At 40.3% G+C, this 71479-nt stretch overlaps 4 protein-coding genes across 6 annotated transcripts in view; 1 reads left to right on the plus strand and 3 right to left on the minus strand.

Moving 5' to 3' along the window:
* Positions 1–1589, minus strand: part of CUNH3orf38 (chromosome unknown C3orf38 homolog) — a 5678-nt gene extending 4089 nt beyond the window's left edge. Inside the window, exons 1-2 of the mRNA XM_071433816.1 lie at positions 1434–1589; positions 1–106 (exon numbers count right to left, since the gene is read on the minus strand). The exon at positions 1–106 is cut by the window's left edge and continues 115 nt beyond it. Of these exons, the coding sequence (XP_071289917.1) occupies positions 1–106; positions 1434–1566 (239 nt within the window). The 5' untranslated portion in view covers positions 1567–1589. The remainder of the gene's footprint in view (positions 107–1433) is intronic.
* Positions 1590–4718: 3129 nt separating this feature from the next.
* ZNF654 (zinc finger protein 654) lies at positions 4719–34610 on the minus strand. Its single transcript, XM_071433817.1, has 9 exons — positions 34460–34610; positions 25671–25816; positions 22685–22766; positions 21299–21434; positions 17412–17614; positions 16538–16677; positions 12613–12754; positions 8864–11189; positions 4719–8539 (listed from the first exon to the last, which is right to left on the minus strand). Exons 1-9 carry the CDS (start codon positions 34589–34591, stop codon positions 8532–8534), a joined length of 3315 nt encoding a protein of 1104 aa, XP_071289918.1. The 5' UTR covers positions 34592–34610; the 3' UTR covers positions 4719–8531.
* A 393-nt stretch (positions 34611–35003) lies between these two features.
* CGGBP1 (CGG triplet repeat binding protein 1) lies at positions 35004–42842 on the plus strand. Its single transcript, XM_071433822.1, has 2 exons — positions 35004–35158; positions 37595–42842. The coding sequence occupies exon 2, from the start codon at positions 37605–37607 to the stop codon at positions 38106–38108; it is 504 nt and encodes a 167-aa protein (XP_071289923.1). The 5' UTR covers positions 35004–35158; positions 37595–37604; the 3' UTR covers positions 38109–42842.
* A 3374-nt stretch (positions 42843–46216) lies between these two features.
* On the minus strand, positions 46217–50670 carry N6AMT1 (N-6 adenine-specific DNA methyltransferase 1). Of its 3 annotated transcripts, XM_071433820.1 has the most exons (7): positions 50366–50670; positions 49554–49643; positions 49053–49143; positions 48429–48512; positions 48184–48325; positions 47386–47513; positions 46217–47002 (listed from the first exon to the last, which is right to left on the minus strand). In XM_071433820.1, exons 1-6 carry the CDS (start codon positions 50635–50637, stop codon positions 47407–47409), a joined length of 786 nt encoding a protein of 261 aa, XP_071289921.1. In that variant the 5' UTR covers positions 50638–50670; the 3' UTR covers positions 46217–47002; positions 47386–47406. The 3 variants fall into 3 exon arrangements, with proteins under 3 accessions (XP_071289921.1, XP_071289920.1, XP_071289922.1); XM_071433819.1 differs by having other exon boundaries at positions 46217–47513; positions 50366–50666; XM_071433821.1 differs by lacking the exon at positions 48429–48512 and having other exon boundaries at positions 46217–47513.
* Positions 50671–71479: the final 20809 nt, after the last annotated feature.

Below are 71479 nucleotides of genomic sequence, written 5' to 3' on the forward strand. Positions count from 1 at the left end.
ATTCCCTGCGCCGCCAAATACTTGAAGATGATTTCTCTGTAGACTTTCCGGCGCCTCAGAAGTTCCTCCACGTTTTGGCTGTACACCAGAATAGCATGAATAGCCTCTGCAAAGAAAGAAATTGAAGTTAGAGTTATCTTCTTTCACAATAAAACCCCAAACCTAAGCCATTTCTTACACTCCTGAGCTCCAAACACAGTACAAGTCAAAGTGGCAGGACATGAAGAGACCAAAAGTCTGCAAACTGAAATCTGGCCTCATCTTATCAGACACAGAATACACCACCCAAAGACTTGCAAATATGCTTCTTGGACAGGAATTCCAGTGAAGTGTTTCAGCAATGCACAGTAGTTTGAGAAAGTGAGGTTCCACCTCCTTCCTGAAGCCTGCTGGAAATGGAACTAAATCTGTTTTATTTCCACACTAATGTGATTACAACTCTCACGTTCATAAGAATATGCATCCTAGCACAACAACAGTGCATTGAATGGCAACAATAAACAAAATTCAGCTACAAGGCTCTGTAGCAGAATGAGGAAATATGACAAACTTAAATTCTCTTTTAAAGCAGGTGTAGCAGACAGTTCCCACCTGAACTGAGGCTAGCACTTAACAAGGGATCTATAAAAACCCTAAATCTAACCAGAAAGAAATAGCTAAAGTAAAACACAAAAATCTTTTCATGTAACCTACAACCACAGCAAAAATAGGGGGGAAAAGGTAAGGAAAAAAACCCAAAACCTACAGGCAGAAGACCTTTTAAAGAAATGTATTGGGCAAATCTTACAGGTTTTAGTTACGTCATATGACATATACTCAAGGCCAAGTAGGAGCACATATATATATACATATTCATCAGGCATATGTGTATATACATACATATATACGACTGTACATATACATAAATATACCTGAGCCACTGGGCAACAAACCCAGTGCCCTCAGGTAACTGACATAAAAAATTAATTCTTATGAAACAAATCTCAACAAAGTGATGGAGGACAGTCACAACTGGAAGCATCCTGCAAAAAAAGTTCAGTGGAGATTCGTATTTTACCCTTTCAAAACCTGAAAGCAAATGTGACTGACGCCAACAGCGAGAGACTGTTTCAATACTTTTAAGGAGCTTTCAATACTTTTAAGCACTAAGGGCACAGCCGTGCTCGCAGCTCACTGCAGGGGTCTGACAGGACAGAGATGCTCGAGGAGCTGAAGGTTGGCCACGCGCCCGTCACCACCGCAATCTCCTCGGCCTGAACACCCCCAAGCTCCGAGCAGCCACCCCCCAGAGCTGCTGGGCCGGGCAGGAGAAGGCTCCCGGCAGCGACCCCGAGCCCCCGGGGCAGCCGCAGCCGCCGGCCCAGGGATGCGAACGCAGGGCCCGGCCCAGCTCGGAATGCCTCGGGCCGGCGGTGCCGGCGCTGCCCGCGCACCTTGGCGGCTCTCCGGGTGCACCAGGCGGTTGGTGACGGTGTCGGTGAGCGCCAGCAGCTCCTCGGTGTGCAGGAGCTCCAGCAGGTCCCGGCACCCCGCCCGCTCCCGCTCGCTCAGCCCCGGACCCGCCATGGCCGCGCCTGGTGCAGCGCCGAGCGCCCGCCGGAAAGAGCGGCCGGCACCGAGGTTCCGCTCGGAGAAAGGGCCGGGGGGGGGGGGGGGGGGGGGGGGCAAAGCGGCTGGGAGGCGGGTTTAAATGTATAGACTGTGTGTGTTAAACATACGGAGAGTTTATAACTGAGTGTGTCCTTCCCTTCTAGCCCGCCCTGATGTCGTGCTGAGCTCTAGGGAGATGCTGGAGAGCAGCAGCATGGAAAAGGACGTGTGGGTACTGGCCCATGGACAGGGGATGGGAGCCAGCCCTGGAGCCAGGGGCAACATCCCTGTCCTGGGGACATCAGGGACAGCTTGGACAACCAGAGGATTGTCCAGCTCTGCTCTGGGTTGGGACAGCCTTACCTCCAGTCCTGGAGAAGCTCTGGCCACCGCACTATCAGAAGGTTATAAAGCCATTTAGAGTGTCCATGGGGAAGGGCCTTGAGGAGAAGCTGTATGAGGAGGGCTTGGTCTCTTCAGCTGGATAAGAGGAAGGCTTGCTGCAGTCACAACATCGTCCTGAGGGGAAGAGAAGGGACAGACACTGATCTCTCTGTGGTGACGGTGACAACAGCTGAGGGAATGATCTGAAGTGTCAGGGAAGGTGTAGGCTGGATATTAGAAAAAGGTTCTTCTTCTCAGCACTAGCCTGGCAGAGCTCAAAAAGCATCCTGATGGTGCTCTTAGCACAGGGTGTGACTCTTGGGGTCCTGTGCAGGGCCAGGAGTTGGACTCTGTGATCCTTAGGGGTCCCAGCCAGATCAGGATATTCTCTGATGTCATTCTATGATTCCTACCACTGGTCACCTCACCTGGACCAAGCCAGAGTCCAATCCACTTGTACCTGAGGCAAGAACTGCACATTGCCAAATGGTGCATGGCCCCAGGACTGGGAAATCCAACAGCACAGCACCTGTTTAAGGAAACAAAGTCCTATAAGCTAAAGATGCTTTTTGTTACTAAATGCAAGCTCTCAACCTTGAGTTGCTCTTCCACCTAGCACCAGTGGTAGACACCTCATAAAAGAGACAAGAGAAAAGATGAACAAAAAAGGGAAGAGAAGGCAGCAGAAGCTTTCACTGAACTAAGCATCATAAGCTACATGCTGAGAAATAAAGGTGCAAAGAGTGCTTGACCTCTCTGTGGCAGAAAAAGCCAACATTCTGCTCCACTCTATGCTTTAATAGGGACGTGTGAGGAGACCACCTTTCTGTGCTAAAGCTGCCTGTGATTTCAAACCCAGGAACACACAGATCCTGTAAAGACACACAAAAGAACTGCGTTTTTACTTACTGCAAAAGATGCTTTTGCACTAAGAACTGAACTCATCATTATGGTCGGCTCTGTTCAGAGCTGTAGTAAGGAATGCCTGCCCTCAAGATTTGGTAAACCTACAACAGAATACTGATGAAAACAGAGGTCACATTCCTTATCCCTGTATTTTAGATTGTTTCCTCTTTAAGATCTAAAAATTCTCCATGCACATGTCCCAGGTTGATCAGAAGGAAAAGTAACACACATTCAGCTGAGTAAGAGCTGTTCTCTTGAGCTGCAGCAATGAATTCCATATAAGCGAGAAACAGCTGAACAAAATTTGCCCATGAATTTTAAATTCAACTTTAAGATAAAAATTCAAACTGGAAGCATCTGGAAAGCTTTAACATAATAATGCTTATTGTCTGCTGTGCCAAACTTCCCCTCATGAGCACAATGATTTACTATTCTTGATAAGTATCAATCCTGCAAACTACAAATTAGACAACGCATCTGAGAAATATAAATTACCTCTGCTTCATTTCGCTTATGTTTCAATAAACCTTTATTTAGATTTGCAACCTTCAAGGAGTAATGCCCATCCAAATCTTCTGGAATTCAGGGAAACAAAAAAAACACCATCAAGATACCATTAAAAAAATTAGAGTGAGATCAAGATCTTTGCTCTGTTTTCAGTAAGGAATCAGGAGGTGGGAGGGGAAGGCAGGGAGAGGTTGCCTCAGAATAGTCACATTGCCATTAATTCTTAGAGAGGAAAAGTATACTGGCATCAGAGAGATTGGAGAGACTTCTCAATATTCAGGACTGATGTCTCTCCACAGCCCCTTTCCTGTTCTAAACCAAGACCAGCCCTTTCGGCAGGATTATTTATAATATATTTACATATTATCTTACTTGGTAAATCTTTTCCCCTTTGGAGGTAATGGGGTGGAAAAGGGATAATCTCAGAAGTAGGTTTCATTTTTTTCCTCTCTTTCTCATAACTCAAAATTCCCTTTAGAGTTTTTATTCAAACTTTTAATTGACTTGAGCATTGAGCAGGAACTGGCATTCCCAAAGGGGATGAAACAGGAAAATTATTAGCCTATATAAACCAAAAGGTGAACAGTACTCTTGTAACAATCAATTGCTGTCGTAATTTAAGGAGTTACTACAAGGACTGTCATTGCATTTTCTCCCTCCTGTCCGTCTGAGGAGGGGCAAAGAAGTTTATATTTGGTGTTAATATATTTAACAATTCATTTATTAAATGGCTTATGTACACATTGCCATTTTGATAAATAGTTTTCCTGGCAAAATGTACCTGAGATCCCATACCCTTACGCTCACACTTACCTTCCTCAGGCAAGGACCTTGTCAAAATTATCCACAGTAGAAAACAAAGGTAAGTGTGAAGTTACACACATCCAAAAAAGTCACCATCCAAAATTTTCCAGGAGACAGTCAAAAAGCTGCAGTCAAAAAAAAACTAGGAATTTACAGGGCTGTAAATAATAAATCTAAATTATCCAGTATTTTCAGGCATCAGTGTTGAACCTTCTGAAGAAAACAAAAAAGCAGTTACACTCTGTCTTGCTGTCTGAACTTGACAACCAACCAGAAGCAGAGCTATCTTAAAACAGCTGCACCCTGACTTGTCTGTGGCCCCAGATTTGGATTTTGAGTCCTAGGAATTAACTGCTGCCCCCATTTTGAAGCTTGGTCTGTTCAAATGCAAATATCCACACACTTGGAACATCAAGACCTGGCATCTTCACACAGGTGCCACTCAACCGTCACGTACCAAACATAACACAGTAGCTCTGAACATGACAGCAGCATTTCCAGAGTGATTCTCCAAAAGACAAGATCAGTTTCTATCAACAACAAAGACAATGTTTTATTGAACAAATCTATGTACAGTACAAAAGGTCTTTAAAATGAAACACTACTGTAGATTTATTGCAGTTTGATGGCTCAGTTTTAATTTGTACTCTTATATAAAATGCAAAGTAAAATAATTTAACATTCAACAAGGAAGCACAAATTTCCTTTCTTGCTGAACCTGTAACAGCTTTTACAAATTAAGAGTCCCAAAATGCATACACTGCATTTAATCAGAAAGGTGTTATACAGTACCCAATAAATTAAGAAAATAGTAACACTACCACCCCCTCTGGGTCTTTTGTCCATAGCACTGGTGTTAAACAATAAAAGAAATGAGTACAGCTGAACCTTCCATGTGATATTAAAATCACAAAGTTTAATGTTATAAATTATCCAAACTATACAATTCATATAATTTTTATGAATATGGCTAAATAACCAAAGTACCAGTGACCTTGCCCCACAGATATGACCACTTGCAACCTAGTTTCAGTATTCCTTTTTTTTTGTGAAAGATGCCTACACCAAGCGGCAGCTTCTTGAAATTAGAAATTCCATGACCTTTACAGTGAAACGTGATGGGGTTAGAGGAAACACTCTTAAAAGCAAAGTCCAAACCCAACAGAAGGAATGTTATTAATTGCACCAACTTTGATCCAACAAGGCTCCTAAGCTCATGGACAACTTCAGGCAGCTTTAGGGTAGCTGGAGGCTTACATTACACATGTACTTCAGGATTCATTGAATCAAAGTGATACATCTTCAAGGATTTCCAATTACATCACACAATGCTTTATGTCTGGGGAAAAAAAAAAAAAAAACAACAAATGGCCAAAAAACCTCCAACTTTTAAGACCTGTAACCTGTTTACAGCCTTAGAAGTTGCAGGCTTGGTCTGGGGTAATACTCAAAATAAAAGAATCCTTAAAAAGCATGGAGAATTATTCCACACATGATCCAAGTATCTTTTTGCCTCTGATTAAAGTTGCTTAATACTGCAACTATCTGACAATACCAAGAGGTATCAGAGAGTAGCTTACAGAAAATGCAATGTCTTTTGAAGTGAAAATAATTATTTTAAAACATTACCACCCACTTGCTCCTTTAAGTCAATTTAACAGATTCCTGATAATTGTAGGATGATGCTCATCTTCACCTATGTAAGAATTCATAGTTCCTATTTTCCAGAGTGTACACACCGAATACATGAGAGAAACAAAGGGTGGTGTCCCAGAAAAGCATCTTGGAACAAAAATTACTTTAATGCAGGTACAAAAAATTATGGTCACAGTTTATGCATGTACACAGATGCATTTATCTACACACTTAAACCAAAGATAATACAAGTCTCAATCATGTTTTAAAGCATCTTCAAACATATGGAGCTCCACGGAAAAGGCAAAAAAAGCACCAAAGATTAAAAGGTACATTAAAAAGATTTCACAGAAACATCTTTTTTGTATCTTTGTTGACTCACTTTTTAGATTTTCAGAACTGTAATACTTGAAAAATGAACCTTTTTTTTTCTCCCAAATATATTTAAGCAATGTCAAGCAAAGAAGAGGGAGCCTGGAAACATTCAACACAGTACCCAGGTCCTTAAAAATTAGTTGGTATCTTAAAGTAAAAAACGTGAAAGTGCATTTGTCTGATAAGGACCCCATTAACTTTATGTTTAAAAAATTTAATGTATTTATACATGTAAATATATATATAGTGTGTATATATGTATATATAATGAATGATGCATTTAAATCAGGTTTTTTGCAACTGCAAAAAAAATTCTTTGGTGCCTCAAACATCATACAAATCTCTGGAAGTGGGCCACAACTGGGATTCATGTAATGCACAAATACCTGTGATCATAATTTTAGAACCTTTTATGTTAATCCAACCCAAAGTTAAGGCAAAACTCTTCTACAACTCAAAAGCATGATTTTGAATTTGCATTCTTTTTACCTGGCAGGAAGGGGAAAGAAAGCAGAATTAATGCAAATACCTGTTTAGTTCCACAGAGGATTATCAGCAGAGGCATTACTGAACTACTGAGTTTATCTTCCAGAACTACTTCACAGCCAATCTTACAGAGAAGCCCTTGGGTATGCAAGAGTGAGCCATTGCTACAAAGAACAGGGGGTTTTATGCACCCCCTGATTTTTACTCATTAACTTTCACCCACCTGTTGATTTAAGCCCTGCACACACTGTGATGAACTCTTCAGTGACAGCTGAGCAGAACAGTTGCTCTGTGCCGTCCTACATTTCTGGAATGACTCTGAAAATCAGTTTTCGCCCCTGTGCCTCCCCTGCCTGCAATCCCACTACAACTTCCATAGAACAGGATCCCAAATAAAAATAATATTATCTGGCAAGACAGTGCGAGATAAATTAGAGGATAAATTTGTACAGTAATTGGACAATGTGCATGTTTGCCACAATTCTGCCTTAGGGTAGGAAGACCAAAAATTACAATGGCATCTTTTTGGTTTCAAAATCTTCTGTATTTCAGTTTTCCATATAGAACTGAGGAACTCCTATTTCCTGTCTTCACATTGTGATTGTTTCTGTGAACAGTGAATTGTGAATAAAGTGCTTAACATTTAAGTAACTCCTTCACCAGCCTTTGGGAAAGGCTCTCCTTTCAAGGGATGCTACTAAATGGGATTGATTGCCATGTGTCTTAAGGATTGAGAGGACTCCTGTTTTCTCCCCTCTAGACAATGAATAATTAGTGACAGTACTGAGTTGTGGCCCACCACCATTAAGCAACATAACAGATGTGAAACAGGTTCTTCCTGACCTTACTGTTCACCCCAACCTGATGTGCTCTGCTTCTGTTTGCCTTCTCAAGTTCTCATCTGTCCTACCAACAGCTGAGGGACCTCTGTGCTTGCAGAATATTAGTTTAACTCTGCAAGCTTAACCCTTCCAACATTCCAGATTTGCTTCCATCAGCTGCTGTTATTATCCACACAATCTATCACTTGTGTTGGTCTTCCCACACCTACAGCAGATGTTTTACAGGAGTCACTTTTACTTCAGCCTTGCAAAGGGCTTCTCTTACACACATCTGATTTCCACTGTGTGCAAGTCTCACAAAATAGCACATCAACTCACTTTTTCCTGCTTGTTCTGTATTTCAAGTTTTTGGCTATTCCAGCATCCCATCTAGCTCAAGATTTCCTTCCACATTCCTCTTTGGATTCTGAGTAGAAGCTTATGAAACAAGCTCCATTCTTTTGAGCAGATAATGGACTCACATACTCAGACTGAAAAAAAATAAAAAATAAAAGAATGCATGGTTTCTTTATGCATTTATCCACAAGGTAAGAATGTAACGCCTCCTTGAATGATTCCATCTCAGCTGCGTGGACAGATAACCATGAACCACACAAACTAAAGCAGCTTTCAGAACTGGCTGATGGGATTTCCACAAGGCAATGAACACCTCTACTTCCTCTGCCTGCTCACCTCTATGCCTCATTGTCCTTCAACCTTCATGCTAGAAAAGCTGTGCCATTAAGCGTCAATCATACATTTGGGATGAACATGGCTTTTTTTGATAACTGGTACTTTGGGGGTTTTGTAGCAACTTTTCTGGACTCAAGACCTGCAGAGCTCCTATTACTCCTTTGTGAGTTTTGTCTAGAAAATGTGCTTTGTCTTTATCAAGGTCATGTTTTTCTATAGGAATTTGAGACTGCTTCATGATTAAGGCCAACTGGGAAACAAACTGATGCTGCTTCATGTAGTGTTTCCTTACACCACTCCTCATCTGATACTTTTCTCCACAACATTGAATCAGGCACCTGTAAAAGACAAAAGATCAGAACGTAAATAATTTCTTAATCTAGAACACTGCTTATGTTTTTCACCATAGTTAGTTTCAAACGTGCAAGGAACAACAGATTGAATTACCCCATTCTGTTTTATCAGAAGTCTTTTCCATTAGTTTGCCTACAAATTCTCACCACCTCTTTCTTATTCAGAACAGCATGTCCGATTTCAACTTCCAATTTAGCAGAGTACTGTGATTTAGTTAGTGTGTGTCTTATCTATTCCTGTTGCAAAGACCATTTTCTGATTGCTATTGACTGCCAAGGAAACCAGCATGGAAGGACTGCAGGACTTACTTTCATCATCTGAATCGAATCCAAAGAGCGTCTGACACTTCTTTTGTGCAAGGTGAGCCTCAAGTGCTTCTGAATTACAGTAGATGGTCAAGCAGTTGCCACATCTAAATCTTTCTGTTGATTTGCTACAAATTTTGTCTTGTTCAGAGTAGGCATCTACCTCATCTGCCAAAATTTTTCTCCGTTTTGGCATGCTAATGTAACGTTCATCAAGGTAACTGGGAGGCAATGGTCTGACATATGGTTTTGTTAAGATGACACCATATGAAGTAGTCTCTGTTGTCTGATTTGGTTTAGAAGGTACCTGTGAGACTGCAGGGGCATTATTTTGTGGTGCATCGTGACAATTCTGTAAAACTGGTAACACTGACCCATTTTCTGTCCTTGTTTCATCTGCTACTCTGTCCAAAGGTACCTGGGCTGCCTTGGATGATGTCTGATCTGGGTCACTGTGCCCATTGACCAGTTGGTCACTAACAACATTACAGTTTTCAGGATTTGGCTGTAACACAGGTGTCTTTTGGTCTATCAAACTTAAAACTGGAGCACTACCCTCAGATGAGCTTTCATTTCCATTGTGAATTACATTATTTGCTTTCTTCTCCACACTTTGAATATATGTCTTTGGTTCTGCAGAATCTTTCCTTGACTTCCAGGTTGGAATTGGTAAATCTACAGTTTCTTTTTCATTAACAGATTCATCATCATCTTGGTAACTACAAAGTTCTGAAGGATCATCTGAAGAATCTTTTTCACTTGCATCTTCCGAACATTCTGGGGTTTTATTTAAATAATGCTGAGCCTCGTGTTCATACAGCAAAGGGAGCTCCTCAAATAGCTCACAGCAGTTTGAGAAATTGCACTGAGCTTTAAATACACTGTGACTTTTTATATGTTCTGCAAGCTCAGTTGACAGCTTAAATCTCTGATTACAATTAAAGTGTAAACAAAAGTAAACATTTGGATACACATGTCTCTTCAGGTGGTCTATAAAATGTTGGGAATCGGCAAATTTCCTCTGGCAGAAGCGGCATTTTCCTTTATTCCATTTCATTATATGCTGCTGCACCTTCAGATCAGTTGGGTGAGTTTTTCTGGCATGTTTGTTGAGGAATCTTATTTTTTTAAACACTCTAGCACAACCATTAGCAGGGCACTTAAAGGTTCCTTCCTCATCCAAAGCATCAATATCTTTTTGAGGGCAAAACACTCCATTCACTTTATGCAGAATGGGTGACTCTTTACTGGAGCTCTCATCATCCTCAGGCAAGCTCTCTGTACTCAAAGCATCAGGAACATTATTAAAACAGCTGTCACTACTGTTTTCAGTAGCATCATCCTGGTCACTTAGATGGTTTTCCACTGCCTCAAAAACCTGTTCTGCATTCTCAGCCTCCTCTTGGACCTGATCAGAACTCGGAGCTACTGTAGCTACTGTAGCCTCTGGTTCAGCATCTTTGGAACCCTCAGAATTCCCATTTTCAAGAGACACAGGAACACTACAACATTGCACTTCATGAAGAGCAGGAGCCTCCTGACCAGCCTCAAGAGCTGCAGCAAGATGCTGCCTTTCTATCTTCCTGACGTGATTCCTTAAGTGCTTCAGCATGAGTCCTTTCTGCCTGAACTTCCTGGTGCAAAGCACACAGGAGAAGCTGCCCTTTTTTTGGTGAGCTTGTGCGTGTTTCACTATGTGATCCCCAAGGAACTCTTTGTTGCAGATCACACAGCGGTGCCTTGGTTCAGTCTGATCCAGAGTTCTGGATGCCTCAAGAGCTTGGTGGTTCTTTCTGGCATTTCCTTTGGAGCGGGCTCCAGAGCAGTTTCCAGGGTCAAGCTCCCCATTGCTGACATCTGTTAAACAGCCACGTTCCTCACCCAGAGCCCTGTAATCCGCTGTTTTCTCTGTGTTTGCAGAAGAGTTTTCCAGTGTACTTTCACTCAAGCCATCCAAGGCTTTATCCCCCAACAAGGCTAAACAATTCTGCTTGATCATCAAGAAATTCCAGAACTCGGGATCGAAAAACAATCCTTTCTTCAGGATGGGCAGCAACTCGAACCGCACGCGGTTCTGAACAGAACTAGTGCACTCATTGTATTCTTCATCTGCACATTTGTACAAGTGCTCAACAGTGTAGTAAGATTCCAAGGTGCGCTCCAGGAAAAAGATGGAGAGAGCACAAATTCTGAGGATCTCCAAGTCATTCGGCAGAAAATGAGCGATTGCTTTATAAATAAGACTTTTCATGTTGGGATCTTCACGGAGGTCCAGCTGTAGGGCACATCCACATATCTCAACACAAATTTGAAGGCCATCTTCACCAACCTGCAAGAACGAAATCATAGTGTACATAAACAATTCCCAAACATCCCACATATTTATATTCATCTATTGCAGAACAGGAGTTCAGAAAGCATCCTGCTACTGAACGTCACCCAAGGACATGAACATTTTTAAATATTGCTCAAACAAGACTATAAATACAGATACAAAAATGGTTCGCACTGAAAGCTGTACAGCTAGGAAGTTCCAGCTCTGCCCCATGCAGCTCTGTAGTTAAAGACAATTATTTGGGGATATAAACCAGAACTGCAAGAGATCATTTCTGATCTGCCAATATCTTCTGCCTGCCTTTTCATTACCTAGGCTGCTTCACACTGTAATTGGACAGTTCCTCTATATTTTGGCCATTCTAACCTTTCTCGCTTGAATTACATTAAAACCATGGTAATGTTGCTGACAGTTTTGAACAACCCATGGCCAAGAAGTCTAAAAGGCTTCATTTTCCAAAGCTGATGACCCATCCTTCTAATGAGCAGAATTCCTATTCCACAATTTAAACTGGGGGCCCTGTCATGAACATAGAGAATGATCAGAAATAGTCTGCCCAACAGGCAGCAGATTAAAGTCAAAAGAGGTACAGGAAATTTAGAAATAATTAATACCTCCTGTATTTGGGTTTTAACAAATACAGACATCGCTCCATAAGTAGGGGATTATTAAAAAAATAAGACTACTCAGATGCAAATAGAATTATCAATTTCCCCACAAGCATTTTAGAATACATTCCCTTGAACAGCAACAAATTATTTCATTTAGATCTGACAAAATAATTTACAATTCATTTAGGGCATAAAATATGAAAGAGCTCTGTTAAGTCAGGTCAATGACAAATAACGCGTTGGGAAACAAATCTCAGGCCTGCGTGCAAAGCATTGCACGTGACATCTTTTGCAGATGGGGCAGAACAAGACCGAGATCCGAAGCATGAAATACAGCACAATTTCCTGAAGCAAAAATCATGTATTGTCCTGTATTATTCTCCCTTTTCCTTTATGCTATATTAAGCCATTTTGTCCAGTTATAATTAGAATTGGTAAAAGGACTCAAAATTTAACAAGGAAGAAGGGTACATATTACACAGATCCTATTTCCTTAAGAGGTCAGCCTGAAAAAAAATCCCCAATCCAATGATTCACATGTATTCCATGGACTTATTCCTCAAACTTGCTGCAGAAATAAAAAAACTCAGACTTCAATAAAAAAAAAAATCTTAAAACCACACAAGCAATCTTCATATTGAAGCCCGTTCTGGAACCTGACAAAATTTTAAGAATAATATTGTCCTTCCCCAACCCCTTTTTTTTTAACTTTCCACCAGAAGTGGTCATTACACAATATGAACACCACTTCTCTTTAACTGGTTATCAAAAACAAACTGGATGAGGCAAAAACCAACAGAACTTACTTCATCCTTAATGACTTTCATGAAAGGGAAAATGACTCTGACATTTGTAGCAATTCTTAGAAGCTGGTAGCAGTGGTCCACAAATACTTGTTTGGATGGGTTAGATTTGAGCTGCAGTTTACTCCAAATGAAGATCAGGTCCCTATTAGGTAGAGAATAAAATATTCCAATTACATTGAGTTTTAGAACACTCTCACTAAGCACAATGCATTACTAAAGACAATTATTTGCATATTCTGTGATTAAAATCATATTTGAGGGTGTAATACTGACCTAATTAACACCAAGATGTGCACAATGGAAAATGCAACTTAATTACTTTGTTAAAGCATTCAGGGTATCTCCTATCACCAAGCAATTAAATATTCAACAAAACATTCATGTATTCACCTCAGTTTCAGACAAGTGCACAATAAAATCAGACAGAACAGCACCTAGCCCTCAACACCACAAGCAATAAACATCTGTGTGCTCTTGGGATTAAGTCACTTCCAGTACAAGGATGAAGAGTCCTTCAGGAAAAGAAGCTTTTGAATGTGATAAGTGGAAGCAGCATAGGAAGCTCCTGATGTGGCAGGAAATAGTGATGTTCTCCAGTTACTACAGCACAATTTTCTGCCTAGAGCAGTTATCCCAAAGTTGCGGGTTCTACAGCTACCCTACATCTTCATGATCTGCAGTTAAATAACATTCCAGCCTGAGAAAAGGAAATGTAAACAGATTAGTGCTAAACTCTGCGCAAGTGATGCATTAGCCTATAAAATAGAGCTAACTGAAGTTCACAGCATAAAAGTTTTGTGCACTTTAATTCAGAGACTTAGGAAGGCAACTGGGCTAACTTTTAGTCATGAGAAGATTTGCCAGCACTAAGATCTCACACAGGGGTAGCTCTACTTAGGACTCAGGAGAAATCCCACCACAGTGTTACAATGAAAGCAGGACTCACTGACTTCGATTTTCTGAAGGAAGATAATTTTCTACTCCAGCAATCTCCTCCCTCAAAACAAACCTGGCTACTAACAAATTATTTGGCTGATTTCCAGAGTCAGACAAACTTTTTGAGGTTAAGCTTCTCTTAGTGAGCTCAGAGCCTGAAAGAAGTGACAGAACTGCCTATGACAAAACAACTCCACTTTTAAGTTCAGGATAGCTCTAGAATTCTGCTTGACATTGAGACCTTGACCGGTTTCTTTCATTCAGAATCCAAGAGAACTAAAGTTGAAAGAAAGATCAAGCTTATGGGGGAAACTGAAAAGGGACACCTATAAGCAGCTCTACACACAAAAAAATTAAACTTTCTGGTTTCCTAAAGATACAAACTGCTCACCTCTGCCTTTACCAGGCTAGAAACCCAAATTCTACATATTTGCAAACTTCATATACAAGTTTGAAATTAGTGTCTTCATGCACTAAACCATTCTTAACAACCCAGTAGAAGTCTCAGCCTGAAGTACAGAAGTAAGAACTGAGTAGTTTTGCTGTTGTATGTTACAATTCAATAATCCATCTCATTCTCTGCTTTGCCTCATATGATTTCAGAGCAAGCCGTTTCAACACTAAAATTGTTACTGAGAGATCACAGAACTCAGCACCTCTTTACCAGAGGCAACCATGCATTCCAGCCTCTTAACTACCTACAAAATACCAAAACCACTGTGTGCCACATGAAATGATGGTTAAACCCTCCCTAACTTAGCTGGATCTAAACCCTTTGCTGCTCTTAGTAAGTAGTGAACATGCTCTGCCAAAAGACTGATCAAACCTATGGTAAAAATTCTTTGACTTACTGAATTTACCGCATGGGAATCACCTGAAAACAGCCAAAATAGCATTTAAAAATCATCTGGCAGAGAAGGAAGGCCATCTATGCCTGCTCAATCAAAATATTGTGTGTCTTCCTGAAGACACAACACTTGATACAAAGTATAATAAATTGATTTCTTACCATTATTTCACACAAAAAAAATTTAGTATGACCAAACACAGCTTGCTTGATGATTTAATTTCAGAAAAATAATTTGTTCATCTGAATCTAGAATTAATTCTCGACATCAGTGAAAATTTGAATTTTGTGACCAAGCTGCTAAACGTTCATCTTCCTCTAAGATGACAGCTAATGGTTTTAGCTAGAAGATTTCATATAGCTGTATAATAGCAGATATTTGCTACAGCCTCTCTCATCTGTTTTGTTGTCCTATCTTTGCTTGTAATGTTAGCAGCTAGATCTCTGTTAGATCTGCAAGGCCCTCAGTTCCAAATAAGGTGAGATGATTTCTACTCTGCTGGAAACACTAAAATCTTCCCTAGGGAAAAAAATAGACTCTGAAGGTTAATTTAACCTGGCTCCTACTTCTTCAAAAAATTGGACTACAGCATAGTCATGCCTTCACAAGCTTTGCTGCAGTTTCCATGAGATATTAAATATAACACAGAGTTCTTGTTGGGAACACAACTGTTAAGGCTCAGCATCTGTGAAGAATGAAACATCTGCTTGAGCTGCACAGACAGAACCGCTCTGAACTCTTCCAAAGATCCTCAAGTTCTATATTCTGAATAAATTAAAGTACTGAGATGCCAAGATTATTTCCCTGAAATCTAGGTATCAAACAGTACTTGAGCCTCTACTGGAATTTCATCTTTAACATCTGATTTGTCAGAACAAAAAAAGATACATCTTGCTTTGAGCAGCAATTTCAAAAATGGACAATGCAAAACTCAATGATCAGCTGGGTAAGAGCAAGGTCAACATGTTACTACAGCAAAAAGGGTTTTAATTACAGTATTGAAAATGCATTTCTTCAAAGATTGACTCCCCCAATCAGAAAGCATTAATTTATGGAGCTACACTTGTAACTTCCTAATAAGAAATAGGGAGATGCAGCTTTTGGGCTGGAATCAGCAAAGATGGATTCAATTCCCACTGAGCTCACACAAACTCTACCTTTTTGGTTGAACAATCCTGTCCATCTTTTCCTGGACAGACTGGATGAAAAATACCACTATCTATTACTAACACATTGTACTATAATGGATGCCATTATCATAATCCCAATGGTTTTGATTGAGCAATTACTCCTCCTACAGCCCAGTAGTTAAGGAAAAACATTAATATCAAAGTAAACATTATCATATCTAACTTTCATTAGTTTCTCAAGACAACAAAGCTTTTTGATTTCCTGGAATCTGGGAACACAAAAATCCAAGGCAGCTTCTGAACTCAATATTAAAATTAGTTAGACAGATTGATAATTTGATCTCTATCAAATCCTTGCTAGGATGTTTTGCTTTAACTACATCAACAAAGAAAGCATATTTTATCAAGGAATGCAGATCTTCCTTTAGTTACAGAAATTATACAGGCTCAGCAGGATTATATTCCTTAGTCATCTTTCAGTCCTCAGAATGATGAAATTTGTTGACAACACTCTAAAAAACACTTCTTAGCCCTAAAACCAAGTTCAGGTATCAAGATAATTAAATGTGTATGAAGACATGTTCAATATTTTCTAGAGAACTCCATCTAGGTGATACCTCTGTTCATGACATCCAAGTTTCCATAATTAACAGCACATTTTCAGCACCAAACATTCTCTTTTTAGGCACATTGGTGACACACTACAGTTAGAGAGCAAAATATCTACATGGTTAAGCCTACAGACTGCATTTTGCTAATAATAAATGCTACATTTCTAGGTAGGGTACATAAAGTTCCACTTTTCTGTTACTTGGAAATAGTAAACAAAGACTTATGAACTATTAGGCTACCCTGTATATGACTGTGTGTAAAAGGGCAGACAGGCACAACAGAAGCACCAGGTACATTTAAAAATAATGTTTATCTGGTATTTTTAAGTTAGGTGAGTTTCATTTTGGCAATAGGCATGTATTTTCTGCTCAGCTGCTTCCCCAGAAATAAAGTATTTACCATATACAATACATGTCCCCATTTTGGAGCTGTGGGACTAAGAAGGATTCACAAAGCTGTAAGGCTAAGGTAGTCTTCCCTTCTTTTTCAGTGTTGCAGATGATCTCAATTCCACTCTTGCAATCAGTCCTCAACAAGTGCTATACAATTAAAATAAAATCAATTTAGATCAATTTGCTGACATTAAATCAAAACTAATCAGATCTTGCTCTACTAAAAACTTCAGGAATTGCTATTAACACAGGATGTCTTCGAAATGGCTTTAGTGTACATCTATAAGTAAAGATTTTGGAAGGATTTCGAGCTCTTTCATATTCTGATGGTCATTACTCTAAAAAATAATTGTCTGAGAAATTAAAATACAACACAAAAGCACTTGTTCTTGCCACTTTTGGGTGGCTTGTTCTTAAAACAAGTTAAGAAAAGCACTGTTATCTACTAAATGCTATTAGTGATAAAAGAGCTCAAATCAAATCAGCTCAAGTGTCATTTTACATATTGGGGCATCATTAAAAAACTTGAACAAAACTATATAATGTATGATTAACATTAATTAAGCTCAAGTGCTTTTACTAAAATTGTTAATAGTAAAATAGTCAATACACTGAAGTTACAAAATATTTAGGGACTATATCTACAAGAATACTTGACCAAGAAATTGCATTTAGGTCAACAAGATTTGTAGGCACTTCACATTCAACTTTTCCAAGCTTAAGCCAGCACTAAGTTGAGCAACACCAGTGTGGGCTGCCTGATTTTATGACATTTGGGTCCACAAAATCAGAGTTCCACATGCTCCTCTTGACAACTCGTACACAGCAAGTATAAAGCACCACTTGATTTTAAAAAAGAAATGTATACTGACAAACAATACCTCCTGGAATAGCTGATCTTCTAATGGTGACATATAAAGACAGGTGAAAAGAGCTTGATGGAAATACAGATCTTTACTGATATCTGGATGATTTATGCAAGATTTGATAAGAGCCATTGCCTCAGGGATGCGTTCACAGGCAATAAGGTATCTGGCACGGAGTTCAAAGAACAGTGGATTTTCAGAGCTTAAATATTTGTTAACTGCACAGAAAAGAAAGATTTAAAGGCAATTAGAATATGAAGTCCAAACAACAAATATATCTAAATGTAATGCTGTCTTTAATAACAAATAATATTAAGAAAAAATAAAGGGTCTGCTAAAAAAAGTCTATAAATTATTAAATTAAATACCATAAGAAATCTGTCCTGCTTGGAAACAGAAATTGTTATTTTTCTTAAACAGTAATCTAATTCAGTATTTTGTTCTAACAAGTTAACACAAGGTGCTGCAAAGGATTGGTGAAATTTATATTGTATAGAAGCAGAAGTAAGCATTTTAAAAAAAGAAAATTCCCTCCTTTCTCTGCAATGGAATATGTGAGACTGTCAGAAGCACAGGATTGACATCACCTCCAAAGCTATAATTATAAATATTTTTTAAAACCTCAAGATACTCATTATCCATTAAAATGTAAGACCGCAAAGTGATGAATAAAGTTAACTGCAATTCACATGCTAGTGCCTTAAGAAGCTTTGAACGCCTCGATCTTGCTTGCTTGGAAAACATATCTTCCTCTGAAAGTGCTACTGGGCACAATTTCTATCTAAATACCTTTAAATTCTGGCTCCTAATTTCTGGAAATCTGTTTTTCAGCTCTAAAACATAGTATTTGAATGAAAAAATTTCAAGTGAGATACTGAAAATACTCAACATTGAAGTAAATGGAAATTCAGAAATACCTACAAGACATGCTTTGCATCTTTATTGTAAAAGATCATACAGATTGTAGTATCTCTGTGGATTTAAAGTTAAAATATCACTAGCTACAAGGCTACAACTTCAGTACTTTAGAGTTTCATGTTTTAAAGAAAGAAATAATGAGATTGTCAATTTAAAGTCAGTGAAGGCTGCAAGTTCTTCCCTTAGAAGGAATCTGTATTAATTACAAGCAACTTAAAGCAATACTTCAGAAATGGTTACTAAAAACTACAATCAGAACAAGAAGTTTTCTTCCCCCAAAATGAAGAGATTACTTGTACAATAACCTTTCAGATAAAGCCTTTTTTTTAAGGATTGAAATAATTTCTTACACTCAAACCCAAGATTCCGCTAGCATCTTTATTTTTATGCAAGCTAGCAGTGTTCCATGCTAATGAACATTTAAGTAGTACAATCCAAGGTGTCAGGTTTCAATTTGATTTGTTAGCAGATGCACTGTAAGAAAGAAACATCTCATTCCCATTATCCTTTAGCACTTTAGAGAACAAATTCAGAAAACAAGAGGACTAAAAGGCAAGCCAGTGTCTAATGGGGGTGATGAACTGCAAGAAAAAGTCATTATATGGAAAAGTCATTAGAGCCAAGCAAAGGCCTCTCCTTTACTGAATTAGCACCCTTAGTATAATAAACTACATCCTCTGTTTTGTATGCAAGCATTACTGAAAAAGAAGGCTGGAAATACTCAGCTCTGGTAAGTGCTAATGGTAAGGAAATGCTGCCCATCTAACAAGTGGCTATAACACCCTTTTCCCTTAAAGGAGGGGGAACTGCACTGCAGAGCTCACCCTGTTCTTATTCCTATTTGGTGTGGGGAACTCTCAGGTCCCTTCTGCTCCAGAAATGAGACTCTGACAGCCTCCTCTCCCAGGGAAGGGCATCTCCACACCCTACACCACTGCCAGCAGGAGCTTTCAAGGATGGGGGTTCCTACAGCCTCCTCTGTTTCCACAGTTTCACTGATGCTGCTGGCAGGGCAGTGCTCCCTCCCTGTCGTGGCCTGTCCTATTTTCCCAGGGCAGCAGACAGAGCTCTCCTAACCCCCCCAAACCAAAGACAACTGCTAGCTACAATAGTGTTTGGTCAAGCCTGAGACACACTAAGAAACAACATTTATTGCTACCCAGGCAATTTGCTTTAGAGCAACAGACATCAACCAGCACCTCAGAAATTCATTAACTGCTCCCTCTGACTGCACCTCTGTCATGTTCTCTTCTAGATGCCCACCTTAATCTCCCTAGTCCATTACAAGTTGATTGTTCTATGTTTCAAGCCTACTATTTTTCTTTCAACTCAATGACTGCTTTGTTTCCAGCCATCTCCAAAGAGATTGTGACATCTCAAAGTTTACTACAATTCCTGTAGAGACAGACACAGAGAGGTTTGTCTTGGCCTAAGCTTCTCCATGGAGTTAATGAATCCAGGACAGGATTATGTAGTTCGCACAAACTGATTTTTTGCAAGGAATGGTTGGTGATTCAGCAATAATAGGCAGGTTTTCCTATTTAAATAACCCCTGAGGGAGCCACATGGCCAAGTTTCAAAATACACACTGCAAGCCTATAAAGCAACACAGGATGTTTGCTTTGTGTAAGACTTCACAAGAATCAAATTTTAGAGGAAGTGAGAGGAAGAAAGAACAAGCTCTCAAAATATAAATTATCTAAAATAAAATGTTTGTCAGCAAAGATGAGATGCGTCAAGGGTGTGTGTGAGGATATCTAGGTAAAAGGAGAGAAAATCTCTCAGCAGAGGGAAAGGAGATGCAGCCAGAAACAAAGTGCCCATCTAGTGATAACAGGTTTCATTCCTGCTTTGCCAGGTTAAAAACAAACATCCTCAAACTGTAACCCATCATAGAGAGGATTCATGGTGACCAAGAGAATCATTACAGCAAAGGACTAAACTAATTTTGTGCTGGAGAGATGGAGATCAAGACCTAATTCCCCATCATAATGACCAAAATCACGGGATGCAGAACAAAACAAGGTTCATCTTGGTTTTCATTTCGTTTCTGTACTTATTTGACCAGAACTTTATGAGATATCTAATAAAAATCATGGGTAAATCTGTTGCTCAAGCAGTTGCTTACAAAAGAGACAAAATAACAAAGGCATAATGATGTTAATTTGCTATCAAAACCCTTGTTCTGGTTAAGGAGGCAGCTCACTGAGCTGTCCTGTCTTTAGTGCTCTTCCTCTCTCTCAATGAACACACTGACACAAACAGTGGTGAGTTTCTATCAGGCACTACACCATAATAACTGAGCAGAGCTGGCATTTTCCATCACTATCAAACTAAAAACAACTTTTAAGAGGTCCCCTGAGGAACACTGTTGCTTTACATGTTAGTAAAGACTTGACTGTAGCTTGAGTATTTTTCCTCCTAGGAACTTTCATTAACATTCCAGTGATTTTGTTCCCATGCACTGCACCTTTCCCAGCTCCAGGAATTACATATCCATAAACAGAAAACAGCTGTCACATGTAGCCATGGGCATCATTGGACACAAAACCAAGAGAAGCCACAAGACCAAGTATTTACAAGTGAAGAGAAAAATTAAATGAGTCAGAGTGCCAGGAGACAAATACAAATCAGATCCTCTCCACTCATGTTATTTCAGGAGTCTAAATGGAGTCAAGTTTGTCTCCATGCTTTAAGTGTACACTTAGACTTGGGAAATCCACCCTGTGAATTTTATTAACTACTCCATAGCTGCCAGTGATACAAAATGACGAATATGATCTCTACATTATAAAAGCAGACTTAAATTAGCGAAGAAATTCAGCTTCCTTTCAAACAAAAAAGAGACCAGCACATTGTACTACAGAAAAATAGTTAAAACACTGCAATGCCAGCTGATAACACCTGACCCCACATAATTTTAAAAAGCAAAACTGAACACATTTTTTCAGTACTCTGGAAAATTACTGTGATAAATGAAGTACCTAATTCCTGTGACACAGGCTTTGCTTTAAGAATTGCTTGTAATACTGGATCCTCCCATGGTCCACCATCTCGAATGATTCGAGTCACTAGTTCCAGGTTCAGATTCCTGTATTTATTTAGAAGGTTTTGACATTCCTAAGTGTACAAAGAGAAACAATTAGAAAGAAAAAAAGATCTTGTCTAAAACAGATTATCCCAAAGATACAAACCAAGAAACCCATGCATGGCTGACTATTTCCTCAGTCAGTAATTTGAGCTACAAAGTCTTTCACTGACCATACAGAAAGCCCTAAAGCAACAACTGATATTATCTACAAATAGCAATACAGAACTGTTGAAGGTCAAATTCATGGCTTCTACAGCCCTCAGAAAGAGCCTTCCATTTGTATAACAATGCAAAACCAACTTGGATTGGAGATATTACTGGCACACACTGAGACAAGCCTTCACCTCATGGCATCCTGCACAGACTTAGACATGTTGAGCTCGATTTGTGATTTCTGAGGGGAAAAACTGATTTAAGCCATGAGTCACCAGCCCTCGAGCAATCATTTTTCTCCAGATCTCTGCATAACAGGAATTATGTTTGCCTGTAATATCATGGAATGCTTTAGCCAGCCATTATTTTCACGTCAAGTTCCCTCTCATCGCCATGCATTATTTGCTGTAAAAGCGTGAACAACACCATTAATCTAATCAAAAAATTTTAGTTATGAGTTATCTAATATTGAAACAAAAAATGCAGCAGAAATATGGCTTCCATCCACATACAATTACCTGCTTTTCACTGCCAGTTTGATTACACAACTGATGCAGAAACAGTGCTGGCACATTAATTTGGAGAAGCAGTAATAGACAGGTATCAACATAAAAACAGCAAAGGAAGAGTTTTTTCTCAAACTGCAGTTCCATGAGCAGAATTAATAGAGACCCAACCCAGCTTCTCATCCTTTCTTTCCCTACAAAGTTTGCTCTCATGGTGGCACAACCCTAAAAATCCATTCAGGTATAAAAAAAACCCAAACAAACCAAACCCCACACTTACCTGGCAAAACAAGTTCTTAATCTAGGGTCATTTATCCTATGCAGTTCTACACAGACATAGAAAACTCTGTCCCAATCCACCCAAGAACAGACCAATCCATGTTTATGCCGACTTGAAGACTTCACTGAGATGAAGCTTCAATTTAAAATTTACTGATTAAAACCAGAGGGGAAATGTGAGATTTCATGTCATGAACCGAATGACATTAAGCTCTAAATAGACATAAACAAAGTTTCTTTCACTTTAATGGCACATTTCCTCCAGGTCATACAGTCACAAAAACTGTCTTTACATCTACTAAGAGAATATTAAAAGTTTATATGAAAGTAGGCAACACTACCTGGATTGAACCTAAAATATCTTTCAAAGGATCTTCATAGAACTCATCCTTTCCAAAGAACAGCAGCAATTCAAAAAGACTCCTGAAAAACAGAAGTAGTGACAAGTCAAACTAAAAACATTGATTCAAAAAATGAAACTACTCTTAAGTCTCTTACTTTTAGCAGCATGCAAACCAAAATCAGGGATTCTGTGAATTTTAGACTTGTGCCATGTGGAGTCACTCAAAGATTTCTGGTGGCCAGCAATTCCTGTTTTCAGCTACTAACACACTTTATTTCATTTCAGCCTGTCTTGCCATAACTGAGGTGTCTCTATGAAGGTGTTGGTGTAAAGGTATTAATTATTTTATCTTTTAAAAAAAAAAAAACTTTTGAAGACTATTTAGAAGGGGACAGCTTTTGTGCAGATATGCAAACAAAACTATGTTCACTTTGTGTGTGGCATTCAAATTCATACAACTTGAATTTTATCACCACCAAGTTTTTAATCAGATCAGGTCTTTGTCCAGCAAGATGAAATCAGAAGTGTTATCCCAAAAAGAGGTGTCAGAAATGGGTGAAGAAAGGACTAATACTTTCAAAGCTGCTGAGATTCAAACTGATTTGTGGTCTCCATGGTTTGTATCTTAAAACACTGGTCTAGCATTTTAGTTCCTTTAAATCCTGTTACAGAATCAGAGAGGCTGGTAAAAAGCAGCTTTCCAGATCACCTTTCAATTCAGGTTTTAGTTTATAAAAGCCTTCTTCCAGATAATGCAGTTGAGTGAATTCAATCAAAAACTTGGCAGTCGTGGATCTGCAGTACAACTGTTACTGTTCTGCCTAAAGATTCTGAGAAATTTCATTTCTACTTGGAAAAAGTACCAGGCAGGCACTGCACTAATGAGCTGCAATTGCTGATTGAAAAAGTCAAGGGCAGCAGACAAGAACTGAGCGACTCTCAGAGGAACAGGCAGGACTTCAAAAATACTGTACAAATTAAAGGCATTTTTTTCTCCTCAGTAACATTTTCATTAAACATGTGCATTAAATAAGTCTTAATATTCACAGACAAAATTAAGTTTTCTATAGGAAAAATGGAAAAGTACCATAAAATTAGATTTCCAACAGATTCTGCTCAAGTATTTTTTCTAACCAATGATTAACTCTGCCAAAAACAGGCTTAGAGAAATAGATACCAACTTATTATGTTCAGTGACAGAATTTCTCTCAAGGCTAAGCCTGAGAATCTCAATTCAAATATGCAATGAAAAAACAATCCCTACCCAAATAAGTATGTGATTCTGAAAAAAACATGAGCTCATTTGATGGTTAACAAAATTTTGCAGCATACTTGACTCTCAGCAAAGGTCAGCCATGAGTCACATCATGATCTGGCAAGCAACCAAACTGGAACTTAAATAATAAGACAAAACTAATTAGAGCAAGATGCATGCTTGCATTTAAACTTGTTTTGAGTGACTTAAAAAGAGGAAGATCTTGCAAAAAAAATCTGGTAATCAATAGTGAACAAGTGTAAACTACAATTTTCTGCTTTATCAATGCACTTACTCACAGTCTAATATAGGAAGCCTTCAAAATATTTTTATTTCCTCATCACCAGTCTCCAGTTAAAATTACTACAGTCAGTTCCAACTTTGTTTATATTGATCACATCACTGCTTCAGCATCAGAAGATTGCCTCAAAACACCAGTGTGGCACCATTATAAAACCCCCTGATATTAACGCAGATGATGCTTCATTTGATATGAATAGCAAGCTTATTAAGTAGAGGAAATAAACCAGTTGCTCCTGTTCACAGTTTATTGCCTGGTTACCAAGGAAATCTTACTCAAGGATGACAATACAGTCAGGCAGAGTTTTACTGTCCAAGAACTAAGACCTAATATACAGTGAATTTTCAAAAGAGATTTGAGCAAGGTTGCCCAGGTAACTGCAGCTACTAAGCCCTGGGATCCCTTTATATCATATCACATGCAAAACTGTGCCAGCCAGGCAGAAGAATAAATAATCTGACATCCTAGAATGGAAGCAAATCTCATGGAGTAAACCCAGTCTCAAAAAACAAAACAGACAAGGATGACAGCAACTCAGTGACCACTTTACTTCTCGATTATCAGAATGGATCCATCCAAAAAAAACGTGAATTTCCACCTTGTTACCTCCCAAGTTTTGCTATTTAAAGGTACATATAAACATAGTTTGAACTCTGTAGGCTTTTTCCTTAAAACTAGTGAAAAAACCCACTGCAACAGATGTCACTATGTTTTGATGTAACTTTGAAAATTGTGGTCTTATGATGCCATAAATAGTCCTCTGTCAAGCAGTTTCACACACACAAAACAGGAAATGTCCACAGTGAGGCTTCACCAGCATTTAAAGACAGCATTTATTTTTTCTTACGTACTTATTACTCTGACACTTCCAGTCTTCATGTGGGAAAATAACCATCGCATCAAGAAAATTAAAATTAGAGCAAAATTTATGAAACATTCTGTAATTCTTGAAGCTGAATGTGACTTTGGGTCAGTTAACTGCATGACAAGTAATTCTCAGAAGCATTTTGATGACTCAAATATAAAAATCCATACAATTTCAAAGTAATGACTTCTTTCTTAAGACATTTATCTTAAGAAGTACTCAGCTTATTACATCACTAGAAGTATAAAAGTAAAAATTTGAGATAAATGATTTAAAATTATCTACTGGCAAAGGTTGGTCTTCAAATACTCCAAAATAAGGTTATGATGATCATTTATTTTTTAGATTATTCATTTTGCCAGACATCCCTTATGACAAAACACTGTCATAGCCAACTTGAATATTTAACAAGGATACAAAAAAGACAAAAACAAATTCTACTAAGCAATTCTTGGTTCTGTGTAGCTACACCACCTGCAAAACCCCTCTGAGGAGCTCAGAGGATCTGAAACCCTTTTGCTGTGCTATTGTCAAAGAAGGAATAACAAAAAAGAAGTACTCACAAAGCAAGGCTACTCAGTACATACTGTACGTGCTCACATTCGGCTGGGAAGGACACACAGGCAGATGTGAAGCAGCACAGCGCCGTCTGCAGCACCTGCAGCTGAGGCAGAGGCACCTGCCACCTCCCAGCATAGTCTTCAACAACCTAGGCAAAACCATGCAAATACACATTATTATCCAAGACATTCTCCTTGGTCAGAAAGAAGCAGCAGTGTATACCTGCTTCAGCTTCCCACCTTCTCCCTCAGGAACAGTTTGTAACCTAAAAAATGTGACTGTTTTCTGGTTTATGACCTAGATCATGAAAGGAATATCACAAGGGACCTTCAACTTCTCTTTTCAGAGGAGAAGACAGGAAATACTTTCTTCTTTTGCTGTGCCACAGATATTGCACTCTGTATTTAAATACAAGCTTTTATTTTGCAAAGGGATGCAAATTAGAGAGTCTGTAACAACATCCAGACGTTCTAGTCTAAAAACTTTCCAAGAGGGGAAAGAGTAACCTGCACTCTTCCAGCCTTTATGTCAGCAGGCACAAACATTCCAGTCCCTCTTCCTTATCTGATCAAATGAGTAAATTTGGCTTTATTTAGACCTAGGATGGATCTAAGGCAACAGCAGCTGAGATGGACCCATACTTGTATGTAGATTCTATGTTTTCCAAACTTATTTTAGTAATTTGTTTGAAAAACTGTTAGCTTAATGCAGCAAATATCTAGGTTGACTGAAGAAGAATTACCAGACTTGTAGATAAATACTCTTCCTCTTAAGAAGACTAAATATTTTTAAGATGGTCCTGCCTCACAGACCTATGAAGAGTTCCCTGAAATAGTTTTAGCCAAGTCCCTTTTATAGAAAACCACAAAAGCCTTAGAAAAACAAAGCAGACAGAAACAAAAAACATCCTTTACAAGTGTGAGCCTCCAAAAGGTCAAACAAAGGTGGAAATAAAGCATCACTTCCCACCAGGATGTTTCACAATGCTTGCACCTGATGGGCACAGTTCATAAATTATTTCAAGCAACGAAACAACACTTTGTGTCCTACTGTACATCCCTCACTTCACTTCCAGCACTCATCTGAACCCACTGTAAGCTCAGTTAGGAATTACTGGGCAGGTAACAGCCTCTCCCCCAAAAAAGCCAACAGTCCCAGTCTGCACCAATTCCTTTGCCACACAAACACCAGAGCCAGCAGAGAAATGAACACAGCAGCAACACCACCTTGGCCTAGCAGTTGGTCTGCAGCTCAAATGCACCAAAACACATTCACAGCAACAGTCCCCCCCAGTCCCAAACTGCTCAGGAAAAACAGGAATAGCAAACTTTTCCTGAATGCAGATAACCTGAAACCATGAATTCATCAGCCACAGGAAAAAAGAAATCTAACTGGTCAATTCTCAGAAGACTTGCAACAATCAGGAAAAGATGGGATGTGGGGAATGTGTGTGGACAAAAAGCTAAACTAAATATAAAATAATAAATTCCAAACCACACTTCACACACATTCTATACAGAAGGAGGGGTAGGGAATAATGTATACTTCAATGTCTCTTTTTCAGTAATCTCATGGAATAACTTTTTCAGTAATATAAACCAAGCTCTATTTTTTGTACAGAATACTCAAGATGCCATGCTTTGAAAGAGGACTGCAAAGCAGAAAATAAGTAGAAGTTTATCAGCACATTTTGAACAGGCACACCAATTGCACTACAGTGAAGTCAACAAAAAAAAAAAACCACAAACATAACATAGTCAATGCACAGTGGCCTTGTTCAATACACCAGAGAGAAAACCAGAAGGGAAGCAACCTTTTTTATGTGACTTTCTGCAACAGGTGCTTTCAAAGTCTCTGTGTGCAATTTTTAATATCCTTAAAGCATCACCCCCCAGTCTGTGTGTACCTGCCATTGCCAATAACCATGAAGGGACTGGGCCTTTTTGCTTTCCCTCTCTCATTCAGAGCAGATCAAGATACTGAAAGGAGGCTGAAGCACCTTCCTGACACCAAACCCCCCATTCAGCTCCATCTTTCTCCTACACCAACACACTGCTTCCCTTCCTTTAATAGGTTTTCGTAACTTAGAGGAAAATCTAAGACTCAGATGTGTCCACTTAAAAAAATCAAGACCAGACTCATCAAAAATTTCTGAGCACACAGCTAAGACAGCTAACCCCCAAAATAACCAGGTAATAAGTAAAAACCTGGCCTATAGCAGTGAAACAATAGCTTTTCTTGGAATATTATGTTTTAACTGATTAATTATACACATATATTAGAAATTATTAAATATGCACATATAAAATTATGTTATAACTGATTAATTCTATACATATATTTTAAGTGATTAAATATGCACATATAAAGTTATTTGGCTGTATTTCAAAGACTTAAGAGAAACAGCATTGCAAATAATTAGATTTGCAAATACATAGGACATGAACCCCAAATGTTTTATGCAGTGCTAGGCAGGAAGTTGCCACAGCTTTTCCTATTCCTCCACACAAGAAAATAAAGAAACTACAAATACCACCAATTTTAAAAGTTTATCATTACTAGAATTTCAAACAAAGTTACTCCCATAGCTTCTTCTAAGATTTAACAGTAAAGTCACCACAGGATTAAATGCACAACAATTCTGTGAGTTTTTCTCTTTATAGTTTTCAGACACAGAAAACTTTTTGGCAAATATAATGGTTGTCATTAATTATAATAAACATATGTAAGGGTTGTCACATGAGAGGACAAACCCAAAAGGGGCAAGCTTAGAAAAACCAAAGTTTCCTGAAAATTAAAATCCTTAATTAAAAGCACCCACCACAGTTGCCTGATCAGCAGAAATACCAGAGCAGCTCAGATACCAAAGTTCAGTTCTAGAACCTGAGTAATACTAGATTTACTCTTCCTGGAAACATTACAAGAAATCACCACAGCTTTTTAACTGTCTTTTGAACCTGCTCAGTGGATGAAGAGCATTTTGTTTTGTTTCCAAATACAAACAAGCCAACCATGTCCTTATAAATAAGGATTTTACTATACAAATAGAGAGTAGGACAAGCCTTAAGATTTTAGGGTAATATGAAATATTACTTGACATGTAAAAGTTGAAAATGCCTTTACACTAAAATATATAAGCAACACCTTTACTGCAATTCACATGTGAATATTATATAAGGAGTAACCAAACATAATCACACTTCTGGCAAAAGAAAACACATCACCCAGCAACAGCATGATGCATCCTATGAGACAAGTTTCTACCCTTAAAGCTAAATGCTTTCCCTCTTCTCTTAACCACCAAAATGTCATCCATCTCCTCAGCCTGCTTCAGGCAAGAACAATTCCCAAGTTTGGCTACCATATGTCCATTACATTTAGCCCAGCCAAAAAGTCATGTATGTTTATAGTCTGTCACTTGCACAACAGTGAAAACTAGACATTAATTCTAGAAAAGCAGTTTGGGCTGATTGGAGCAGTGCTTTATCGCTGAGAGATAAATGTACATACTTCAAAAGGAGAAATATTCCTCTTCATCTTTTGATTAGCACCTCACCCCCCAAATGAAAAAGTCAACTAATGAAAGGAATTGTTTTGCTCACTTATGAAAAGGAGAACTGCCAATCTTGTGAACACACAAATGCTCACATCCACATCACAGGTAACCAGTAAAAATCAGTTCATTAGGTGTATCGGTGAAGAAGAACAATTCTTTTCCTCATCTAAACAAAAGGACAAAACTTCTAGATTTTTGCATTAGCTCCTGCACCACGTGTACCTTCTCTAACTTGAACAAGCCCACGTAGCAAAGCCGTCAGACTGAAGCATCACTCACTGGAGATCCTCCCTTTAGGAATAAAAACCTGCAACTCCTTTCTAAGTTATAATCCTGATAAATTTTTTCGAAGGAAAAATAACAAGCTTATTTCCATGCAAAAGCTACACTTAATGAAAACGCATTAAAACCTGGAGAAGTAGCAATACCTAGAAGTTTGAAAGTATCAAAGAGGAAAGTTTCAGAGAAGTAAAAAGATGTTAGAAAGATCAAGAAAAGTCTACAATGTTTTGCACAAATGTACAAATGTTTCTTTTGGAAAAGAGTAACTCCTTAATCCTACTTGTAAAACAGGGAGATCATTTCCCAGGGTAAAGCTGAAAGGACAGCAGGCACAAAAGCTGATGAGAATCACCCGAGTATGTGAATAAGAAAAGATTTTATGATGTTAATGACAAGAGCGCTGAAGACTGGAAGCCTGGAGGAGTCAATCTTCAGATAAAGAGCTTGCAAATCAACTGCTATTGTGAATTCCCATAGACTGAATGAGGAGTCAAGAGCACTTCACCCACCAGAGCCCAGCTTTGCATGACAGACCCTTATCAGCCTTCCCATCAAGTGTCAGAGAAAGGAGTGACACCACCTAACCCAGGCCAAGGACACCCTTCTGCACACACTGGTAAATCCTCACCACAACTGGAAACTCCCTTCGGCATCCAACTTGGCAGTAAAAGCCACGTGGATTTCCTTTTAAACATTAATTCACTTGAATCTCAAGCTGCACAACACTAAACTACCAACAACTAAACTGAACACACTGGTTTCCACCACTCCCACATGTAAAAAACACCACAACAGGGTAAATTTTAAATTTAAATAGTTTCAAGTAGTTATGGTACTCTCTGAAATTTAGTTAATGAAATGTACGATAGGCCCTTTGTAAGCTACAATGTAACAAGTAGCATCAACATTCAAAAACATGAAGAAGTAAAATATTACTTAGAACAGTGGTCTTAAAATTTGAGCCATTAACAAGGAAAAAGCATATTTGTTCAGGAAGGTACAAAAACCCCAAAACATCAACACCACAAATTATTACATGAGCAAATAAGCGGTGCAAAATTACAGATTGTCTTTTTCAGAGACATAAGCTTCAAGGATGTTGAAGAAATCACTTGTCACTGCTAGTATTCATGTGAGCAAGACTTTAGTAGCTGAGCCTTAAAATGGTGTATGAAGATCAAATATGGATCCAAATGGCCCAAAATTTGATAATAAAAGTCTGGCAGAACCTAAAGGTTTGGGGAGGTTTTCTTTGCACTTGTTTTGGTTCTGCTTTTTAATATAAAAACAAATTAACCACTACTGATCCAAACTCCAGAGTAAGAGACAAAAGCAAATACTTTGAAATTTAGGCAGAAAAAATGTGAAACGACATTAACTCCCAAGTCAGAAGAACAAACATCTAAAGTTGTATATTTTTTTACTTCCATCACCACAAAGCAAGACGAACAACAGTTGAGTCACACACCCCTCCCTGCTTTTTTTTTGTCTGCTAAAATAAATCCAGGAAACACTATCTTCTCTGGTGTGTTACTATATTTTACTACTTAACTTTTTTTACAAGCCCAAGAATTGTTTTTCCACCAATTAATGTAAGCAAAGGAGGTAATCTTTCTTTCAGGAGTGGGATCATGCTGGAAGGCTGTAAGCTGATGCCATAGGAAGAACAGATCAAGGAGTGTTTACCCCTCACAGCATTACCTTGTTACTTGAGATGAACTCACCTGGCATTTATTCCAGTCAGTACCAACAACATAAAATAGCATCGAGCCCTGAGGACAACTGCAGAAATGCTGCAAGCAACTTGGAGTATTTTGATAGTAAAGTTATGAGAAAATATCCAAAAATATCCCAAAAAATCTATTAATTTCTTTTTCTAGTTAATAAAACTGTACCCACTTCCATTGCAATGAAGAAAGCTACATCCATTTCCCAGCTCACCATTAAAGTTTGTTTTTAAGCCATATAAAACTGGAAATTCATCCATGTAATAATAAAAGTAGTCCCCTTAACCCTCATAGCAAAAAAGTCCCCATCTATTCTGTTTTTATTGCCCTTCATCATTTGTATTTCTGTCTCACAGGAACACCTCAATGGCTACAGTTCCTGAGAAACCTCCTGAAAAAATTTTAAATTCTGCATACAAACGCAAGCTGAAACTCTTCCAAACGTTTAGGCTGAGGGAGTCTCTTCTAGGTACCACCTTTCAAATGTCTTTAACTTACAAAGTAGTTACAGATGCGTTGTTCTTTTGCCTGCCAAAGCTGGGAACAGCCGATTTACTTTCCCAACATCCAAGTGGGCCTGGAACTCCACAAATAAGAAGAAAAGCCACATCAGCAAATTGTAGAAAGTAACACAGAAACAGCTGGTGAGATGCATAAGCTGGGCACTTGACTCATCTTCCAACTGTCTTTTTTCCCTTCCAGCCACAAAAAGCTTGATTTCTGCTTTGCCCATATCATCAATCTCAAATAACATTCCAAGAAAAAATTCTATTCCATTTTGCCTTGAAAGATTCAGGCTGTAACGACTCTCTATGACCACAAACACCTACAAGACCCAGATTCCAAAACTACAAATGGGCTTCAAGACGCCACATTCCATCTGCATCTTGGATCACTAAATTGTGATTATCCATAAATTTATGGAAAATGCTCTCATAATCCTGACACCTCATCTTTTTCAAACTGGCACTTAATCAATTCAAAACTCAAGTTGAATTACAATACTCCAGGCCTCAAGAGAACTGAATCTGGCTGTTTACTGCAGGTTTTTTACCTTTCTAACATCACTTAAGGATAAAAGATGTGCACACCAATGCATTTCAAGCTCTAAGCCACTATCTTAAAGATAAGTAGGATGTTCTGGGTACAGAAAACATATCTACAGACTAAAAAAGGCTTTCTTTACAACTTGCTTCATTTATCCTGTAGTTCTTATTGAGACATGCTCAGTCTTTAGCTTAACTACAAGCAATCTAAACAGAATTATTTTCAGGTGACAGCAAGCTCCAGCACCATGTCTGAAGCACACCCAAGTGTTTTGATAGGTTGTTATTCTGAAAATAACAATGTTTCTTTTGGGGAGTCCAAACTCACTGCACCATCACTAAGCAACTATTTCTACAACTGCTGTTCCACTTAGCGCACAAACCCAGGAGCACAGGAGGCAAACTAGGACCTTCAGAAGGGCCAAATGAGTATAAAGACAAGCAAAACTGTGTTAGCAGTGCAAAATGGAGTGAGGTGGGAAGGCTCAGTCTGCACAGCAGCCAAACACATCCTCCAGGAGATCTGGATAGAAAAGTACAAATATATATTACGTGTATAGTTACAGTGTCAATCCCAGGAGGAAAAATGAGCTCATGTGGAGCACATACAACTTCATTTGTTGTCAATCCATGAATGTCACACAGCTACAGCCTTTTCACACCAGCACACCCCTTAGGATCTTGTGTTTGTGTAGTTTAATCAGCAGAAAACCCCATTACCAAAAAACATGTTTAAACAAAACACTGATTACCTTGAGCACATGACTGCTGTTCACATCAGGCCAAATTTACACAAAACACACACACACAAAAAAAGAAACCCTAGGGACAAACTATTAATATATTAACTTACTCTCATCAGGATTATTTAAACTATGCATTGCTGAAAAGAAAATTTAAGAGAAAAGGAGCAGAGCCCTTTACATACTCAGAACATTGGCTGCTTTTCTGGAGAGTTCATCAACTCAGAGTAGGGGAGAGGGTTTGGCAATCTCCCTACACACACATGCAAAAAAATCTGCATAAGTCAACACGAGATATATAACAAAAAACACTTGTGATACAACTATTTCACAGGAAAATTCTTCCTCTGCTGTTGTCCTCTTCTGTTTCCTACTAACGCATACTTTGCCCTGGAATTGGCATTAGTACATGAAGCAATCACCTTGTCTGGACTTCCTCCACACAATGAATTCAACATTGAGAGAGAAATCATTAAGATAAAACCCCCAGAGTTGAGCAAAAGTAAATGTCTTTCCAACCAGCCAACATGATCAAATATGGTTGTCATTCCTTACAGTTGTAGAAAATACCAGACTTCCAAAAACATTTGCTTCTCCTTTTACTGTCTCTGCAATTCTTGAGAGATTATAAAACAGAACAAAATATGAAAGGATGAACAGCACCAAAAAGCAACTCATGGGCTTAGTGAGCAGAATGCCCCCCGAGATTATTGTAAGCACATATAACAGTAAGTAATATTTCAGACAGGGTGTTTCACTGAACGATGAAACAGGAACAAAGTGACAACATGGCATCACGCTTTTGTAGATGGCAGAAGACAACTGCAGAGGTGAGATAAGTCAAAGAGTTGATAAAACAAAGCAGTTCTATATAAAAAAAACCTCTGGGGTGTGTTTTGAGCAGCAGCAAGTGGCATGGCTGGAATACACCAAAGGTAACTAATGCTCCATCCACACCTGCTGATTAAAGCAACCAGGAGAAGCAACCTGTTGGTGCTTGTCACTTTGCAAGGCACACCTAAAGGGCTTGCGAGGAGCACAAGAATCCCGAGCCCGCATCGACAAAACGCTGCTTTTCAAAAGACAAAACCCTAAAAATCATAAAACACCCTGGACTAATCCGGTCAGCGAGACGAGAACTGTTCCCAAGGCCCTTCTCGCTTCTCGGCCACGCAGACGAGGCCAGCCGGGATCGTCCTGCCCGCAGCACCACGCGTATCCCCGCAGCCGCCCCCGGCTCTTCCTACTCGCTCCCGCTCCGGGAGTCGCCTCGCCTTCCTTCCCTGCCCCCCGGGAGCCTCCGTGCCCGCCCGGCCCGGCCTCACTCCCCCAGGCCGCGCCCCGCACCCGCTCCTCGGCCCGGCAGCGTGAGGGCCCGGCCCGGCCCGGCTCCCTCAGCGCTGCCCCCGGCGCTGCCCCCCGCGCCGCGGCGCTCACCTGGCAGAAGCGGCGGCAGTAGTACTGGCTGCGGAGCAGAGCGGGCAGCCCGGCCGGGAGCCCCGGCGCCGCCAGCGCCTCCAGCTCCTCGCTGAGCCGCTCCGACTCCTGGTCGCTCTCGTCTTCCGCCATGGCGGCCCCGCCGCCCCGCGCGTACCGAGCGCCCCCGCCCCGCCCCGCCGGAAGAACCGCCCCCGCCGCGCCGCCAGGCGTCCGGCCACGCCCCCGCCGCGCCGCACTTCCATTGGTCCGCCAGCCCTGCCAATCAACGCGCCGCTCACCTCTGTCCCCGCCGCTTCGCAGCAGCGCGATGCGATTGGTGGAAAAGTCTCGTCGTTACTTCAGACCCGCCTTTCCACTGGCTGCTCCCCCCGTCGGTTACGCCCTCCTCCGCAGCCGCCCGCCCGATGCCCCGTCCGCTGAGCGCCACCGCCCGCGCTCTGATTGGCCGGCGCACGCCTCTATCAGCGCTCTCACGCCCGCTTCCCATGCGTAATTGGGCTCAATCCTTGCCCATCTCCGCAGCGAACCAATCAGCGAGTGACTTCCGGCGGCGGGGGCAGGCCGGCGGAGTGGGCGGGGCCGTGCGGCTGCGGCGGAGCGGCGCGTCCGGCCCGGCCCGGCGGGGCCCAGCGCAGAGCGGCGGCGGCGGAGCAGCAGCCCCGGGGCGGCCCCGGGCGGGCGGCGCGGCTGCTGCGGGTAATGGTGCCTGGCACGGTTCCGGCGGATCCGCATCCGCGCGTGGGGAGGAGGCTGCGGGGCCTCCCGGGAAACACCCGCGCTACGGGGAAGGGCCGCAGCCGCGGGGCCTGGGCTGTGCCCGGCCGGGCTCCGCGCGTTTCACCCGCGGCGCCGGCAGCCCGGGGGACGAACCCGGGCGAGCAACGCACCGAGTGATGGTCCCGGTCCCTGGGCGGAACCCGCCCGGCGCTTGGAGATGCAGACTCGCTGTGCTCCTCTCCCAGCGGCTCCGGTGCGGTGACAGCGGTCACAGCCGAGACCCCGGAACAGCCGCCTCGCCCGGAGTGCCCCGGAGAGCGGATCCGTGAGCACCCTGGGGTGGGGAGGCAGCAGCCCTCTGCAAGGAAACACGCCAAAATTTGATATCCCCCCCAAAAAAATAGACCTATCAAAAATCCTGTGTTCTGCTGCTCTCAGAATCCTGAGAGATTTTGCTGCAGTAGGACTACAAGCACCTGGTTTGGTGGGGGAACTCTTTTTTGGCTTTTCAGAAGCCAAAGCAACAAGTTGGATTCGGACTTGTTTTCTTCTTGATTTCAGGAAATGGTTGTTAGGAAACTCTTGTATAAAGCAAGAAAGAGAATGAAGAAGGTTACATTGATGCTGGGTACAGACTGTTTATCATTGTATCAGTCTAAGACTTACAGGTCTGCAAAGCTGCAGTGAGAGCAAAACATATTCACTAGGAAAGTAGCTAATACCAAGATCTTTGTTGCCTTTTGCAGAAACTTGTAATCTCTTCTTGTAGCAATGGCTTAAGAAAAAAGACAGTGTTGATGACAGAATTCTCCATTCCTTTAGTTCCAGGGTGGGGAAAACCCATTCTGGGCAGCAGAAACTGTATTCAACCTTTTTTTTTTTTAAATGTCGCTACAGCAAACTGGGTAACAAAAGAAAAAAAGTACAGAAAAGTACATACGGAGGTAGCAGGACACTTAGAAGAAACATTGTTGCCTTTTCGATTTTTTTTCTTTACAGTTTTTTTTTTTTTAAGGAAATGGGTAGCTAATGCGATGACCATTAATTTTGCTCAGAAAACCTCTAACCTCAGCAGAGCTGCTACTTGACTTCAGCTTTACTTTAAAAAGAAGTTAATTTACCTATAGTTGAGATTTGCAGTAGCCACATACCTCAACAACAAAGGGACACTGTTTGATTTCAGAGCACTTGACTGGGTTATTGCTTGCTTTGGTGACATGGTCTAGTTTAGAGTGATGGTAAACTTGTTTGAAAAGAGAATTGCATCTATTGCAATGCAAAATAAGAAATTCTATGTTCCCATCAGGCTGTTCCAGCACTGACAAAATTATTTGCTCTAAACTCCAGGTTCAATCTAATAGCTGCAGTTGAAAAACCAGGGCTGTTTCCAAACAAGTGCTGGCAAAGCTTCAGTTTGGGGTTTTTTGTTGGGGGTTACTGACTTTTGAAAGTTACAGTAATGGTTTTCTTGCTTGATATGGAAAAAATACACAGAAAAACACTGATTCAACATAATTAAGATACTGTCAAATATGTTGAAAACACTAAGAACAAAGTATCCTTTGTCCTAATGTGTAAAGGATAAAAAAGGGTCTTCATAAAAAGCAAAAAGTGGTTTTGTTTTACTTTAAGTGATTAACAGATTAGGTTTTGAGGGTTCTGTTGAGTCACCACAATATTAGCGGTGTGAGGATAACTTCAAACAATTGTTAAAAAACACTTTAATTACAATCTAATACCTTATAACTACACCTATATATCCACCACAATCTCAACAGATGCACAATACATACCATAAAAAAAATCAAATAGAAAAAAACTCCCACCACATTAATAAAATCTTATAGTAAAAGTCCAGATAGACTCTTACAGTAACCTGTTGTCATCTTATTGCAGGGGTTCCATACTGTTGTCTTCTCATTTTAAAAGTTTCATACCTTCTTGGTGTTTCTCATGGGCAGCTCTCAGAGCACTGACTCTTTCTTCTTCACAAAGCAGGCAACTGACTCCAGTTCCTTTCTCAAGCCCACCCCACTCTTTTATAGCACTCTTCTTCTCATTGGTTACAGCTGTGGCCTGTTAAAGTCAGGCCTATTCCTAATCTTTGATAATTGTCCCAGCTGCAACTCCTTAGGGGTAAGATTACTTTCTACACTATCTTTATTTTCTTATATTCTATCCCCCTACAGTAACCCAAATAACAGAAACCACTCCTCATAATAAACCTAAAAACCAAACCAAAAAAAGTGTTTTCCTCTGACCCACAAGGAACTTCACTCTCCCATTTAACTGGACTTGCAGATGAAAATCCTTTCAATAGCAGTGTCACAAACGTGTCTTACGTGTAGCTAATGACATTTTAGATGTCAGCAGGTGCCAGGCTGGACATTGATTGAACTCTTATTTGTTCCCCAGCTTTGCTGCAATGGAGCGGTTCGGGGTGAAGTCGGCGCCGTCGCGGAACCGCTCCAAGACCGCCCTGTACGTGACGCCCCAGGACCGCGTGACGGAGTTCGGCAGCGAGCTGCACGAGGACGGGGGGAAGCTCTTCTGCACCTCCTGCAATGTGGTGCTCAACCACGTCCGCAAATCCGCCATCAATGACCACCTCAAGTCCAAAACACATACCAAGAGGAAGGCGGAGTTCGAGGAGCAGAACGTCAGGAAGAAGCAAAGGACTCTGACTGCCTCCCTGCAGTGCAACAGCGCTGCCCAGACAGAGAAAAGCAGCGTGATCCAGGACTTTGTGAAAATGTGCCTGGAGGCCAACATCCCCCTGGAGAAGGCCGACCACCCCTCTGTGCGGGCCTTCCTGTCCCGCTACGTTAAGAACGGCAGCTCCATACCCAAGTCGGAGCAGCTAAGGAAAGCCTATCTGCCTGATGGCTATGACAATGAGAACCAGCTCATCAACACTGAAGACCGTTGAGAAGAGAACTGTTTTCATCCTTGTTGTGAAGTTTTACATATTGATGGTGTGGTTTATTTTTATATTCATGCATATATACAGTGTTACATATTGATTTTACAAGCTATTTTGTATTCTTGTAGAAATGACAATCTACTCCTGAACTTAGCAGTGTGCCACAGATTGTTGCTAACCCTGCTGTGGACTTCAGAGCTACGTTGATGTAGAGCTCATGAGGAATGTAGGGAGCATCCCTGGCATACGCCTGATCTCTGTTCAGTCCAGCTGTAACTGAGGCTGAGAAAAAGGCACTCAAATGGAGGACCCCAGTTCACAGTGCATCTAAGAAGACGGTGTGGTAGGGATTGCTGTTCGTGGCAGTGGATTGCTGTGTCCAGTATCCTGTCCCTAAGTGACCAAGAAGAGGTGCTGCACCTTTGAAATGCAAGAAGCTCTAGGATGGTTAGTTAAAATATCACTGCTCTGTTGGGGGAGGACTATTGCAACTTTCTATTCAAGCTTGGTTTATGTTTTGAAACAGGAAACATTTTTCTTCTAGAACTCTCTCTTATGCTGTTTGGTGCAACTGTGGAAGTATTCATTATCCAGCTTAACCAGCCAGTCTCTTGTACTGACCTCTGAACTCCACTATTCTCATAAGGCTGGGAGTTCTGCAGGTTTGCCATGTCTGCTTTTCTAAAATCACCGTTCCTTTGTCTTGGTTTCACATGCCCCCTTCCATTTCAGTGCCAATATTTGAAAGCTGAGTAGACAAACCAGTAACTGAGTGTGGTTTGCAGTGCAGCTGCTGTCAAGTGAAACTTATGCTGGACGAAGTTCTTAGCAGAGAATACTGCCTTTTTCCTACTAGCAGGACTAAGCTAAATCTAAATTGGGGATGGTAGAGGCACTAAACTGAGGAGTTGGGAAGGTTTTTTCATTGTGCACAGGAGAAGAGGCTGCTCCATCTTTCCCTGAAGGTCCTTTACACATCTGGCCTTATCATCAGCCTTTCAGTCAAGGGAGGTGAAGTGAATAAAATAAAACAGTTACTGCAAAGGTTCTTCAGTACTTGTAAACACAAGTAGGAAGGCAGATACACTTGGAACTTAAAATAGAATTACAGACCTGGGCTGTATTTCTTACTCTGTACCACAGCCACATCTATTGGACTGGCAGAAAGCAAAATGGGAAATTGAAGAATTTCAATAATGTTACTCTCTCCAAAATCTAGTTAATAGTTACTAAGCTATTCCAAATGATGATGCCAAATAGTTCACTAACACAAATGTTCCATAAAGGTTTGGAATGAAATGAGGGAGTACTGTGCAAAGTGCCGGAATACAACTGACCTCTGCCTGCTCTAGATCTCCTGGAGATGCTCTGGGTTCAGACAGGTTCCAAGCATCTCCTGGGAGCACAGGAATCCTCCCTCTCCGTGGGTACAATGGCATAAGGATGCTTTAACTCCTGAGGGTGGAGCCAGTTGTCCAGCTTCCTTTCCCCAGCAGAGTTTCACAGCAGTTTATTTACAGCGATACCAAGAATTGCTGAAAAGAGAGACAAAATAACCAGATTATTTTGGGTTTAGAGCTATTTCCCACCTGTATCTAGAGCAGTCTCCTTTGCTGGGCTGAGAGAGACTTACATACTTAGTAACAACTATATTTTAGTGCAATTAGTCTGCAGAAATGCACTTGTGTTCCATGTCCTGCTATGAAACCTGCTGGAATAGATGGACAAAGCTAAAAAGCAGAAGGTTTCGTACCCATATGCATCAGTCCAGGAGTGCTCAGCCCACTGCTGGTCTAGGACTTCAGACAGAAATAACAGTAGCAACTTTTTAATCTAATCCTAGAGATCAATATATGCCTTCCTAAATATCATTTCTTATTGCACAAGCTTGGGTTTACCTTAAAATCCTTAACTGCCTTGGGCTAGAACTGTTTAATAAATCTTCTGAAGCCAAGTGAAAGGTAAACTGCCAATAGCCTTTTCTGTCCTGACAAGAACTGAAAGTATTTTCTCACTGCTGCTGTTTCCTTACAGTGAAACAACATCCTTGCTTTAATTTTTAATCTTTATTGAAACCTCAGCAATGCTATCTTAGAATTCAAGCAAATGGAGAATAATGGGATATTGAGAAAAGAAAAGCAGCTAGAGAAATGGGATGGGCAAAAGGAATTTGGGCTAGTTCACTCAGTTTTGCTAACATGGGATTTTCCAGGCTGCAACCCATAACAATTTTATATAGGATTAGATGCTGTGGGTTCTTCCCTTGACTGACAGACTGACAGACATTTTGAAAGCTTAATGGGAACATTAAATAGGCTCCTGCATAACTGGAAAAGAAGAAAAAAAATCAAGTTGCTTTCAAATTTACAGTTTCACATAAAAATGAAGCAATTGGCAAGTGTAATGGACTCAATTTGCAGGACACTGCTGGTTTAATAATAGGATATTTTCATTTAAAAATAAAGCTACATACTTTTCAAGCATTTTTGAAAATCAGGATGTTGATCCATTGCAACAAACATTAATAATGGAGTAAAGCTATGAAAAATAAAGCACTTCCAGGTAATCTAGAAAGAATTAATAAGTTTAAAATCATGAACATAACCCAAATCATCAAGGCATTTTTAAAGAAAATATGAGTAAGTGGTTGCATTCTGTCATGAGACAGAGTCCTTCAAACACTCAAATTCAGAACATCATTTTGCCAGTATGGCTGCAGACGGATAAAATATAACTTTATTTTAATTGCTGTTGATCTTAGGGAAGATTTACAGCAGAAGTTTTCTCATCTATCTAAACCTAAGGAATAACTAAATCATAGTTTTGAGGCTGTGATGGAGTTGTTTGAACAGTCTCCATGGGGGATTAATTTCTTGTGCAAGAATAAATTTCCTGTAAAGAAGAAAACTCTCAGAAGTAAAGGGAGGATGGTAACAGTGTCAGCTTTTCACTTTACATCCAAATGTAGGGACAAGCTCTAAGAGATACTTTCTGCCGTGTGGTTTTAGGAATATATTTGAACTCTAAATGTAACAGAAAAAAATTAAAATAAGTATTTTCTTTTCTGACCAGTACTTAAACTAATTTAGCCAAGTTAGCTGAAATTACTCCCAAGTGTTTTTCTTGAAAGAAAAGTTGCAAAGAGTAAAATACAAACAGGAGCATTCTCTGTTGTGTGACTCCTTACATGGACACACCATGATAGTTTCAGCTTGCATGTTATTGAAAAAACAGGAGCAAGCTTCAGAATTTTTTATCATTTTGAAGCCTGCAATTTGGCAGGTCCCATGGGAAGGTGAAGCATTCAGCATAATAAAAGGGAATCATTTTTCAGTGGAGAGAGAAACTTGTTCTGCACAGTATGGGATATTCTCATGATAGAAAGGCTGGTTTTAGCCAGAGCCCCTTGTAGCAATTTTGTTGAACTGAAGAGTGAGATGCTCCCTGTTAGGTTTTGCAGCATAATAGGCTGATTTTCAGGAAAAAGGAAAAAAAAAAGCTGGAAGTTTGGCAAGGATAATCTCTATTTATATTTACATATAAAAAGAGGCAAGGCTCACTGTTGCATTCACGTTGTACTCACTGCTACTTACTCTGTGTAATTTGAGTGCTTGTTGTCTTGTACAATTTTCAAGTCGTGTCTAACTTTCAAAATATTTTCATTTTAACAAAGTTTCTCACTGTAATAGTGCTGTTAGAGTTTAGTCTCTTTTGGTCTGATGAAGATGCTTTATTTTTGTTTTGGTGGTAGGGATGTTTTGTTGATGGTGAGTGGCCACAGAAATGGTTTTATTCAAAAAAATAAGTCATGAACTTATGATTAGATACTAGAGTGAGGCTGAAGAAACCCGGGTCCTGCAGTGCCACAAGACTTCCTGTAGGAACAGTAAGACCAGAGTAAGTGATTTAAGTTTTTATATTAAAACAATACTGAAGAGAAATACTTTACATTGTAAAGTTTTCACTTGGTAATGGAAAAACGGTCTCTTTAAAAAAAAAATAAAGGTATTCCTTTTTTTATAGAATTTATGCATAATCTCTTATTTTACCTATCAAGTGGATTAAGAACTTGTGGTAGTTCCCATAGAGTGGTGTAATATAAGACACAAGAAACGGACGGGGACAGGAAAATTTCAGGAGCTGCTGCTGTAGCCTAAGGTAACATCAGATATTGAAGCATTTGGTTAATTTACCTGTGCAGTGACACTGAAGTCTGTTTCAGGACTGGTTATACAAAACCTCTGCTTCCTGTCACTCCTGATTTTCTTCATGGTGACAGAAATTCCCTATTGATGCCTTCTGCTCCAAGTGAATACCAGGTGGAATGATTTTTGTACATTTTGACACTGCAGTAAACCATTTGTAGTACAGGATCTTGCAGCTACCCAAGGCCTCAGATCTTTTCAGGAAGGGCTTCTGTAATGTGGAAGAATCCAAAAAGGTCACAGTTTGATTTCTCTCCCTTGGGGACTTCATGAAAATTGAGCAAATAACATCAACCCATCAAAAATTATCATCAAGTGTGGGTTTGATTGTTTACACATTTCTTTTCCTGAATTCTGACCTTTCTTGACATCTAAGGATGGATCAATGATAAATTCAGGCAACCTCTTGACTGATGAATTTATGAACCATCATTTTCTCATTTTCAGTCATTTCCAGGTCACAGCACATTAAGATCAAGTGCTTGTTGTTGTGAAATGGAAAAGCAGAATAGAAATAAACATACCCTTTGTAAAATTTTCTTGTGTGGACAATTTGTGTATGAAACAGCACATGCACACTTGCAAAATCAATGTATCAGTCAGGATTTCTGTGGAAGCTGATGCAGAACCAGGTGAAGCAAATATTTCAAGTTTAGTAATTAGGCCATGCTAAATTCTGATAGTGACATTTTACCTTTTTAACTGAATCAAGGCAGTTCAATCCATATCCAGAATGCAGTAGGATCAAGTACACACAGCTTTCAGGCCACAGTGATATTGATAATTAGGTTTGACATTTGTAATTTGCATAGGCTGAAGGAGAAACAATCTTTGACAATTCTGCTTTTCTTTTTTTTTTTCCTCATCCCATGACTTTTTTTACAAGGAGTTTGGAATTTGTGGCTTGTGTGGCCACCTCTTTCATATCTACAGGCACATCTCAGGTAGAAGCAGAAAGTGCAGGATGACAGTTGGAATACAGAGAGCTACTGCAGCTCAGGTGAAACTACTGTTCAGTAGTTCTGTTCAGAGCTGACAGAAAAGTATTTAGGGACTTTAGAGGTTTTTAGGAGGGTTTGGTTTGCCTCAAGTGGGTTTTTTAATCTGTCCTCCAGTGTACAAAATAGCTCCAATTCAGCATTGGATTTCACTGCAGTAACTGACCACCTTCTCACCTCAATTCTTCTATAATTAGTTCTAAATTGCTTCCTCCCTCCCCTTTTTTCTGAACCTGTCATTACTCCAACACAAATCCAACAGCTACAATACCCATGGTTGCACTTATGTAAGTGTTTTACAGACAACAAAGCCCCAAGTGGAGCTTTAACCAGCTCTGGACAGAAGGAACTGAGCCCCCTCCTGAGAGCACCCAAGCTGAGCCTACAATCCAGAAACTGGCTCAAGATGTGTGCTTCAGTTTAACAAGGCTCATCTCACCTCCTGAAACTGAAACTGCTAAGGGAAAAGTGGGGAGATGCAAAGAATCTCATGTTGTGAAGGACTTACACTAAAATGAAGGAGCTGACCCCTCCTCTAACAGGGAATTACAGGAGTAAAACTGCAGGGGCTACCTTGGCTGGTGCAGCAGTAAATGCTGAGTTCTGAGATCACGAGTGACAGGCAAGGAGCTGATGGGACACTGGAACACTGCTGCTCCTTTAAGGCACTAAAACTCCTTCACACAGTGTTAAAAGGTAATTTTCAGCAGACTTCCTGCAGCCCACTCTCAGAACGCTGTGTCTCACTCTGTGGTTTCCTACAAACAGGAAAAATGCAGCCCCAAAATAGAACATTGGTCTTGTCAGAAGAAAAGCTTAGGTGGGACAGAAAGAACATTGCATAGATTATGGCTGGGTTTTTCTTTTCACTTGCCTTCAGTAAAGTAGCAACAGCCCTAACAAAGGGGACTGAATCAGGTAAAGTTTCTATTTATCGCGATCCTCAGGTCTGAATTTCACCCCATGTTTTTGGAGCCTTTTCCTCCAAAATAATATCTAATACAGAGAACTATTGTAGTTGTGTTTAAATGGAAGAGGTTCTTTGAATTCAATTGCACTGAGGGTTTTTAAATACCTGATTTCTCTTAGGATTCAGCAAAGAAGTTACTGAGTTATTACAGACAATGCTCATATGGTGACATCTTTTTCTGCCATCTCCTTTTCCTAATTATACAGTTTAGGATTAGGACTCTCATTCCTTACTTTGACAAATACTTATTTTATATTTATTTAGCATTTACTATCCCTTGAAACATGCTTTTAAAGCAAACCTAAACTCGTGCAGTATCTCAAATCCATGGACTCAGTTAAAAAAACAAAATTAAAAAATCTAAATTACCATTTGGAGATCAAAAATATCTCATTTGTATCTTAATAATATAATAAAAATAGAATGGCTCAAGGTGGTAATTAAGTCTCAGCAAGAGAAAAACTTCCCTGAATAACCAATTTTTCTCTCAGAACTGGCCGTGGATGCAGCCACCAGGCGTCTTCAGTGCACAAAAAGGCAATTTGTGGCAGGAGTATTTTGGCTCAAGTGGAGCCCTGCTGTGTGTGCAGTTACACTCAAGGTGTTCTCTTCCATAAATATTTTCCATTTAAGCTGGATTAAAGTTTTTGTCATGCTTTTTCAGCTCCTCATAAATATCAGTAGGATTCTCCTGATCACACACTCCATCCAAACAAAAATTTTTCGATAGAAAAAAGAAATCCAAACATAACATTTCAGAAAGCTGTTCCATTATTTTTTCCAAAATATTATTCTGGAAAAAAAATCCTGATAATTTAGACTTTGGTAAGCATTTCCATCACAAGCAGAGGTGACAATTGCTATATACAAAATTCCTGTTTGCCTTCAATTTGGTTCTAACTTTATGAAGAAACTTTGCATAGGTAAAAGTTTTTGGGAAGGTTCAGCTAAGTGCTTCAATGTCTTAAAAATACTTAGGGAAAAAGGTCTTAAAGACATGCTGAGAAAGAAACACACAAAATCCAAATTACTTGTCCTTATGAAGATGCTGAGAACAAGCAGCAGAAACAATCATCCTTTACAGATTGTTGTGTGAACAGTGAATTTTTTCAACTTCTTAATTGATGGATGTTGAACTAGAGTCATGCAGAAGCACTGAATACATTTAAAATCATGCTTTGTATCCCTCTGCTCTGCTACTTTGTTTCTTGTAAAATCAAAACCTCATGTGCAGGAGGATCTTTAAAAAAAAACAAAAAACCCTGCAGCTTTGTTCATTACTCTGTGAGGGTAGGCAGGAGCCAGAGAAGGGGAGATGTTTTTTAAACCCTCGGGATCACCTTCTCTTTCCAATACTCAGACAATAAAGGTTTCTCCAGTCGTGTTGATGAAAAGGATATTCCTGTAGATTTTTCAGGTAACGTTGGCTCAGAGCAATTATGAAATTTACAATAAGATGTGGCCTCATAATTAAACCTGTCTGTAGCTATTAAACATTACAGGTGGAGAACAGAAACCAAAGCAGTGCTCAGAGCACCCTGCAGATAATGGGTCTTATTTTATTACCATAGCAGAGTCTCCTAACTTAACTGGAGAGGATGATAATGATAATAACTGAGAAAATATTCAGTAACTGGCCAGATAAGAACTCCAGCACCTGAGGACAAGGTACTTTTGAACCATGGCCAAAGGTTTTGGTAGCATTCAACCCTGAGTTTGAAATCTGGAAATCCTACAAGCTCTAGGTCCAGTCTGCAGTCAAATTATCCTTAATTTGACAGTGTATCTGCAATTATTTTGCTTAACCACATTTAATTATCATCCCACTTTCAACTCTAATACTTTTTGAGTAAGAGGCTCTGCTAATTTGGACTGATGTGAGGACTACATTGTGCCCAGTATCCTACTGTGATAAAGCACTGCTAAAATTACACAGATTACTACAAGTATCAAAATAATGTTTATAGAAGCATTACACAAACAAAACTCTTGCAAGTCAGTCTCTACAGAACCATGATGGATTTTTTTTTAAATGCACTTCCATCTTACCCCTTCTAAACTTGTTTGGTTTTTATTTTGGTCAAAAGTAAGCTGGGAATTGAAGCCAACTTATTTAAGCTTTGTATCCATAGACAAAACAATGAGAGCCCCAGAAAACCCTCCAGTGTACACCAGAAAAACTACATTAGTGTTTCTTTAAAATGGGGGAAAAGAAGTGAAAACTACTAAAAATCAGTTTCTATTTGCAAAATTGTATTCCTCAAAAAAATTCCCAATCGCAATATAAATACGTACAATTACTAAAGTAAAATTTTCCATCATTCCTTGAGAAGCCACCTCTGAAGCTTAGGGAAGGTGTCTAATGAGTTGCAGAACTCTTGTGCTCATAACAAGGGATTGAAGAATTGGAGAATCCTCCTTATCTGCTGCTGGAACATATGTTGGAAGAGATGAGCAGTTCACTACCCTGAGTAGTAAAAATATTTGACAGCTATGTGAGAACAAGTGAAACAATTCCTAACTCTGCCTTCACATTTTGCACTGTATAAAGTGCCACTGTATTTCCATCTGTGCACTGATCCAAACTTCCTCCAAATGCTTTTGTGCTGAACCCTGAGCATCTGTGTATTTTAACCAGGCTCTTTCTTCTTCTCTGAAGGTCAGAGGGATGTGGGGGACTCTGGTCCTTAATCAAGGCCAAAGTGATCCGTGCTGAGAACGCTGATCCTGGGAGAGGAAAGAACTTTTTAAGCCAACAGAAGGATACCTTAATACTGCTGCTTGTAAACTTGCAGTTTGTGGTGAATGCTGATGGTGTAAAATGATCCTAGTTCTGACCAATGACAAGTGAAGACTACAAATTAAAAGTGATACGTGTGCATGGCTTGTAGAAGTGAGACTCTCTGGTGTGTGGCATTTGATATGTCAGAGGATATAAGATCATTATGAACCCATTGATATTTTGTTCCCCAGTTCAGTTTTTGGGTTCATTTCTTTCTTGATGTTTTGCTTGTATGAGTAAGTTCCTGCCATTAACAAAGGGCAGATTGCATTCACTTCAGTGTTTACCAAGTGACAACTCTGTGTTCAATTTTCTCCATGCCTACTACCTGGCAGGTGAAGAGAAGTTATCAAGATTTCCTAAATCTGAGGATTGTCAGCATCTCTTGTCCTGCTTGCCTGGAAAGCACTCGTGTGCCTTTTAAGCCGCTTTTCTTCATTGTTTCCAGAATTTCATCTGCAATGGAAAGTGCAGTGTTTACAAATGAGTTGAAATTGGTTATAGAAGATAGTTCTAAAATATTTGTCAAGCTGCAAAGCAAAGTTTATAAACTCTGTCCTCCTACTCTTTCAGACAAGAACTTTTATGCAAAATAATCTCCCACCAAGCACAAATAAAGCTCACAACTTACAAACTGAAGTTTAGTGTTTTGCTAGAATTCTGTATGAAGCTAAACTGCAGAAGAAAGTGAAATTTGTAACACCTTCTCACAAAAGCTGCCTAATAAATCAGGTGTGAAGAATAATCTTGTCATTACATTATCATTTGTGGCCATTAAACATTAGATCAGAAGGAACAATTCCAAATCTTTTCTCTACGCCTGTAAAATGAAAGACATCGCATTTCCCAATAAGCCTTTTCAGTTAACACCACCATTCTCTACCATAAGAAAGAACTGGCCTGGCATCATTGATTAATTCAGACTTAATTAATCCACCTTTCAGACTTGGAACTGAACTCCTGCAGAGCTGCTGGGGTCCCACACACTTTCGCTTTCCAAACTAGTTTGGGGAGTTCTTAGTTTTGATAAATTTGCTTGTATTTTTGGTCTAGCTGTGATCAACATTTTGATTTATACCATATTAAACCTGGTTTGGCCCATTTGAATTTCAAGGACAGTAATCACCTGGATTATTTTCTTTAATTGTGACCAAGTAGAATAATCCTCCTGGTGAAAGCAGGTCTGGTACTAATGGGAAAACTCTATCCATTACTTCTCTGCCCTGTTTGCCCCCAGCCCAGGATGCCTCTATTCCTTGGCTTTTCACCTAGGAAGAAGGAAAGCAAAGATTGTCATAAAACAGAATGACAGAATTGTCACAACAGACAGTAGCAATACTATTTTTATTGTGTATTTCAAAATTTTCCTACCTCTTCAGAAGGTGTTACCACATATGGTGGGTTAAACAGCAGCAGATCAACCTTCCCATTTAATCTTGGGGATAATCCTTTGACCTGTAGGTGAAGTTCATGATTGTGTGGGGGGTTTTTTTGAATGCAAATGTTTTGTAAAAATATAGTTACATAGTGTAGTTGTTCAGTCATTTTAAATCCCATTTATTGTGGCCTACCTACATCATCTTTTATAAACATATAAAAGGGTTAAAGAGATGAGGAAAAAATAGCTTTTCTCCATATCAAATTTTGTAAGAAACTAAAGGTAACAACAGACAAAAGTTCTAATTAAATCAGAAAAGGTTGAGAACCAAGAACTACATAACTTTAGACAAAGGGCTATGATAATGTCAGGCCACTATAGAATTCCTTGTCCAGCACTTTCCAAACTAAATCTACAGATTTATTTAACTAATACAATGAATTTTTAGAGCTTAATCTTGAATTTTAGAGATTGAATAGCTAGTTGGGGTTTTTTGACAGGGGGTGATGTCCAGAGGTCCCTTCCAACCCTAACTATTGTGTGACCCCATGATCTCCGTTAAGTATTAAAAAATTACACAAACTATGAAGGAAATACTATTGAAACCTCTCTCTTACCAAGTCAGTGATGATAGGCTGCAGGTGAACATTGTTCAGCAGAGCTGTCTCCTGAGTACAGTAAGCTGCCATAGGGTTGATATCTGTGCATCTAAAAGGGAAATATTACAAAGTGTAAGTTATAGGCTACTGTACCTTATGAACCATAAGCTAGTTTATAGAATTAGAGAATATTCTGAGTTAAAAGGGACCCACAAGGATTAAACCCAGCAAACACAAGAGTAGGCTTAGCAATTTGTCTGAGAAATGGGAAAATGGATTTCTAGCCACAGCACTACTCATTTGTTACAGAATGAAGAACATGAAGTAAATAATTCAGGCTGCACCGTAAGCTCAGAAATGCTCAACAGGCTCTCTTTGCTTTGATTTATGTATCTATAGAATTGAGAAAATAGCAATTTTTAAAATGTGAAAATGATAAATATGTGTAAGAGGGCTAAGGATCCTGGGTTAGGCATCCTTTATTATTGCATGCAACAGTTTAGGTGCTGTTATACTTACAGGTACAGCGCATTGGGTCCAAGGATGGAAGAAGCCAGAAATGTTGAAACTACACCGGATCCAGATCCTATTTCAAGGCAGATGTCTACTCTAAAGAGAGAACACTCTGGATGACTTTTGTTTGTAACAGACACAGGATTGGTCAAGACAGCATTACAGAACATGCTGTCCTCCCAAACACGTTGAAGTACAGAATTACAGAATATCCTGAGCTGGAAGGGACCCCCAAGAATCATCCAATTCAACCCCTGGCCCTGCACAGACCCCCTAACAATCCCATCCTGTGCATCCCTGGGAGCGCTCTCCAAAGACTCTCTGAGTTCTGTCAGGATGGTGCTGTCACCATTGCCTAGGAAGCTTCTCCCAGTGCCCCACCAGCCTCTGGAAGAAGAACCTTTTCCTGATATCCCTCCTAACCCTTCCCGACACAGCTTCAGGCCATCCCCTCAGCTCACACAGAGCAGGACCAGTGCTGGCTCATCTCATGAGAAAGCTGCAGACAGCGACGAGGCTTCCTCTTCTCCAGGCTGAGGAAGCCAAGCACCCTTTCACCCTGCAATGGCTTTATCACCCCTGTGCCAGCAATTCCGCCTCAGCTCACCCCTCCCGGCCCTTCCCCATCTCCGCAGCCCCTCTGGAGCTCTCCAATGGCTTTAACACCCCTATGCCAGCAATGCCCCCTCAGCTCACCCCCCTGCAGCCTTTCCGCATCTCCGCAGCCCCTCTGGAACTCTGCAATGGCTTTACCACCCCTGTGCCAGCAATGCCCCCTCAGGTCGCTCCTCCCGGCTCCCCTGCCCGCCCTGCCGCACCGAGCCTCCCGCAGGCTGTCCGCGTCCCGCTCCAGCGCATCGAGCAGCAGGAAGGTGTCCTCGGCCGGCTCGTACACGTCCTGAAAGGGCCCCCGCGGCCCCAGGTGCTCGTACCGCGGGGTGGGCAGCGCCATCCCAGCCCGCATCCGGGGGAAGGGGCGGGACGAGGGCAGGAACGGGGCGGGACGCGCCCGCACCTCCGCAGCGTCGGTCGGTGGCACTCCGGTGTGCTCGACCCGAAATTGCAGCGGTGCGGTGGCATCTGATGGCATCTATCCAACCTTGAACACCCTCGGTGTGGTTTATGTGCGATCCCCGCCGCTGGTGCCCCCGAGGGCGGAGAAAGAAGGGCGGTGCTGCTCCTGCTCCTGATATCGGTGTTGGCTTCACAAATGGTGTTTCCATCACGGGAACGACCACAGGGAGTCAGCACAAACCCGAAGGAAAGAGCTGCTGAGGAAGTTTCTGAAACGCACGGGGGAAACCCTGATATTGATATCCCAAAAAGCCCTGTTTTCTAATAATAAAAACTCTGTTTTCTAATATTTCTGTGATTCTTAGCCAGCAACACTAGACAGCATCCTTATGTACCAAGCATCTGAACTTCAGAGTCACAGAAACACAGATTGGTTTGGGTTGGGAGGGACCTTTAAGCTCATCTCATTCCGTCCCTGCCATGGGCAGGGACACCTTCCACTATCCCAGGTGGCTCCAAGCTCTCTTCAACCAGGCCTTGGACACTGCCAGGGACCCAGGGGCAGGTACAGCTTCTCTGGGCAGCCTGTGCCAGAGCCTGCCCACCCTCACTCAGTAAAATAATTTCTTCCTTAAATTCACTCTAAAGCTACTCTCTATCCATTTGAAGATGTTCCTCACTGTGCTGTCACTGCAGCCCCTTGTTGATAGTCTCTCTCCATCCTCCCTGCAGGCACCCTTCAGTTACTGGAAGGCTGCAATTAGATCATCCTGAAGCCTTTTATTTTCCAGGCTGAACAATCCCAGTTCTTTCAGGCTTTCCTTCCAGCAGAGCTGCTCCACCCCTCTGATCATCCTCCTTCCTCGTCTGGACTCTCCCCAACAGCTCCAGGTCTTTCCTGTGCTGACACCCCAGAGCTGGAGGCAGTAATTAAAGATTGAGGAAAAATTTCAGGCCACAGATCAGATTAATGATTTTCTCAATGAAACCCAAAGACATTCCAATCAGAAGCAGAAGAAAGAGCTGAACAAATTCTAATTCCCATTAAATGTATCTGTTGGATTATCAATGCCCTGAACGCTCAAATTCTGAGTAAGGTGACTCTCTAGGGCAGTGAAGGAAAAAGGTGATGTTAACAAAGTCAGTGCAATCAGATATGCAGAGATTAATATTCACAGATCCAAAGATGAGGTTTTGACTCAAGGGTCGTTTTTGTCCTGTCATGGAAATGAAACCACCAAGCTTTACCTTAAAATAAGCTTTTGATCCACTATCTAAAACAAAGCAATTGTAGAAACTCAGAAGTTCAGAAAATTTCAGTTTCCAGAGTAAATTTATTCATGGACCTGATCTTGTACAAATATTACCTTTTAATTTAAAATGTTACTTTCTCTTCAGGAGACAATACCGGCTTTTTTTTTTTGCTCCAAAGGAAATGTTATAGGTGCTACTTCATTTCATCTGCCTTCCCAAAGATTTGCCAGAGAAACAAGTACTTGTAAAACATATTAAGCTTCCATAAAATTCCATTCCTTTGGCCAAATGAAGTCATGTTAAAAGACAGAATTTTACACTGTGCCCATATTAGGAAAATTAATTCTTCAGATATATTTTTTTAATCTCTCCAGGTGGTCAAGCTTTGGAATGCAGTAGGAGAAATGACTTCACCTCCTTCAGCTGTACAGCTTATTATTTTTGGCTATTTCATGCTTCATGAAATCTGGTTAATTATTATTGGGGGCTTTTTTTAATATTTCTAAGTCCTTGTGGGTGCATTTTATAAAACATTTATTTTTACTGCTTACATAACTACCTACCTAAAATGTTTTTCTTGGTAGACAACTGTACTGTTTTTGCCAAAACAGATTCTCTTTCAATTTTGGGAAATTGTTGGAAAGCTGATATTCCCGTTTTTCAGCGGTGCCTGTGCCATGTTATTAAACTGGGCTTTATGGAGATGAAAAATTGATCTTGACAGGAATCATAACCATTTGTTTACACTAAGCTGTATGGCTTCATCCCATCTGAAATTCAGTACCATGCCTCTCATACAGAATCCTTAACCCATGATTTCCTGCCAGCTCTCAAAGGCTTCCTCTATAAAATTCTCAAACATTTCACAGATGCATCTCCTGGAAGAGACCTATGCCTCTGCTGGACCTGGGAATTCTCCTGTTTTGGTGCATTTGAGGAAGTAGAGCCATCAGGATAACTACAAAGAGCAGAACTGCTAAGAGAAGGTGGAAGAAACTTCATAATTTCTTTCTTCAACTGAGCGTCTCCCTAAAAGTAGATCATTTTCTTGCCATCAGTATTTCTAATCAAAAGATAACACTTCAGTGCTCTAATAATTAGAAACCTTGTAGATGATGGCATAAATACTGAGGGGATAGGTTTTACACTCAGTCTTTTGGCAAGTATGTAAACTTAAGCAATTCTTTTCACAGTTTTTCTTGGTGGATTTGTAGGCAAAGAGAAGTTTTCATCAGCCCTTGTTCTGCTTGACTAAATAAAACATGCTCTTAAAATTTTCCTGTCACAAGACATTATTTTCATTTCTCTTACCACACTTCTAGACTTTCTGCATGTGGATTCAAGTCTGACTTCACCCTGAATGTGACTGGCACAAAATATTACAGTTAATACATTACGGATGCTTTGAATAATTTACATGCTTCATTATCTCTTGTGAAACTTTCATGGTACATGCCACGCTCATGGTTGCACTTGCTTTGCAGAAATGTTTTTTGCCCTTTTATGATCAGCTGGTTTTCCTAAGTTTTCCTCAATAATTTCCAAATAACTGACCATAAAGTGAGAATTCTGTAGCATTTTATTGATTTTAATAGTTCCCTTTTTGCATGCCTATTGCTCACATTCTGATAATTTCATTTTAAATTGATGTCTCCTTATTTCTTGTTGTCATCACAGTGATGCCAAGGATCATGATAAAAACACTAAGCACAATCAGCCACAGGACTGAAATTTCAGGAGTCACCAGTAGTGACTGAATCTGTCACTATTCCTTTTCAGTATAGTATATGACTCTTGTATTCAGGTTCTTGTTCACTTCGTGCTCCTGCTGCCAATTCCAGCTTAGTTCATGCTTTTCCACATAACATCATATCTCAAGATGCATGGGAGCCAAAGCAGATTAATTTTTGGTGTTTAAAAATGGAGACAGACACTGCAGTAATGTACCAAGGTGTCCTGCCTCTGCCACATGGCCAAAATCATCACTCAGCTGTTATTTTTAATTATTATCCCATTTCAGTGGTACAGAAGTCCTGCTGTTTTCCTTCTTGTCCTCTTGAACACATCCAAACTTTTTTTCTCTAGTATTTAATATCTTCAATAGAAATATAGAATCATAAAATTGTTTGGGTTAGAAGGGAATTTAAAGATCATCTCATTCCTATGCCCTGCCATGGGCAGGGACACTTTCCATTAGACCAGGTAACTCCAAGCTCTGTCCAACCTGGCCTTGAACACTTTCAATTTTAATAATTCTTATTTTACATTATATATTTTTGCTTCTAAGACATAGCTTTTTTAGTAATCAGTCTTTTACCCTATTTCTTCTCAACACTATCTCATGCTTGAGATGGTTGTTTAACCAATAAGATTTGAAGACTATTCCTGCTCTCATTCATTCCATCTCTTAGCTCAATCAAATGTTTTCATCCCTTTCTGACCTTGGCATCCTTGAATATCATGTTCATCACTTAACCAAGGCCAAAATAATATCATCTTTTTACTGCTTTCCTGGCTATTAAGTGAAGAATTACTGCTGCTGTTGATGTGAAAACGACTTGGATGTCACTCATTTCTAGTCTCTGGATAATTCACTCTTTTTCCAAGTGTCACATCTCCCAGTGACCCTTTCTAATCATACCTGAGTTCCCAAACCTACCAAACAACAAACCTTGGGGTTTATCCTCCAATAAAACTCCACAATCTCCACAGATACTGTCAGAAGAGTCAAATCTGGGTTTACACACAGTTCTGTTGTATTTCTAAGGTGAACAGCTAAAATCTCTTATTGCTTCACTGCTTACCTCCTGACTGATGAAAATCCTTGCCCTTACATCATTCTGCAATACTTCATGGTACTACTGTGGGATTTTTAGACCTACTAAGGAATGGTCCAGGGATGACATATTAGAGAGCAGGAATGCTGGATGCTTGTTTACAGCCCCTCCTGAAAAGATCCTGGAGTGCATATTAGGCTTTAAAAACCAATTGCAAGCTCTTGAAGGAATTATTACATCACTCCAACACTGAAATGCAGCTGCCTCAGGGGAAAGGCAGGGAATTTTTAACAGTGCATAGAAGTATTTCAGCACTTCAGCAGAGAAAGTGAATAATGCCATAATCAACTGAGCAGAAAGGGAATGTTTAGTAAGTAGTCATATATAGTTATTTTAACTGGATTTAGGCCAGAAACCTGGGAAAAAACTGCTGCTAATGGCAAAAATGGAATTGGGGTTTTTAAGTCACCAATGACCAAGTCCTTTGGTTTTCATTTGTGTATTAAGCCACAGCACCTAAAGCAGCAGAGTTGTGGTGGAGTTTTCTTTTATAACTGGTTACCAGCATTTCCTCCTTCAGTGAGCAGGAATGATGTCTGATTTTCCCACGAGCTCACAAGAAATTAAGTTCTATATAGGCCTATACAGAGAAGCAGCAACACCACAGTCAGTTGGTTATTTCAATTAGTCAGAGCTAGAGAAAACAATACTTAACAACAATTTTGTCTCATCATAGGCATCTGAGTGGGTTTAAATGCACCACACCAGGTCTTTACCTATTTTAATTTATCGTTTTATTGACTTCATCAGAGCTATAACCACTCTAGTGTTCATAAACAGAAGATAGAAAACCTAGAAAACACAGTTATAATTGTCCTTATACATTTCAGGATAAATGTATTGTCCTCAATCAGAAAATAAATCATCATCATGGAAAATCAGCAAAAATCTGTTTGAGATACTATAAACATACCTTAGCTTAGAAGGAGAGGAAATAAAATTGGAGATATTATTGTATTATCATATATATTGATGTTGAGATATAAGCGCACATATATTTATAATGGAAATTTTTAAATTATATTTTATGTAATATATGTTACCTGATGATGTATATATATCTTTTTATATAATATTTTTTGGGGCCTAGTTTTGTAAAGAAGCCCATTAATGGGGGATGGAAAGTGGTTGAAGCCAGGAAAAGACTCGGCATTTTTGGAAAATAGATTAGGATGGGAGACAAGGGAAGAATAAGAATAAAATGTGATTGGAGCTTTTAAAATAGTGAATGCTAAAAACTACATCATATGAAAGGAAGAAATTGAAACTATGAATTCCTGGGAACTCAAAAAATTAAAGACAAGAAAGGTTTTTCCTGTCTGTATTATAGTGTGAAAACCTAATAAAGAGATATTAAAAATGGTTTTTGCTTCAAAACAACCGTTGAAATGTTGTTCAAAAATGACATTTTGAAACTATACATTGTTCAGTCAAAAATAGAATAGCAAAATTTGGCCCATAATGAGGGATTTTAAGGCAGTACAAGACAGGAGCAAACTGCCACCAGCACAATCTGAGTGCAAGGGACTATGAATGAGAGGCCATGTTTTCTATGGCTTTCCATAACTGTATATCAAGACTTTAATTACTTTTCTTAGCTTTTTTAAAGGAAGAGTAAAAGATAATACACGAAAAAGCATGACTGAAAGAAGAAACTGAATATATAATGAGAAGGAACCTGAAAATTAGCATATTCCTGGCTGAGTTAGCCTGATCTACAATCAGAATGTGAGATTTGTGAAACTTTTTTATTTTTGGCTCGTAACATTTTCATTGGACTACACCCAAACGGAGTCTTTGTCCAGTAACAACAACTTCCTTAAGTTGTCTGTTCTTCACACTCACACCTGTTAATATATTTAAAGGAAATACTAAAAATATGTTGCAAGTAGAGACATAACATATGTCAGGGGGAATTGCAGTCTCGTCCCGCGGCCACTGGAGCTGACGGGTGCCAGCTAGCTGCTCCCAGAGTGACCGGTGGAGACCACGAATCCCACCACTCCCAGGGCCTCTGCGAGAACCCCTGAGTAGTGGCTCCGTCTGCGGCGTGGTGACGTGGTGACGGGAGCAGGACTGCAAAGCACTGAGGCGAAGGAAGGAAGGAGTGGACACACGTATGGATGCCAAGGCGCTTTATGGACCCAGGCAGGGCCAGTAACAGTGTCAGAGAAAAACCGCTGGGGAGGCACTTATAAAGGGGAAGGGCATGATGAAATTGCTGATGGCCTAATTTGGCCTGCTGGTAGATGCTAGATAGGCCAGCCAGCTGCAGGGGTGCGGCTAGGGCGTCTGCACTGTGGTTTCCCTTGGCAATAAACCCAGGGAATCGGTGTGTGATCTTACATGCATTACAAGGAAGGGTTGCTCTCGGTGGGAAACCAGGTGTATTAAACGTGAGAGCAAGCAATAGATGGTAGGATTGGAAACTTCTTTGAGCACTGCATGTTCTGCCCGGGACACTACGCCTGCTACATAGGCCGAATCAGTTACTAGATTAAAAGGCTGTGGAAACTTCTCAAAGGCCCTGATGACTGCATCTAACTCAGCAACTTGTGGAGAACCCTCCACAATCTGCACATCTGCTTCCCACTGCTGAGTCTGAGGGTCCTTCCAAGTAATGACTGACTTGTGGGATCCTCCAGATGCGCCTGTAAAAACTGTAAGGGCTTTGAGTGGATGGTGACTTTGAACCTCTTTTGGAATCAAATTAAATTCAACATTAAACAATTTGTGGCCTGGATGATCGATTGAAATTTGGCCAGTGTAGCTGTCTCAGGCAAACTGCAAATTCTCATTAGACTGGGATAAATTTTCCACAGTGTCCAAAGATATCCTCCCCATGGATGTTTGGATAGGGAGGTGAATGCATGCAAAATTGCACTCCGCCAACACACACAGGCAAGCCCTAGCCATCATGATCAGCTGAGCCATCAGCTTTTGTGGCTTGGTGATGCTCTTGGACAGCTGGTGACCAAGGAACACCCACTCTATAATTAAGAGGGGGTCCTTTTGGTCCGTGTCCCGTTGAAAAATCAACCCGTAAAGATGCGGTATCCTACCCAGAATGATGAAGCTGAAGGGCAGATCCTCACGACACTGGTGGGCGTGTCAACTTGCAATGATGGATTGGACCTTCTTGAGTGCTGCCCTGGCCTCCAGAGTCAGGGCCCTCGGGGAATCCAGGGTCTCCCCCCCTTTTAACAAGTTGAAGAGAGGGGATAAATCTCTTGTGGTGAGCCCTAACCAGGGCCTGATCCAGTTTAGGGATCCACAGAGTTGGTGCAGGTCTCTTAGGGTTTTAGGGTTAGTGTGAATTAGGATTTTTTGGGGTGTAATGGTACAGTGGGTGACCTCAAGGTCCAGATACTTCCAAGGTGGCAGGCGTTGGGCTTTCTCTGTTTGCAATTCAAATCCTGCCACCGACAAGGTTGTAATAGTGTCCTCTATGGAGTGTGCAAGCATGTCGTGGTCAGGGGCACAAATAAGGATATCATCCATGTAATGATATATTTTGCATTTTTTCTCCCTTGCACGCACAGGGGACAGAACACTAGCAACATACCACTGGCAGATAGTAGGGCTGTTTTTCATTCCCTTAGGAAGAAGGCACCAGTGGTAGCGCTTCATGGGAGCTTCGCTGTTGATGGAGGGCACAGAGAAAGCAAACCATGGTACATCATCTGGGTGAAGGGGAATATGAAAGAAACAGTCTTTGATGTCAATAACTGCCAATTTCCAATTTTGTGGGAGCATAGATGGGGAAGAACATGGGGGGAACCGAGGGTCAAACCAAATCTTAACTTATAGAAAATAACCAACTTTACAATAAAACCTGTATAAATGACACAATGCTACAGGGGATGATTGAGGTGATTTAGAATTAAAACTTGCAAGGTGCCTGGTTGGTGAGCCATGCTCTAAAGCACTGCAGGTTGACCTCAAGAAAATTGCTGTGATGGATCCTTGTCACTCCTCCCTCACTTTGGTCTCTTAGTGTGGGGCTCAAGTTTGTAAGAAAAGTTGGAAAATATTTTTTAATGTGGTGATGAGTTGAGACAAAGCTCTGGAGATCTGCATCTGCCGCATGTAAACTTGGAGAGCTGAACTCAAAGATTTTTGTCCCTTTCAGCAGCAAATCCCCACCAAGAGGTATTTAAATTACAAAGGCTGAGAAGTTGAGGAGCACCTCACGGGGAGAAATTTCCTAGCAAGAGCACAAAACAAGCAAAGAAAACAAGAAAAAAGTGCTCTTTGTTTTAGAAAGATTTCTCGAATTGTGTAAGATGAATTGTATGTTTTCCCCCTTTTGCTGAGTCTGTAAATGTTTTCATCAGCTGTCACCTTTATCAGTGGTACTTTGGAATATGCCAGAATATTTGGGGGATATTTGAGCTCCTTGACGTCTTTGGTGCCTAAACACAGGGCTGCCAGTGTCTACGGGGTTTTTGGGACTTATTTCAGGAAAGGGAGTGCTAAGGTGAAGTACTGCTTCTAAAGGGAGTAAATCTGTAGTATCCTCACTGTGCAAATAACAGCCTTTTGAAACATCTAGGAGTTAGAATTTGGGAAGGGAATAGAAACCTGTAAATAGATACACAAATCAGGTCACTTTTTATTAGGCTCACAGCAATTACACATGGAAAAAATTGTTATAAATCTTTTCTGATGTTACATATGTTAAAAAAAGCAAAACTAATCAATCACGGGGAGTTAGGCTGGTGGTCTGATTAATTAATGTAATTCTCCCAAGTAAAATTAATTTTTTAAAAAATATGCTAGATATTACCATGAAACCTATCAAATAAAAATTCCTATAGCCATGGGTTTTTTCATTTCCAGCTTAAAATAACAATACTGACCTTGGCATGAAATTATTTTTTGAGATTAATGACCAGTTTGGGTTAATGATCTTTGGCTGTGCTACTGACCTTCATCCCCTCCCAGCCAAGCATTAATCCTCAGGAAATTTACTGCACCTTGATTGTTGTTGCTCACACATGTACAAGCCTCAGGAGCTGGGGCAAATGTGTGTTGTACATTGCATCAAGAATTCTTACAGCAAAAGCCAAAACAAGAACAGCTTGGAACCTCTGAAAAAAATCAGAAAGTCAAATCATCTGATTTTGATCAAAGAATTATTAACAGGCTTTGCTGTGCACTGTTCTCTCTGTATGAGTCTTGGAGCAATTATTGAGGAGTATTACAGAATACAAAAAATGTAGCCCTTGGCATTGACTATCAGGATCAGGCATTTCTGAAACTGCTATCAACTTTGAATTTAAATGCCAAATACAATATTTTGCCTTGATGCAATTCTTCCAAGTACCATCCATCCTCCTTTCACGGGAAATGGTGCAAATCAGAACAATGCTTTTATGAAGGTATGAAATTAATGGAAGGTTTTGGCTCATCAAACCTTTTTCACTACCCATGGGTCACATAATTAATTCTTGCACTTAGCTGTAGCTTGCAGAGGGAGATGATGAGGCAGAGGGTTTGCAAGACCTTACAAAAAGCCATATGTAAAGTTATAATGTGAAAATGAGATGTTTCTTATTAATAATGATGTTAGTGTTCATTCCTGAAGTCTTTTTTTCTTCTCTGTGCTAAGGATGTGATGTTGATATACCTGATGATGGTGTACAAACCAGAGTTACCTTTTCTAACACCAAGAATTTCATCAGAGCTCCAGATACAGAAACAAATAGGAATAAAAATATGATATGATCTCCTTTCTACAGTTGTTTGAACTGGCAGTTCTGGGGGAAAAACATTACACAAACCCCATGGCTGAAATAAGACATAAATACTTCACTGTATCAGAGGTCTAACAGTTAAATTTGGATCTAACTAAACTTCTTCTTCCTTCTGAAAATGAACAAACAAGAAGTTTGAGTAGGAAGACATCCTAGAATACTTTAGCCACATCAGTTAATGCCTGTAGAATTTGTTTAAGCAAAGACACTTTTCCTTTAAAATTAATGGCTTTAAAGGCCTTGGCAGATCCATCTTCTTCCATTTTCTGTGACTTTCTTGTCCCAGTTCTTTACCAGCCTAGGCTCTGCATTGCCTTCCAGCAGTGTTCTGGCTAAGGGAAATTGTATGAAAACCTTGGAAGTGCTGTATTTTGACCAACTGTGCAGATAACCCGTGAAAAATGTCAGGGATTTATTTCCCCCACAAACAATTCATCACAATGTCTTCCCAGCATTCCCACATCTGCCAGTCTGAGAGGAAAAATACCTGAGGAGCTCCTCCAAAATGTTTTATTTCCAGGGCAATTTCTGACTGTGCAGATGCAGATGGAGAAAGAGAAAGAGTGGTTTTCCCAAAAGAATAAAAAGAATCAAAATGCTTTTTACAGACTTCATGAAGACTGTCAGGCATTTTTTAAATGACAATAAGTAGAGTCATCTTTCTTCCCACACAATAGTAATTTGTAAACCTTCCATCAGAACTCTTTGCATGTAACATAAGCTACATCCAAAAATCCAATGAAGTCTTTACAAAGTGAACATTTTATGGATAGTTTCCCCTACTATATTTTGCTAACACAAAAGTGCAAACAATTTGGCCTTTCTCTAGTTCTAAGAGGATTTTGCTAAAATAAAATGGGAGTTCAGCAGTTGCTCAGAACTCTAATTTTAATGTAAATTTAGTGTCTTGCAATGCAGGGAAGGAAGAAGGAAGATTTTCAGGGACACTGTAAGAACTTAATATGAAAATAACAGAACTTTATTGTTTTGGTCAATCCCTGACAATAACTGAAATGTTTTGTTCTCCAAATCTCTTTTGACTTTATGGCATTTCACTAACATGAAGTTTATCTAATTTCCAAATATTTGTTCTAGTATCACACTGACATTGGAATATGAGTGATCTTTTTATAAATAGCAGTGCAGGTAATAACCATTAATGATTTAACTAAGAGTAAAAAATTATGGATGGCTCATCACTCATCACTATTCCAGCTCTGTCTTAATATCCCATACCTGAGGCAAGAATCCTCAAATATTTGTTATTGATTAACAACAGCCAGCTTGAAAAGATTTTGAGAAATGGAGAGCTATTGGCAATGAGGACAAGAGCACCAGAACAGGACAAGAACATCAGAACAGGGCAGGAGTGAGAGGACATTCCCATTACAGTTCTTTGTCTTATAGTATGCATAAGGCATGGAAGGAAGTGTTTTATTTTCTGATCTCCCAAAATTACCAAGCAACATCCATCCAGGGCAGATACTCCAGCCTGCCCTCCTGGTGGTGGGAGAGCAGCTCTGTCACTGCTGTGGCCCAGGCAAGGACAGCTTTGGGCTCCCTCTGGTTCTCAGCCTGCAAATTTTGGGGCCACAGAGGGTCAGGAGAGTGATGAGGACAGGCTGCACACAGTGCTGGTCTGATTCAAAGCTACACAGGGCACCTGGCACAGCTGATCTTGGACAGGCCTCCAGAGGGGTTTTCTCTGACCTGTTTTTTTGTGAGGAAATAGAGAAAATGCTCAAATCTGCCATTACACCCACTTCCATCCACCTGAGAGGTTTAGGCTGTCCCTTCTCCCAGGCAAGGAAGGACCAGAAAGCCACTGTGGTCATTCCTGACATGTCCTTAAAGATATCCATGACACAGGCTCCAGAGTTTTCTAGGTCCTCTATTACACATTGATACTTTTCTTAAAATTAGAAAGGACTTTTCAAAATGCGTGTCCCAAATATCTCTCTTTTCAGTTCAAGCCTGGGACTCCTTGTTTCCACCAAAGAAATAAGATAACTCCTTGCAGTGTGTCCTGCAGTGAAAGATTGTTGTCATGACTGCTACTTTGGGCACTATGGTGTTGAACACCAGCTGGAAATTCGACTCCAGATAAGCTCCTGCCCTTCCTCCCTGTTCTCTTCAGTTAGAGGGGGACAAAGGCAGAGACTGAGGGCTGAGATAATTTACTGAAAGCAAACAGCAATGGGGTGAGGAAATGCACAGTAGCAGCAGCAACCTGTTTGGATAGATCAAGATTAAACACAATCACACCTGATTCACTCTCTATGTGCCAGAACAAGTGGACAGCAATCAGTCCTTCTCTCTATTCACATCACATTTACTACACAGAAAAAGTTCCTTTTTTTCATGCAGGACCTTTTTCTTTCAAAGTGTTTCTTTTTTCTCTCTAGCCCTGCCAACATTCCTTTCACATGAAGAAACTTGAACAGATTTAAGCCCTTGTTCAGAGCACGGTTTGTAGTACAAACATGCTACAGTTATCAACGCACAATGCCCAAACACACAGGGGCAAAAACAGACTGAGCTCCCACAACCTAATTTTAGAAAATGGTACAAAAAGTAAGTGTTCTAAAAGCAGATCACTATTTTATCATCTGTTCATGAAAAAGTGGTAAAACTAGTGTTGTCTATAAGATTTAAGATATGTACTCAATAATTAAAATGTTCAATATACATATAAATTGTCCAAAATAAAATACAAATTACCTCAGCACACTTTTGCTTTGTCTGCTCAGATTCCACAGGTTAGCTTTATAACACAGCCAAGGAGACAAGATTATTATTGCAATTCCACCTGTCCCCAATGGCATGTACCCAAAACTGAGGCCAAGTCTAGCATGATGTCAAAATGGATCCACTACACAAGAACACAATTAGCCTAACTGGCAGCACTTGATGTTATCCAGACACTCTTAGAAAAAGGAGAAAAGTTAAATTGGGCTGAATTTTTTCTAGGGAAAATATGCAAAAACGAGGTGCTGAGATTTCTGCTGAGTATTCATCTCTGAAAACTATTTTTTTAGCCTTCTCATGTAGAGTGGGATACTGCCAAGGAAGGAGATGACAGCAGTGTATACACATCTTGCATCCTAGTTCAACAATAGGATAAATTCCAAGCTCTTGGTGCACATGATTAGAGTGCAAATTCATGGGAGCCTTATCTTATGAGATGATAGAATAAACCCACACTCATTCAGATATATTGCAGTGCCATTCCCAAGGGGATCTTCTAAGAGAACAAAAATCTCTTTTTGTTTGCATGTGGCCACTCATATTAGTTTTTAAGCTGTCTGAGTTTTTATGGAGACTGGTTTTCTGCATAGCATGTCTGAAATAGGAACTGTTTGGAACAGAGTACTGGGTTGGATTTTTCAAGATTGTTTAGATTTATCCTTAAAAAAAAAAAACAAAACAAAAAAGAGTAGGCTATTCACAATTAAACTGGCAGAGAAGGAGATCTGAACCCACAATACACTGAGTTTTTTGGTGGCCATGGTTCCATTAGTTCCATTAGTGGAGAACTAGGTTACTAAGACAAAAAAGATTGTCACCACTAAATGATTTAATGGATGATTTCTGTTTCTCTCCATTCAATTGCTGAGTCATCCCTTTTAGTGTCCATAAGGTTTGTTAAGGTCAGAGCTTCCTTCTGGTGTAATGTTGCAACTGAATTGATTCATGTAATAGTTAACAAGAAATTCATGAATAGCTGTTTTTCCCCTGAAAGAGATATTTAAGTGAGGACACTCAATTTAATTTGGGCAGATTTATCAAGAATTCAGGACCAAGAGGAAAAAAAAGGAAAAGGAAAACAAGAAAGGAAAGGTTCCAGTATTCCCTGGCAGATAGATCTGTAATGACTAATTGTGTCTGATGGTTGTAATAGCATTTTGCTAAACAATGTTTATAGTTCTTGTAGTGTATAATTTGGCAGGACACTGTTGTTCCTTGAGAATGTGGAATTCAAATGCCTCAATGTTGGAAACATACTGTATTTAAAGCTGCTGCTTTATTAATGGCTGGCTTGCAAGCTATGTGATCCTCCACTCCAGCAAAATTGCAAATAGTCTCAACAATTATGCCTGAACTGAAATAAAACCTAGAAATTCAGCATAAGTGCAGGGAAAAAGCAGGGAAAGCATCTGCATGGGTCACAGAGTATAAGCATGGAAATATATGAGATTTTGAATTGAAACTCAAAGAATAGTTCTAAAAACACAAGTAGTCTGTCATCTGCATAATTTCCTTTGCCAAGCTATACATGAGATCATCCTTTAACATTTTTAGGAGGGCACAGATGAGTTCAGAGGGAGCTGTGTTAAGCTTCAGTATTCCTAACACAATGCCACAGTACAGGCAGTAGAAGGTGCTCTTGTAACAGCAAAGCTTGATTTGACCAGCTCAGAATCCTCCTGCCCCTCATGCATCCCGTGTTCCAAAAGCCACGGAGCCAAAGGATTGCACAACCTGATAGTTTTTAATCGAGCTAAACCAGCTTTAGCCACACTGAAGTGGATAAAGAGGGAATTCCTTCATGGTATAGGGGCTTACCCTGTTGCTTTTTTTCCCTCTCTCTACAGCCTTATCCCACAGCCCTGGAAGTTCTGACAGCTCTGATGATGCAGATTATTTCTCTATTTAAATATATTTAAAATGTTAATTTCTACTAAATATGGTTTACCTACATAGCAATTAGGACAGGTGAGTGTGAAACAACTTTTACTGCTTTACAGTGTCAGATATTGGGAAACCTCTTGATGCAGTCTTCAGGAAAGGGAGCTGAGCTTTTTCCTGAGCAGCTGTTAATGGTGAATGAGAGAAAACTCAAAAGTTTTTCAGTTGTTTTAGCATCCTGTCTGTTTTCATCTGAGCATTGCAACTACAAGAGAGCCAGCACTTTCCAAGCCCTTTCAAATGCCCAGGTAAAACAGAGCATCAAATTGTGAAAAGGATATTGTGAGTGGGCAGTTGTTGATGGTTCTGGTGCCCATTGTTGGGACATGGATCTCAGCACTCACAGAATGAGGTCTGTGGAAGGGAAACAGATAAGTAACACAGGTTCACTTACCTGGAACATTTGAAAAAAATGTTAACATTTCTCTTTAGACATTAATGGATGAATTTCAATTTGTCCCTTCAAGACTTGAAAGAACTTATAGCTGTCACTTGCTAAAGGAAGGCATATTGTACTTCTTACTATGCCCTGGAAATGACTGTGTGTTTTCACTCACATCTTAGTATCAGTAAACCAATACTACTAGAATTATTCTTTAAATAAGTCCTATCTATGGATTTTTATAGTTCATGGTGATTCCCAATCTGAAGAAGAGTAAGTGCTAGTGAGATTTCACCCTGAAATTTAAAGGAAGAATTATCTCGAGTATCTTTTACAGTAGTGTTTCCTGATTAATGACAATATTAATAGCCAGACAAACTGACAGGGCACATGCTGTAAGAAGCCTCAGGCATCACACATATAGATTAATACATAAGAACTTGTGAATGTTTACAAGAAAAAAGGAAATTGATGTTTTGAAGTCACAAGAACAAATTTGCTTTCTTTTGTGTTAATTGTGATTCTTTATTTAGAGCCCACTATAGTTGCGCTCATTAGTGATGACTGAAAAGCTGTGCCAACAAGTTTCCATTTAAAAAAAATCTAAATAAAAAGAAGAGAAGTGATGTAGAATTACATTATCAAATACCTAGTTGGTTATTTCTGAAATGTGGGTTGCAAGGCACAGAATTCCAGAGATTATCCCTGTAATAGTTTTGGCCTTTAAGCTGGCACAGTAACCCACACACACTCAGACTGTACCACCAGACAGCTTGATGCTTTGTTTGGCAGAACATTTGAATACATGACAGGTAAAAATGATTAATTCACCCAGAGAATATCCCTTTCTTCTAAAGTACAACCACACTTGTTACAAGCCTAGTCACTGCAATTATACATTCTAGAAGCTAAAATTATCATGCACTGATAAAATCACAGGATGGTTTGAGCTGGAAAAAACCTTAAATATAATCTGGTTTCAACCCCTCTGCCATGGGCAGGGATGCCTTGCACTATTTGTTGATGCTTAAAGTATCGCAAATTTATGGAAATGATGCAGCGCCCTGACATGGCACAGCCCCTGCTGCCTCAGAGACAGGACCAGTAGGGACCAGTGTGTCCCCATGCTCTCAGCAGTTTCCATTTGCTTTTTCCCATGTGTATTCCTCACACAATTCACTCCTTAAATGGCTCTGACATTCCCCCAGCAACCTCCCTCCCTACATCCTGTCAGAGGATTGTCACCGAGGCAAAAGAGCCAGGCTGGGTTTTTTCTGAGATGGATTTTTGGCAAATGGGCAGACAGTTTTGAGCTCAAATGTTATGAACTTCAGTTGCCAAGTCACAAGGCATTTTCCTGATCTTCTTGCTCCTCTCTGCTCTGTCTGATACAGAGATTTAGGTGCAGCTTCTTTGTGATGCTGCATTCTCTAGAGGCACATTGCTTGCTGTCACCTTTGCCAGCTGACCTTGCGTCTTGGGCCTCCAACATCCTCCTCCTATTCCTGGAAAATTTGTTTTCATCATCCAAGAGCCTGGGAAACCAATGTGGTTCTAGTGCATCCAGTCCTAGCAGCAGACAGAGGAGTTTCAGGAAGATTCATTGGCCTTTTCAAGCCACACATGATGTTTTCTCTGAGTGGACATAACTGCACTGATCAGAGGCAGACAGGAGCCAGGCGAAAGCAAGCACTGTGCAAACCCCACATACATTTATGTCATGGATCCTGATGTTCAGAACCCTCTTCGACCTCATATTCCCCTTCCTTATAAACACAACCTGCCAGCCATGCTCCACCAGGCAATGCTTTTGCAGTGGGACCTCTGGGGCATAGATGACATCATTAAGATATCCCAAAAAACAGGCAGGCTTTTCATCTTCACATCTGGAAGCTCTAGGCTTATGCTTGAAAGTCCCCTGATGTCTCCCAGAAATGCAGGTTTGCTGCCTCTACTTTCTGTTTTCCAAATTTGACTTTCAAATGAGCAGAGCAGTAGGAGTTTTATTTTGTGCTGGATCTGGGCATGTCCAGTTCAGCACTTTGTAATTAGTTAGCTGATTTCACAGAACACTGCATGTGGTGTGCAGCAAGTGATTGCAAAATGGGTTATAAATGAATCCATAAAAATGTGGAGCTTTGGCCCGTGATGGATTTCCAAACAAAAGCCTTGGATGATGAATGTTATTTTGATTTTTAACACCTGTAAAAGATTGAGATTTATTGCTCCACCACACTCCTGGCCTGGAGATTTATTTTGCTCATATTACAATCAGGCTTATCTGGGGTATAAGGTTTAACTTCTGGTTAAGTTTCCAGATGCAATTACTGTTTTAAGATGGGTGGTTGTACCTATTCCAGTGATGCTGTGTTGCTTCAGCAGATTTTTAATTCTCATGCATACATTTATTTTGTAGTTTGTCTTGGCCTTACAGGAAACATTCTTCATGAATCTCTTGAAATCCCAGCAGCCTTCATTCACCTTTATAGGGCTTTTACATGCATTCTTATAGGAAAGAATTCCTGACAGGCTGTCAGAAGTCTGATAATTTTATTTCTGATCTAGACATTTGAGTTGTGCAAGTGTGCTGTAAGAGGCTCTCCTTTATTTCCCTATTCCTTTCTACCCAATTGGCTCAGAGAGCTTGCAGTAATTACCACATGTGACATCTGAATTTCAGACTCCCCCGGTACTCACTAGAGTGAATTGATGTCACTACAGTGACACAGTAGACTCTTTTGTTTGCAATTCTTTTGTTTTAACATGCTTTTTATTTTAATATATTTTTGTTCTCCTCTTGCTTTCAAACTATTCCCAGCAATTAGAGGAGAACATTTTAAATTTGCTTCTGATTTATGGAGCTTGAAATAATTTTCTCCAGTGGAAATTATCCTGCTGGTTGTATGGTCAGCACATGTTAAACACTTACTCTGTAAAAGCACTGCTAAGCTCATTAAACTCAGGAGAAAACCCCCAAGAATTAGGGAGAAGTAAAAGTAACAATGTTAATTTAGAATAAATGGAGGGTTCAGTCTGTTTTAAAATGGATAACTTAAAAATATCTGCAGGTGGATGGGAGGCTGGTAATGCCCTGGCTGTGTGCTCTGAGAGCCCAGAACCCCATTCTAGGATTCCATTTTAATTACTGTATTTATTTAAAGTAGGGACTTTCTTCTCCATGATTTGGCATTCTTTTACTTTTTAACAAAAGAGTATCTTTGATTTTCTTCAATTTTATTTTAAAATGCTGTATGTTAACTGTTGATTGCTTATCTTGGAAAACAAGCTTAAAAAAAAATATCCAAAACAAAAAGGTTTTGTGCAACCCTTTAGAGTGAGGATACCAAGAGGGTGACCTGTAGTCTTTAATTAATAGACACAGTTTGCTATTTATTGACTTGTAGATTTAATTGGTTGTGCTGTAGGAATTCCAGGAGTAACTGAAGATTTAAATTCCTCCAAAAATATGTTGCCAAGTTGTCCTGCCTCAAATCTGCAAGAATGTTTTTGTTTATTCAGCCTTTAGAGTGCTTCATCCACATATTTCTAAGTGGAGCTGATCTGGGTTTTTGCTGAGGGAAAAGGTTCTCTCCAGACCTTGATCAGAGCCAAACCACACATGTTTGTGTGCAGATGGATGTACAGGAGGCAAATTCAGTCTCCTGAGGCAAGGAGGGAGCGCTGATGCTGCTTGGTTCAGGTGCAGTGTGAACTTGCCTCCTGAGTGGCTGTACAAAGAGGAGAGCTGGCTTTTTTCTGAGAGTTTCATTCCATGGCTAAAGGGATTTTACTGGAGTGTCCAGTTCAGTAAAAAAGTGAAAACTCAGAAGCCAGCGTGGCTTGAGTTGCATAGAAGTTCTGTGATTTGTTTTCCAACCTGAACAAGCCCCAGAAGGTGTCCTGTGGAAATTTCAGCAGAATTGTGGCACAGTGTTCCTACCTGGGTCACCTCTAGTAGGAACCAAGGAAACAAAGGAGCTTGTAGAACTTGTGGAGATGGAATTGTTGGCAGTACTGGTGCCACCTCCCTTTCATCCAGCCACTAATGGGGGCCTCAGCATTAGTGGTTGTGATTTGTGCCTCCTGTGCTGCTTTGCTGGCTGATTTCTGCAGTCTCACCTGAACACCCATTTCCTTGGAGTCACCTTTTTTGTAATTTTTCACCCCTGCTCTTCCCTTTCTACTTCATCCCTTTGTTTTGTCACCCTACCAAGACAAGAGATGGGCAAACTGTGAACAGCAGATTGTAAAATCACAACAGAATTTGCAGAACAGGACTTTCTAACATAAAGTGCCTTTACTTGTTCTGGTTTTGAGCTCTGTCTTGTGGGAAAGACTGCACTTGCATTTGTGTTTTTTCAGTTATCCCTTTTCCTGTCTTTGGAGAGCTGCCTGCTCTTCTCATCATTCCAACACTGCTTTTCTCCCTGTTTCTCCCTGTACATTGCTCTGCTTTCTCAGAGTGCTGTGATATCTCTGCACTGTGATGAGGTGGAGTGGGACACTTCATAACAAAAGCCAAAGTTGTGTTGGGTTCTCTCGGCCAGGCTTGGTTTCAGGATTGGTGAGAGAAACAAATTTGAAACCAGGATGTATCTAGATGGGTCTAGACTTCAGCAGCTGCTGAACAAGCAGGAATTTCTGCAGAGATACAAAAAAGCAGTTTATGTTTCACGTTTCTTATGAAAATGGCAAAAAGTCCAAATCAACTAAACAAGCTCCCTAAAGCAATTCCTGATATTTATAAAAATACTAAGACATCAAGTTGCAAAATTAAGCACCTGGTTTAGGAAGTGCCAGTCATAAGATTTCCTGGCCAATCACAATACCTCTGAAATATGAATTCTGCAAGAATTCTGGCTCATGTCTCATTTGCATGTGAAACACTGCAAAGAAGTTCCATATTTCACTTATATGTGCGAAAGAAGAATGTTTGTTTTTGCAAATTAATTGTTCATCTCACACTAGTTGAAGAAAACTGCATGTGTAGGCTCCTAGACCTTGCCTACAGGAAGGGAGAGTTTATTCCCCATCCCAACTGAGCAGCTTTGCCTTGGTTTGCACAGAGGATCCTTCAGCAAATTCATATTAACCACATTTAAAAGACTTTTGACTGAACTGGGGCCCTGGCAAATGTTGCCTACAGAATCTCAGGATGGCTCAGGCTGGAAAGGGCATCTGGTGCCGCCTCTCTGCTCCAACATCCCAGTGCACAGGGCACAGGAGTGTGTCCAGATGTTCTGGAATATCCCCAGTGAGTAAACCCCACAGCCTCTCTGGTCTCTGCTCAGGGCTGGGCAGAAGTTGTGCCTCCTGTGCAGGGGAATTGGTGACTTCAGTCCCTGCCTGTGGCTCTGATGCCATTGCTGGGCCTGGGGCAGAGCCTGGCCCTGCTAAGAGCCCCCCCTGCACACAGGGACGCCCAGGGACACCCAGGAACAGAAGGGACACCCAGGGCTGAGTTCTCCTGTGAGTACAATATCCCCCCTACCATCACAGGACTTCCTCAGAGCAAGCTGTGACACTGGACCAGACCTGGATCATCGACATCCAGGGACATCCTGAGGACTCCTGAGCTGGCTGCTGACTGTGTTTGACTCGGTGGAGTTTGTCCAAGCTGGGATCCTGATCTCTCATGGCTGCAGCAGATCAGTAACGCTCTGCACTGGTTTGCTGGCGCCTCCTCCAATTTGGAGCCGTGCCCAGCTGTATCAAGTCCCCAGGACTTTTTGTTCAAACTGGCAGGGGTTTTGCCTTTTTTAACCATTAATCACTAAATTGTGCAAAGTGGAGAGTGGGAGACAGGGCATTGTATAGCCCCAGACATAATAAATAGTTTACCAAGGATATTGCGTGAAGTCACATGGACAATTCTTTAGTTATTTATCTTTACTACGCACCAGCTGAGAGCAGACTGGAGTGCATTTGCTGACAAGATTTGTGTGCCATCAGGAAAACATTTTACAGACCTACCACAATAGTCCAGATATTATGCTA

The sequence above is a fragment of the Agelaius tricolor genome, unplaced genomic scaffold (assembly GCF_023055355.1).
Source record: "Agelaius tricolor isolate 1412-34295 unplaced genomic scaffold, bAgeTri1.0.p SCAF_9, whole genome shotgun sequence".
Classification (NCBI taxonomy): Eukaryota; Metazoa; Chordata; class Aves; order Passeriformes; family Icteridae; genus Agelaius; species Agelaius tricolor.

What these genes read in the sequence shown, in the direction of transcription:
- N6AMT1 (XM_071433820.1), bottom strand. Translation starts at nt 50,637, where the DNA reads ATGCCATCAGATGCCACCGCACCGCTGCAATTTCGGGTCGAGCACACC. An exon ending in GACAGCCTGCGGGAGGCTCG is followed by an intron (nt 49,644 to 50,365) that starts GTGCGGCAGGGC and finishes TTCTCTCTTTAG; the next exon opens with AGTAGACATCTGCCTTGAAA. An exon ending in TGGTAACACCTTCTGAAGAG is followed by an intron (nt 48,326 to 48,428) that starts GTAGGAAAATTT and finishes CCTTCTTCCTAG; the next exon opens with GTGAAAAGCCAAGGAATAGA.
- ZNF654 (XM_071433817.1), bottom strand. Translation starts at nt 34,591, where the DNA reads ATGGCGGAAGACGAGAGCGACCAGGAGTCGGAGCGGCTCAGCGAGGAG. An exon ending in GCCTGTGTCACAGGAATTAG is followed by an intron (nt 17,615 to 21,298) that starts GTACTTCATTTA and finishes TTTTCTGTGCAG; the next exon opens with TTAACAAATATTTAAGCTCT. An exon ending in GGGGACATGTATTGTATATG is followed by an intron (nt 12,755 to 16,537) that starts GTAAATACTTTA and finishes TCTACCTAATAG; the next exon opens with GGACCTGATCTTCATTTGGA.
- CGGBP1 (XM_071433822.1), top strand. Translation starts at nt 37,605, where the DNA reads ATGGAGCGGTTCGGGGTGAAGTCGGCGCCGTCGCGGAACCGCTCCAAG.